This window comes from Zingiber officinale, chromosome 8A (genome assembly GCF_018446385.1).
Source record: "Zingiber officinale cultivar Zhangliang chromosome 8A, Zo_v1.1, whole genome shotgun sequence".
NCBI lineage: Eukaryota > Viridiplantae > Streptophyta > Magnoliopsida > Zingiberales > Zingiberaceae > Zingiber > Zingiber officinale.
The window spans coordinates 50,505,606-50,577,694 of NC_056000.1; the positions used below are offsets into that span (position 1 = coordinate 50,505,606).

General features: G+C 41.0%; 1 protein-coding gene and 1 long non-coding RNA gene across 8 annotated transcripts; both read right to left on the minus strand.

The window, feature by feature from the left end:
* Positions 1-19,504: 19,504 nt before the first annotated feature.
* LOC122011505 (protein FMP32, mitochondrial-like) lies at positions 19,505-22,800 on the minus strand. Of its 3 annotated transcripts, none has more exons than XM_042567899.1 (6): positions 22,373-22,800; positions 22,133-22,264; positions 21,986-22,045; positions 20,369-20,469; positions 19,878-19,944; positions 19,505-19,802 (listed from the first exon to the last, which is right to left on the minus strand). In XM_042567899.1, the coding sequence occupies exons 1-6, from the start codon at positions 22,523-22,525 to the stop codon at positions 19,674-19,676; spliced, it is 642 nt and encodes a 213-aa protein (XP_042423833.1). In that variant the 5' UTR covers positions 22,526-22,800; the 3' UTR covers positions 19,505-19,673. The 3 variants fall into 3 exon arrangements, with proteins under 3 accessions (XP_042423833.1, XP_042423832.1, XP_042423831.1); XM_042567898.1 differs by having other exon boundaries at positions 19,505-19,793; positions 22,337-22,800; XM_042567897.1 differs by having other exon boundaries at positions 22,337-22,800.
* Positions 22,801-28,505: 5,705 nt separating this feature from the next.
* Positions 28,506-38,601, minus strand: LOC122009025. Of its 5 annotated transcripts, XR_006119452.1 has the most exons (7): positions 38,411-38,600; positions 31,651-34,567; positions 30,607-31,579; positions 30,435-30,526; positions 29,889-29,953; positions 28,981-29,050; positions 28,506-28,820 (listed from the first exon to the last, which is right to left on the minus strand). It is a non-coding gene; the product is annotated as an uncharacterized LOC122009025 (long non-coding RNA). The 5 variants fall into 5 exon arrangements; XR_006119451.1 differs by lacking the exon at positions 28,981-29,050 and having other exon boundaries at positions 38,411-38,599; XR_006119453.1 differs by lacking the exons at positions 28,506-28,820; positions 28,981-29,050 and having other exon boundaries at positions 29,649-29,953; positions 30,607-30,674; positions 30,754-31,579; positions 38,411-38,599.
* Between the last annotated feature and the right edge of the window lie 33,488 nt (positions 38,602-72,089).

The following is a 72,089-nucleotide window of genomic DNA, read 5'->3' on the forward strand; positions in this document are numbered from 1 at the left end:
ATACGACAAAGCCCAGCGTCTAACGTTTTCTGACAGGATGGCAGGTTCTGGAAGCGAGGCGGGTGCATAAAAAGGAGGAGATTCCTCGTACGCAGGTACGCGCACACACTCCCTCGTCACTTTTGCCACAACTTTTCGCTTTCAGTCGTTTTTTCGGTCTCTCTCTATTTTTTCTGGGGAAAAAGGACCTGACTTGAGCGTCGGAGGGCCTGCTGCGGGGACTTTTTCCCTGGGTTTCGGTCTCTAACGTGAGAGGGGGGATTGTCTGAGTGTGCGCAGGGTTCTGCAGCAGCGTCAGCCACCCGTGGGAGACGGATCACCTACGACTTTCCGTCAACAACCAGGCCACCGCGACCAGCCTCCGTCCGACTCAACCTTCGGACGGGATCAAATTTGGCGCCGTCTGTGAGAAACACAATAGCCTGAGCCGAAGCGTGAAGATGGAGGACTCTGGTCGAAGTTCCAGCAGGAGGATTAATGTCACCATGACTGCGGAGGAGTACGAGCTCTTCAAGGAGGTCAGGAAGCAAGCCGCCTCTGAAAAACAAGGAACGGTTTCGCGGCCTCGCCTGGCGCCCGAAGCGTCTAAAGAACCATCTCCTGCCTCCGACAGGGGCTCAAAGAGGAAGCAGCAGGAAGAACTCCCTCGTACTTCATTCCGAGAGCCTCGCCGCAACTATCATTAGCCTGGACCTCGCGAGCATAGTCCGAAGAAAGAAGAGCCGCAGGCGTCGGTGGCAGAGAGCTCTCTACATCCACCCCGGGATGCAGGAAAGGGAAAAGCTATAGCCTCTGCCATAGATTTGTCTGAAGATCCGGATGACAAGGTACCTTTCTCGGCTCAGATCCTGAGGGAAAGTCTGCCTAGGGGTTACCGAGCCCCGAACATTGGAGAATACGATGGGAGCAAGGACCCGGAAGAACACCTGCGAAAGTTCAAGAACGCGGTTATCTTGTATCAATACAACGATACTGTCAAATGCCGAGTATTCCTACACACCCTGTCCGGGTCGGCGCAGAAGTGGTTCAATGGATTGCCCCCAGAGTCCATCAATCGCTTCATGGATTTCAAAACGGCCTTCCTACGCCGTTTCGCCAGTAGTCGTAAGTATCAAAAAATCGACCACTGTCTTTTTGCTCTCAAGCAGGATTCGACCGAGCCCTTGCGAAGCTACATCAACCGGTTCAGTCAGGTGGCCAATGACGTCCCCTCCGCCACCTCAGAAATATTGATGAGCGCCTTCTCCCACGGATTGCGAGAAGGGGAGTTCTTTAGGGACCTCATCAAGAACCCTGCCCGGAGTTTTGACGATATGGTGGAGAAAGCTTCTTGCTACATCAAGGTGGAGGAAGCTCAGGCCGCTAGGCGGAAGGCTGAAAAGACGGTGACTCCTGGCAACCGACCTGAAAGGAGAGCACCCCAACCAGCTCAGCCCTTTCAGCGCGTTCAACCCAGACCTGCCCCTCAGCCCGCTCAAGGAGTCAGGCCAGCTCCGCGGGTCGCTGCCATACACGCGCCCAGGCCTGGACCAAGGGGAGCACCATATTGCACATATCATCGGTCCAGGACGCACGATCTCAGTAACTGCTTCCAATTCGCCCGTAACTCCAGGCGAGCTGCAGAGCAGGGCTTACCTCCCCCGGAGTTGGCGCCCCAAATACAGAGAATGGAAGAAGAACGGGCTGCAGCTAGGCGTGCTCGTCAGACCCGACCCGACCTAGCCGGCCCATCTAACCAAGCTGGCCTCGGGGAAGACCGAAGAGATGCCGGAGAACTGGAGAATCGGGGCAACGCTGCTGTGCGAGAGATCGATATGATTTCAGGAGGGCCCACCGAAGGGGACTCAGGCCGAGCCCGTAAGTCACACGGTCGACGATTGTATGTGGGAGCTGTGGGGTGCAGCCACGAGCAGGCGTCTGGCCCTGTCATTAGCTTTGGGCCACAAGATTTGGAGGGCCTGGAACTGCCCCACGACGACGCCCTCATAATCAAGGCCGTTATCGCTAACAGCCGAGTAGCTCGGGTCTTTGTAGATACCGGGAGCTCGGTCAACATTTTATTCAAAGCTGCGTTCGAGGAGATGCAGATTGACGCTGCTGAGCTCCAACCCGTAACCACTTCTTTGTACGGGTTCACAGGCAACGAAGTCAAGCCCATGGGTCAGATCAAGCTGGCCATCTCCATGGGCACAGAGCCACTGGTGCGCATCCGGAGGAGTACCTTTATAGTGGTTGATTCGCCTTCCTCCTACAACGTCATTCTGGAAAGGCCAGCTCTGCATGAATTCCAGGCTGCCGTCTCCACTTTTCACCAAAAGATCAAGTTTCCGGTCGGCGAGCAGGTCGGGGAAGTCAAGGGAAAGCAGAAGGTGTCCCGCAGCTGCTACATTGATATGGTCCGGGTGGAGGCGCGCAAGAGCCGGAGGATGCAGGATGGGGGAGTACACGCTATCCAAGAGGAGTCTCTGCCTATTGCCGAGGAGCCTATCCCTTGGGAAGAAATTCGGCTGCATGCGGACAGAGCAGAGAGCATCACTCGCATTGCTAGTGACTTACCACCGGAACTTAAGTCGGAGCTGATACAGTGTCTGATCCGCAATAGGGACATTTTTGCTTGGTCACCGGAAGAGCTGCCCGGGGTCAAACCAAAAGTAGCTAAGCACAAGCTGCATATTATACCTGAGGCCAAGCCAGTCAAGCAGAAGAAGAGAAACTTCTCTGCCGACCAGAATAAGATTATCCGAGCTGAAGTGGATCAGCTCAGGAAGACAGGACATGCTCGAGAGGTGCAATTCCCGTCCTGGTTTTCTAACGTTGTATTGGTAAAAAAGCCTAACAATAAGTGGAGGGTGTGCATAGACTTTCGCGACCTCAACAAAGCCACCCCCAAAGACTGTTACCCTCTCCCGCGGATCGATCAGGTGGTGGATTCAACTGCTAGCTGTGAGAGGATATGCATGATGGACGCTTATCAAGAATATCATCAGATACCCTTGGCTAGGGAGTATCAGGAGAAAATCAGCTTCATAACGGCCGACGGTACTTTTTGCTATACGGTCATGCCATTTGGACTCAGGAACGCTGGGGCTACCTACCAAAGGATAATGGACAAAGTCTTTCGGAGTCAGATCGGGCGGAACGTAGAGGTCTATGTTGACGACATCCTAATCAAGTCCCCCCTGGCGTCCACTCTAATAAAAGATGTAGAAGAGACCTGTGGGACTCTGAGGCAATATGGGGTAAAGCTGAATCCCCTGAAATGTCTGTTCGGGGCCAAAGGAGGGAAGTTTCTGGGCTACCTGGTGACTAAACGAGGGATAGAAGCCAATCCTGAGAAGGTTCAAGCACTTCGGAACATGCAGATCCCTCAGAATCTGAAGGAAACACAGAAGCTGGTCGGCAGGATAACAGCACTGTCCCAATTCATCTCCAGATCTACAGATCGAGCGGCGCCCTTCTTCAAAGTGCTCAGTAAAGCGGCCAAGTTTCAGTGGACGGAAGAATGCACACAGGCCTTTGAGGAGCTAAAGCAATACCTGGAGTCCTTGCCATCACTGTTCAAGCATGTTGTGGGAGAGCCCCTTTGGGTCTACTTGTCAGCCACCCCCGAGGCCGTGGGGGCCGTGCTGGTTAAAAAGCAAGACAATGTACAACGGCCAGTGTATTTTTTCAGCCATCTATTGAAGGGGGCCGAGTCTCGGTATTCAGTCCTGGAAAAATTGGTTTACGGACTTGTTCTCATGGCTTGACGCCTCCGATCGTATTTTTTGGCGCATCCCATCACCGTCCTGACAAATAGTACAATGGGTCGAGCTCTCACCAAGGTGGAGGTAGCCGGTCGGCTTATCAAATGGGCAACCGAGCTAGGGGAATATAATATACAGTATCAGCCTAGAACTGCGATCAAAGCACAGGCTCTGGCAGATTTCTTGACAGAAGTTTATCAAGCAGACTCGGAGGAGGTCTGGAAAATTTATGTAGACGGATCAGCTACCCATCGGGGAAGTGGTGTGGGTGCACTTCTAATATCTCCGCAGGGAGACATTATGCAGCTGGCTGTACGGCTAAATTTCAGAGGTACCAACAATGAGGCAGAGTATGAAGCCCTATTAATAGGTTTGCAAGCAGCTCAGCATGTGGGGGCAAGCCGAGTCGTAATATACTCGGATACGCAGCTAGTAACTCAGCAGGTGACCGGACATTTTGAAGCAAACAACGAAAAGATGCAAGTTTACAAGGAAGCCTATGAGAAGATGAGGAAAGATTTCAAAGAGGTCACAGTCACTAAGATTCCCAGGGCTGAAAATGAAAAAGCGGATGAGTTAGCTAAAATGGCCAGCTCCCTGACCACTTGGACATTTGACATGTCTATAGCACAGACCTTCCTTGTAGCTCAGATAGATCTACAAAATAACCTGGAAGAAGTAATTGATTGGAGGGCACCCATAATAAGCGTCCTCCAGCAAGGAGTTGTACCCACCAACTTAGAAGAGGCGCGCATGCTCAGGAGACAGGCTCATTCTTATGTTATGATCGGAGATCAATTGTACAAAAAGTCTTTCTCCAGGCCTCTGCTCAAGTGCTTGAATAGGGAAGAAGCAGATCAGGCCTTACGGGAGATACATTTGGGGTGCTGCGGCAATCACGCAGGTGGGAGAACGCTGGCTCGGAAAGTACTATTGGCGGGGTATTTCTGGCCTACCTTGCAGAGGGACGCACAGAAGCTGGTGAATACTTGTTTGTCGTGCCAAAGGTACCAGAACCTGACGCACCGACCTACAGAGCTGCTGAGAACTTCTATAGTGTCTTGCCCGTTTGACCAGTGGGGTATGGATATCGTGGGACCTTTCCCGATGGCTACGGGGCAAAGATGTTTCTTGCTGGTAGCAGTAGATTATTTCTCCAAGTGGGTGGAAGCGGAAGCTCTGGCCAGAATCACTGAAGATGCGGTGATCCAGTTCTTATGGAAGAACATCTTTTGCAGATTCGGCTTGCCTCACAAATTGGTGTCGGACAATGGCAGACAATTTCAAGGACGCAAAATATAAAATTGGTGCAAGGGGTTCGGCATAACTCAGGCCTTCACTTCGGTGGCTCATCCGCAAAGCAATGGTCAGACAGAGGTAGTCAATCGAGAAATAGTGCGGGGGCTCAAAGTCAAGCTGGATCACACGGGAGGCAGTTGGGTGGACGAGCTGCCGAGCATTTTGTGGATCTATCGTACGACACCCCGAGAAAGTACAGGTCTGACACCTTTCCATTTAGTATATGGCAATGAAGCAGTGGTACCTCTGGAGGTCGGGATACCGTCCGTGAGAAGAATGATGTATGATGAAGGGAACGCAGAGCGACGGCTGGTTGAGCTAGATTTCATCAGCGAAATCCGTGAACAAACAGCTGCCAGGTTGGAGGCCTATAGACAGAGAATGAGGCAAAACTATAATAGAAGGGTGATCTCCCGATTCTTCGGAGAAGGAGACCTCGTCTGGAAGCAAATGAAGCCCTTAGGGGAAGTGACGAAGTTGGCTCCTCAATGGGACGGACCATACAAAGTTATCAAGAAATTGGCATCGGAGGCCTATTATTTGCAGGACGCTCAAGGAAGGAAGCTGGATCGACCTTGTAGTGCTAACTACCTACAGCCCTATCGAGTTTGAGGGGGCTGACTCTGTTGACGTAGGCCGGGTCAGGCGAGGGGCATGGAGACAGTAGGATAGTCAAGTAAAAATTCGAAAAGGCATGTGTACATGTAAAAGTTTCTCAGTTTAAGTGGCTGGTACAGATCATTTGAAAGGAGCAAAAATCTCATCCGGAAAGCCTTGAATGATTTGGTCGTGATCCAAAAGTCTGCGGAGGGGACGGACCTCAAGAAGTCCTGTGCATGCAGTTGCCTGATAACTCCAGCCGCCGTGTATGGTACGGACGCAGCAAAGCGTGCCCCAGCCTGGGATAAAAATTCAGGAGAGCTCAGATAGGACCTTCGACTTCGCAGGCAACGATCAGCCTCTTCTTCTTGATAGACCGCCAGGGCAGTGGATACTCCTGTCAAAGCCGCCCGAGACTGGGATAGTTCCGCCCTCATGGCCTCCAGCTCAGCCCCTTGAGTCTCCAACTGTGCCGCCTGAACCTCCAGTTTATTGTTCTTCTCCTGCAGAAGAGTATCCTTGGACTGTATTTCCTGAGCCTGATGGGCTAGCTGTTGCTGATACCCTGCCTCAGATGCAGCTCTCTCCTCCCTCATAGCTCGGAGCTCATCTTTCACCTGTATCAGGGACCATTTTTGACGGTCGGTCTGATTGGTTAGGGCTTGAATCTCCGCTCGCAAAGCATAACTGGCTTGGGCAGGGTCGTTCAGTTGCAGCTCTAATTCAAAAACTCTCTCTCGGAGTTCTTTGCTTTCATGATGAAGGGTGTGGAAGGATTGGTTCAGCACCAAAGATTCTGCGTGAGTCTGGGCGGAAGATATAACCTTCAGTTAGGGCAATACAATAGCAAGGGTAAGGTGAGGAGTACGTACTTTGGCCCAGGACTTCGAGAACCTATCCATCTGGACTAACGGCGGCGCGCTACCCATTTGACTCATGCTCTCTGCCCACAAACTGCCGAGGCAGTCTTTCATCATCAGAAGGCTCGTGGGGGCGTCATGCCGCCGAGCTAGAGCAGCTTCAGAGGGGATGGTGGTCCTGTAACGATGGCGGGCGGAGGAGGAAGGTCGAGAAGGGCCGGCGTCGGAACCAGGAGCAGGAGGTGGCTCGGGAACAGACTCAGTTGGCGCTGACGCATTTTGCTCGTCTGAACTGTCTTCCTCGACAAGAGTAGGGGCAGAGCGGAATGCAGCTGGTCTTCCCCTATAGGGGTTGGGAGAGGCTGCCAGATAAAGAAAACAAAAATAAGGAGGGAAGGGTGTTAGAGCCGACCACGGTAGTAGGGGGGGGGGGGGGGGGGCAATTGGATAGTATGAGGAACAGGAGCAAGCGTTTATGATGTCAGACCTGGTCTTCGATGCCGTCTATGAAGCAGGGGCTGGTCGTCAGGGTCAGAATCATCAGAACAGGGCTCGCCCTGTGAAAGGGCTGCAGCACCCCGGTCTGGGGCGTCTCGACCAGATGAGCCTCGACCTACGCGATGAATGGCTGCGCGGCCACGTCTGGAGGCCCGGAAGGCTCCTCGGAAGACGCGTCTAGCCGGGCGAGCAGCCTGATCACGACCCCGACCTCGGCTCGAGGCGGCAGGCGAAGGAGAAGCGGCGTGTGAGGCAGGGCTGGGAGCAGGCTGAGTCGCTGCCCCGAACGAGGCAGATCCAAGATGAGGGAGTAGCCTCCTATCCAAGATTGCCCGACCGCGCCGCAGTATTTCCAGATCACTGAGGGGCAAGGGCAGAACCTCTGACGCACGATGCAAAACCTCAGCTGAAGGCGCCAACACGAGAAGTCATTCTCACAGGGAAAGTGATCGAAAAGGAGGCACTCAACACGAACTTACCTAAGGAGCGCGGTGTGTCAGAGGTAGAGTGGCTCAGCCTGAAAAAAGAAAGTAGGTCTTCAGATAGCAGTCTTGTCAGATTCAAGCGCCAATCCTCCATTTGAGTGGCAGCCGTAGCATAGGGGAGATCCATGTGAAATTCGTCCAGCGCCGGAGTTAGAGGCAGCTCAGGTTGCCAATACATGAGCCAATCTGTTTCCTCTAGAAACCGGAGAAAAAAGAACTTTTTCTTCCAGTTAGCACTGGGAGGAGGAAGAGGAGAAAAGAAAGCAGTTTGGCTACGGGCTTGAAAATCAAAAAGACCGTTGGCGTGCCGAGCGAGAGCGAAGAAGCAGTGAAAAAGGGGGGCTGACCAGGAAACCTCACAAACTTCGCAGAGTATTACGAAGCCACATAGAATCTTTATGAAATTGGGAGTTAGCTGACCTAGGGGAATCTTAAAGTAGCGACACACTCCAGACAAAAAAGGATGAGGGGGCAGGCGAAGGCCAGATGCAAATTGTTCAGTAAAGAAAGTACACGAACCAGGCGGAGGATCGAAGTACAGGTTCACACCGGTGGGGATGATGGGGCGAAAGCTAGTAGGGATTTCATAAGTATACCGTAGGTCATCCCAATCCAACTCGGCGAAAGTCGAAGCGTCTGGAAAGTGCTCCGCCCACGAAGAGATCCAAGAAGGAGAGGCCATTGCAGGGGAGATTATCTCAGGAGATAGAAAGAACAGACGAAAAGAAGAGGCTTGGAGAAAAGGAAGGAGCGCGGCGCAGTCTTAGGAAAAGTCAGTCGGCGGCGGCGACGTTTGAGTGTTCCGTGGTGATGGCGAATCATAACAGAAGGGAGAGAGGAAGAAGATACTTATAGGTATGGTGGAGGAAGGATATTTTTGTAAGTTAACAACGGACGGTTGATACAGGGGCGAAGATAGACAGGGAGCGCTCTGTGATAAGCCTCGAGAATATAACCAGAGGGCATTATAGGAAAGGCAAGGGCTCGAGGTACGAGGCGCCTCATGAGGTACGAAAAAAGAGGAAAGAGAAAAAAGGGGAAAAAGGGACACACTCAGTCCAGCCAGCTTTTCGCCGAACAGGTGATTGCCTCGTGAGGACAAAGGTGTGTGGAAGCGGCCCTCAGAAAGAAAGGTGGAGCAGATCAGCGGGCTTCGTGGACATGCGTCAAAGACAAAAAGTAAATGCGGGCCCTCATCAGGCTCGGTATAAAAGCGACTATTGGGAGGAGAGCGACGTAGCAAAAGCAAAATAAACAAGGGCAGGTTAAGTACAGTCGTCCTAAGTTCAATACGACCACACGAACAAGTACAATCAGGGAAGGTTTGGCATCGCCACATAAAAGGTAAACATTACAATATGGTTCCAACTACACAATATCTGAGGAAGAGGAGGCAAGGTCACCAAGGGCCAGCGGAAGGAGTACGGGGTCGGTCAGTACTCTGGGGAGAGACGCAGGTTCAGCAGACGCTTCAGAAACAGCAGCAGGAAGAGCCCGGGCAGAAACATCCATGGGAGCCTGATCGGCCACAGGGGGAGGAGCCTCCAAGAGGAAAAGCCCCTCATCCGCTTCGAAGGAAGGGAAGGTTTCCTGCGACAATTCCCTGGTTAGGCGAGCTGTGTCCAAGAAGGTGGCAGGAGGTGCCGAGCGTAGGAAACCTTCCTCAAAGGCCTGTCTGACCCCGCCAGCGGCCCCATGACACAGCAACAAGACCATCCAGCGTCACAGCTTATGGAGGAAGAAGGAAGAGCGGACGTAGGCCAGTCTGTACGCCTTTAGCCGCTCTGATTCGCCAGCTCGGTACGCTTCCAAACTGTTCTTGTTCTCGGCAACCTCGGCGCGGGCCACGGATAAATCGCTCTGGCCTTGAGACACTGCTTCCTGGACCTTCAATAACTCCGCTTGCAAGGATTGGAGAGTGGCTTGGCAAGCTTCCCACTGAGTCCGCATGGTTGCTTCCCGGCTAGCGGCGGCACTAGCCAGGGCCTGGGCATCGGGCAACCCCATTTGCAAGAGCTCCTGACCTTGCCGTAGCAGCGTCAACTCCTCTGATTGGGAGAGCAGCTCTGCCTCTTTGGCTTTCAGCTCAGAAACTGTCGCTTGATGACGATCCGCTTCAGAAGCAAAGGAAGACAAACTTGTCTTCAAGGCCGCCTCCAACTGTTGAAGTTTATCGAAGGCAGCATGGGAAATGGCCCGAGCAGAGGCCGCCGACTCCCCGGCGACACGCAGATAAGCATCCAAGCTTCCAAGAGAAGGCTCAGGAGGAGCTGAGGAAGCCGCAGGGTGCTCTAGTTCCTGAAGACGTGCCTTGAGCGCCGCGTTCTCTCGCTGAAGCTCGGTCGCTCGTTGCACGGCGCTCAGACTCGCGGAGCAGGTCTACAAGTGGCCGGAAAAAGAGAAAGGGGGTTACAGAAACACACGGATACCAGGAAGAAGAAGAGAAAGAGCTTACCGCTACTAGGGAGCGAGCAATTTGATCAAACTCCTCCAAAGGGGAACTGCTCTCCCAGAACTGCTGATTGGCTGATTGCCAGGAGATGGCCAGGTCCCCATAGAAGTCGACCCTACCGAAGATAGGCGATAAGTCGGCAGCGGGCGCGTAGGCCGGGTCGGTCTCTGAAGGGAGCCTCCAGGACGCTTCAAAGGCTAGGTCTGCAGAAGGCAGGTTCAGAGTCGGCATGGCCGAGCTCACAAGCACGAGAAGAGGAGAGGCGGAGGGAGTCAACGAGTCCGGGGGCTGATCGCCAGAGGACGAAGGCGGGGCAGGTAATGTACTCTGGATTGGCACCGGAGCGGTCAGGTCCAATGGCGGGTTTGCCACCTCCAGATCAGAGGCCTTCTCCCGGGCCAAGCTTGTCTCTTGGGTCGAGCTCGTGTCCGAGGACCTGGTGGGGGAAGAGATGCTCACTACGCGTTGACGACGAGGAGGTGGAGGAGAAGTTGCGGTGACTGGGGCCGTTCTCTTGCCCTTGCGTGTAAGGCGCAGCTTCATAGTTGGAGTGAGAGAAGGCACTTGTCCTGCGGGCGACGGCTCAGCCGTAGGATGATCAGAGATGCGGGGTAGGGCTGAGTCTGCAGGGTTGAGAGCAGGTGACTCAATAAGCATCGGGGCGTCCTCCGCATCAGAAGTCCGGGGTTCCGAAAGCTGCGGACCGGCGGCGACGGTGGGATCAGAAGGTAGACATTGCGTCAGCTCTTCGTTCAGAGCTTGCAGAACGGCCACCGAGGGTGTCTCTTGACAGGCGAAAGAACGGAGGAGGGCAGCCACTACAAATACAAGAGGAAAAAGCACCTCAGTTAGCGAAGAGCAGTGTACAAAAAAAATAACAACTTACCAAAAGGAGCTCCGATTTCTGTGGAAACAGGGCTAAGACCAAAAGCGTGCAAAATGCCTTCTAGCATCAGCACCGACAGGCGAACAACAACACCTCTCAACTTATCCGCAGCTGCGGAGCAGGCAGGTTCATGGACATGTGAAGGGAAGTCCGAAGCAAGGAGGGAACGCCATTGAGAGGGCCCGGTTAAGGGGGCAGGGGGCTTGAGGAAGAAAAAGCGAGATCTCCAGCCTTTATTGGAAGAAGGTAAGTCATCAAAAAACTTATGGCCCGGCTTGGCCTGAACGTTGAATACCCCCGCTTCGGCTCGCCGGAAGGAATAGAAGTGATGGAATAGTCTAGCGGTCAAGGGAATTTGATAAATGCGGCACAAGATGATGGTTCCGCAGACCGCTCAGAATACATTGGGGGCAAACTGAGAGACGCCAATACCGCAATACTGACTCAACTCGGAGAAAAAAGGATGCAAAGGAAAGCGAAGACCGCCTAAGATTTGATCCCTAAAAACAGTGATAAACCCTTCGGGAGGAGAAGAAAGAGGTTCATCTGGCGAGGGAAGACGAAACTCATATGCGGCGCCTAACCCCAAGTTGGATTGCAGTGAAGACAGGTCGTGATGGTCTAAATCAGAGATGTAACGTAAATACCAGAAGGGTTCCTTGCCATCCATGATTACGAGGAGTAAGCAGGTGAGGGGGATGAAGACAAGAGGGGTCACAGGTCGGGCGCAAGCAGGAAGACGAGGAACTGCACTGCTAGAAACGGTCGCGACGAAGGGAGGAGGATAGCGAAGCGTCAGAGTAAGGAAAGCAGACTGCCTTTAGGGTTTATAAAGCCCATTCATTCCTAGGAAACATCGAGAGTCGAGCCGAGTATCTTTTTGGGTAATGTGCCCCAGCGCCGTCTGATAGGAAGTAAGCGCCGAAGGGTGCAAAAAAGGGTCAGAAGCTGGCATCAGGAGGCATGCGCAGTAAAGGCATCGGACAGGTGTCACCCCGAGAAGAAGTGCATTAAGGATTGACAAGGCAAGGTAATCATGAAGGGGCGTGGCCTCAAAAAAGAAGCATTCTTCGTGAAAGGCTCAAGGCTAGGCGGGAAGTTTCATGAAGCTGCAGAAGCTAGGTAATGCAAAAGGGTCGCAAGTAAGACAGGGTAGGACAGCGGGAGTGATTGCCAGATCAGAAAAGTAGCAAACAGGCCTGTGGGGGTGTTGCTTGCTCGGACCATCCGGGCAAGTAGCCCTGCGTAGACAGCCCCTGATCTGAGCAGCTAACCAGGCGCATCGCGAGAACTGTGGGGTCATCATAAGCTGCAAGGGCACTGTGGCCCAGGGGTTGAGTAAGGTCTCTACGCTCCCTCCTCTATTCTTAATTCTATATCGTACATAGTGCAATTGCAGGAAGAAATGCGACGCGCAAAGCCAACAATGACGACCAGATCAACCAAAGCGATCAGGTCGGCATGAGCGAGACGAATGAAGGCGAAGAAGAGCAACGCATCTATGCCTTTGCCGTTTGGAGTTCTTACTGGTCTCGGACCAGCACCATCGCCACCGGTCTCGGACCGGAGTATCATTACTGGTCTCGGACCAGCACCATCGCCACCGGTCTCGGACCGGAGTATCATTACTGGTCTCGGACCGGAGTATCATTACTGGTCTCGGACCAGTGCCATCGCCACCGATCTCGGACCGGAGTATCCCAGATTCTCGCCTCAGTGCGAGTTATAAGTGAGCTCTGTTCTCACGCCCAACGACCTTTCAGGTCGGCTCCCATGCGAGAATTATAAGTGAGCCCGGTGCTCACGCCCAACGACCTTTTAGGTCGGTAGTCCCAGACTCTCGCCCCAGTGTGAGTTATAAGTGAGCTCTGTTCTCACGCCCAACGACCTTTCAGGTCGGCTCCCATGCGAGAATCAAAAGTGAGCTCTGTCCTCACGCCCAACGACCTTTCAGGTCGGCCCCCACGCGGGAATCAAAAATCAACTCCCCTGCGAAAATCATAAGTGAGCTCGGCGCCCACACCTAACTACATTTCATAGGGATATGCCTCACATTGAGCGAAGCGTTTTCAAATAATCAGGTCAGCTACATCTGGCTTTATTTTACGCAAATTGCAAATATGCAGCAAATACGCAAGGCACGGGATGCGGGAGGCCATCTACCCTACCCCTAGAGCGTCAATATTAACTACGAAATCAGGTTTTGCACGTTCATTACAGTTTTAAGTCTCAAGCACTATGTCGGTTTTATTATCCAAAATTCATACATGAAAAGGAATCATGAAGCAACTCTTGGCTCTCACATACGGGCCAGTTTCTAAAAATGCTTGCTAGATGAAATTTGAGCAGGAAAGACTACGCCGGAAAAAGACAGATATACAGGTACAGCAGCACAGTTCCATAAGCAGGCGATACAGCTAAGGCTACAAGAGGGAACGTTTTGCGGAGAAGGAGCCACTGAGACAACTATGGCCCGAGCTAGTCTTAACTCGGGGAAAGGATTGGTCATGGAGAATGAGCACTGCCGTGTGAAAAAATGTCTGAGGACTCAGGAGCCTCTGGGGCGTTCAAGGCTCGAGCCAGCTGCGCGTGTAGGGAGTTGATGACTGTTTGTTGCTGGGAGATCGTGTCTTGCTTGTCGTCAAGATACGCACGGAGGAGAGATAGCTCCGCTTCATGCTCTTGTTTCAAGCGTTCCTGAAGGCTGAGTTGGCGCTGCAGGCTAGCCTGGCATTCCTCTTTCCTCGCCTTCTCCGCATGCACGCAATACTTTACGAGATGATACTGAGCTTCCATGGAATGCAGGGCAGCCGTCTGGCGAGCCCGCTCTTGGGACACGCGCTCCAGTTCGCGTTCCCTCGCGGAAAGTAGCAAGGCGAGTTGATTTATCATCACTTGGGAGGGTGGTTGATCAACCTCCTCAGAAGAAGGAGAATGCATCATGTGGGAAAGAAGCTGGTGGAACACGGGTTAGCAAAAGGAAGTAGGAAGGCATGAAAGAGGAAGGATGGAATAAAGAAGTGACCGTGAGGCTCTTTATAAAGAAGGCGGGTGGCCAAGTCAAAGCAACTGCGTGGGAACGGCGCCCCATGCGACTGGCGACGCAATTAAGGAGGCATGGTATCCCAGGAGACGCGACACAAAGGTTGATGTGAGAGCCCAGGCGACGCGACACAAAGGTTGACGCGTGAGGCAGGAAGCAGAGCGCGCAGAGATATGCTGAGGTCACAAAGATATGCTGAGGTAGAAACACGGAGATATGCTGAGGCCACAGAGATATGCTGAGGTCACAGAGATGTGCGGAGGTCTAGTCAGTCAGACTGTCGTCCTCCTTCGACTAGACTTGTGGGGGAGGCTTGTGATACGGTTGGTAATTCAGGGCCCCCAGAAGGAAAGGGGAGAAGGGTCAAGGCCATATGGCGGTCAAGAGTCAAGAGGATGTGACAGTCAATAGTCAAGGCGACTTGGCGGTCAAATAGTCAAGCTGACGGGACAGTCAGAGTTGAGCATAGGGGGTAGCCAGAGGCCAGACAGACTTGTTGATCGAAGGGGCAAAGCAGTAGGAGAACGAAGGGAGACGACAGGCGAGGTACAAGTCACGAGGTCGGAATCGGCAGAACTGATCAGAAATAGCTCGATCTACAGGTCTGCGGTTGAGGGCCAGGAAATATAAAGCGCAGGATACAGGTCGGGATCGGCATAGCTGTGTAGAGACAGCTCGGTCTGCGGGTCTGCGATTCGGAGGCCCGGGAGTGCAAACTACAGATCATAGACCGGGATCGACAGAGCCGTTCGGAATCAGTCCGACTGGCAGGTGACACTTAGAGGCTAGAGCCGATCGGAGGATGCGAGGCAGGTGCAGGTCACAACGGAGCGGATGAACTAAGCAGTGCGGGGGTCGGAGAATCTCAATGGTCCGTCAGGGATAATCATTACATACTAATGATGCGCGCGAAGGCGGAGGTTCCTAAAGGAGAAGATGCTCTCATAACCAATAGTAGCCTGACGGATGTCCTTCACTACAAGACAAAACTCCTGTGTAAAGGCGGAGGTTCCTAAACAAGAAGATGTCTTCACAACCAATAGCAGCACGACAGGTGTCGGGGATATACGACAAAGCCCAGCGTCTAACGTTTTCTGACAGGATGGCAGGTTCTGGAAGCGAGGCAGGTGCATAAAAAGGAGGAGATTCCTCGTACGCAGGTACGCGCACACACTCCCTCGTCACTTTTGCCACAACTTTTCGCTTTCAGTCGTTTTTTCGGTCTCTCTCTGTTTTTTCTGGGGAAAAAGGACCTGACTTGAGCGTCGGAGGGCCTGATCCGGGGACTTTTTCCCTGGGTTTCGGTCTCTAACGTGAGAGGGGGGATTGTCTGAGTGTGCGCATGGTCCTGCAGCAGCGTCAGCCACCCGTGGGAGCCGGATCACCTACGACTTTCCGTCAACAACCAGGCCACCGTGACCAGCCTCCGTCCGACTCAGCCTTCGGACGAGATCATTCCTCATGACACGAAATGAATGATTGGAATAGGAAAGAGCCCGGCTTCCCATTGAGAGACTAGTCTGCCAATTGATTGTGATGAGTACCAGTAGGGGAGCCAAGTGAGAGGGGCGGAGTTTCTCTGCTTCCCACTTAAAGTTAATTTAAAACTTAGTTTATATGTGTTCCTTTGTGTTATCCCAGAGGCACATTGGCAGGGCTGTTAGGACGAGCGAATCATCTTTTGTTACCATAAAACTAGCTTCCTATAAAGGATGGGTGGCTATTGCTCTCATGCCAACTACTGCCTACAGGGTTACATGGTCATGGGATGGTTCCGAGTGCCATTACATTAGACCTATTGGATTGGAGAGTCAGGGGTCCTACTCATTGCAAAGGAGTGTGGGGTAGAAGACCGGTTACTAGTCATTCCAGAGAGGAAGAGGCCGGGAGTCCTCTGCTTACCTCCCACTGACGAGGGATTCAGTCAGTTCAAGCTATCTCCCGACTGATTAGACCAATCATGAGCCTGTAAAGTCAGGTGTCCACTTCTCCGCTCCGCTTTGCTTTTGTCTGTACTTCGGGTTTTAAAATGGCAATTGCAAGCTCTTGAATCGAGCCCCATCCGAGATCTTCTTTCTGGCTGGGCAGCGATAAACTGATCTTTTTGTGACATCATCAAAGATCACAGATCCCTCCATCTCCTAACAAAAGAAAGGGCTTACTCATCTTTCTTTTGCCGAGTACTCTTCAACTCTGCTAGAGAAAGAGTCAAGTCAGCTATATGGAATCTTTCCAATCACTCGAGTTTTGTTGCATATCACGCCACTGAGAGAGCTGCACGAAAGATTGTTGCCCGCTTTATGCTCTCGAGGAGAACCTTGTCCTTGTTGACCTCTAGGACGGAGGAAAATCAGTGAGTGATGTACTGGATATGGATGGAGCTATATATACCCTTCATATGTAGCCGTGAAATACCACTATCATTCGCAGCACTGTTCACTCGGGAAAGCTTTAGTATCAATATTGATCCCCGGATTCTAAGGAAATGGGAATGGATAGGATGGCATTGGCTATTTGTGGATTGGTGGTGCGCTCACTCCCTTTATTGTGGGGTATTAATGCGGAGAACCCTCTCACCGGCCGATCGTCGTCTCCTTTTATACAGTGATTCCTTCTGACAGGGCATTCGTGTATGTCTGTGGCTTCTTCTAGTTCATGTGCAGCCACTCGTGAACAAGCCCTGCTAATTGCTATTTGTCCTCTCATATTCCTATGTCCTCCTATTTCCTGCTCGATAAGGATCATAACTTAGATCAGAGAATATTAATAACAAAAGTCTTCGATCCTCTTTCGTGATTAACAGTGCATATGAGATGAATGAAAGAGGGGAGATTCGAAAGTGTCTATTATATATTCCAAAGTAAATTGTTTCTCCCATTCCTGCTGACAGCATCCACCCCTCTCTCCTTTTAAATTACCTTTATACTCCCTTTTTCTTTAAAATAATAAGTTATTTTATTTTAACACCCTTAATTCTATTTTTTTCAATTTATTTAATTTTTATTTAGTTTTATTTTTAATCAATTTTATTTATTATTTTTTTTATTTTATATAATTTTTAACATTTGTTCAGTTATGATACGAAGTACTAGATACACCACCAAACATATCAGGAGCAGAATTTGATAGTCAATTTATTATTTTCATTGAATTGATTTGAGCTGTGGGCATTAGAAATGTATCGGATGGACTTTGTCTTTGAGAATTGTTATTGCATCAAGGTACAATCTTGTACTGTATACATTTGGTGAGAATGTTAGTTGTTTTACTCACTTGTCATTAAGAACTTCTTCAGTTTCAAACCAAGAACGTCGAGAAATAACTATTGCTCATGTTAGCAATCACTTCGTGCAAGTTTTCTTACACCCTTATTACCCTGTATCATCCATTCCAAAGTGGTGACGACAATATTCATCGTATGAAGTTAAAGGATGTGTCGCTCGTTATAGGACACGTGTTCATTTATGATACAAAGTAATAAGTATACCACTAAACGCGTCGGGAGCAGAATTTGGAGGTAATATTGATTAAAATTTTTAATTTTTTTATATATTTTTATATAGTATTACATATACTCTTCATTTGAAAAAAAAAATTATTCGTAAACTATAAATATCTTTACCATTTCTTGTTAGTATTTTTTTAATTATATATATATAATTTTAATTTTAATCTATATTTTTATACTTTTAAATTTTTTTACAAATAATACTCATAAAATCTACCATAAAAAATAAATGAAAATTACAAACATATAATAAAAAAAATATTCAAAAAGAATAAAACTAATAAAAAAAATTGATAAAAAATAAAAAAAATTGATTAACAAAAAAAATAAAATCAATAAGAACTAAAAAAAACAGAACTCAAAAAAAAACGTGGACAGGAAAAGACGGAGAAGGATATAAGGGTAAAAAATCAATATAGGACCGAAAGGAAAAGGTGTCAAGCGAGTGGGAAAAGCAGTTCTCTATTCCAAAGTGCGAAGGACCGAGCTATAGCGGAGGAAAGAAAAAGTGAGAGCCCTTTCTTATTGTAAGTCACATGGTTATAGTCAGGATATAAGCCGGAAGAAGTAAAGTCAATAGACTATTACCCTGTAAGATCCTACGAATAAAAGAAGAGAGATTAAGCTATTCTTTCTTTTAGCACATCAAGTATCAAGTGATAATGACGGGTTAAATAGCTCAACCAGTAGATTAAATTTGTTTAAGTTTTAAATCCATTCACACAATACTATAATCCACGGACTGTCAGCACTAGGTTAGAACTCATCCCAATCTAAATAAATATTTATCCATTAAAGTGCAGTCATAAATTTAAACACAGGAAATTATTATATTGATCACACTTCACAATTATAAAACGCTTATGTTTCACTTCTTATAGGTACACCTTAAAATTGATTAAGAAGCCACTCGTGAACTATTCAAAACTCGATTCAATAAAAACTTGTTTAATGAGACTCGTTAAGATAAACAAACCAAACTCAAGCTTCGCAATGCTCGACTCTTTAACTCGTGAACACGTTCGTTAAATTAATAAATCAACTTTTAAATAAAAAAAAAATGATAGTTTTAATATTGAATTTCTAAATTTTACACTCTACTTAAAAAAATATTAATAAGATATATTAAATTTATTTATTAGAATAAAATTATAAACTTTAATAAGAATATTATAATTTTATATAAATATATAATTTGATTTTTAATAAATATTTAATTTATAATCTATATTTATTAAACTCGTTTAGGCTCGATAAAAACTCGAATAGCTCATGAGACATGAATATATTCATTAAATAAAACTCGAGCTTAGTACAATTATAAACAAACCAAACTCAAACATTCAAGAATTCAGCTCGACTCGATTACACCCCTAGAAATAGTTAGGAAAAATTTTAAGTAATAGTACGTAACCTGAGAAAAAGGAATATAAACTCAAAAAACAAAGAGAATTCTTGGGATCTCTTACACATGGGTGATAATAGGTCATTCCAAAATATATATATATTATAGATGGATTGTGTTAAGATATAAGGTGTTATTATATGAAGTCTTGGTATTAAAATTTAACACATCCAAACAAATCTTATACATGCCATGACTATACAAACAAATCATCTTTTGCCATAAATATATTATATAGATTGAATGAGAATTGAGTAATAAAAAAACAGTTTTTTAATTATCATGATAATTTAATCTTACGTTATGAACCAAATTATATGATAATACACTGTTTATCATGAAGAAATCCATGTTGCATTCCCATTTGTATGAAATAAAAACTAAAAAAGAGCATTATAAATAAAAATATATATTAAAGGAATTTTGTATTTTTTTTCAAAATTTCTATTTGACCAATTAATTATAGAATCTAATTTACTAAAAAAGATTCGATTTTAAATTTCTATTTGGAACTACTTAAGGTCACTGCTAAATTTATTATAATTACTGTTCAACATAAAACCAAGTTTATCATATCCATTTATTGATATTAAATTCACATATCTTATCGCTCATGGAAAGATAAGTTCAATAATTGTTGGATAGCATGAAAAAAAAACCTAATCTGTTGTCCAAAAAAAGGAACCACTATGATAAACCTAGTTCTTCGGGCAATTGATAAATTTGAGAATAAGAAAAATGAATATTATTAAAAACAATTTAAGAAATTGAGAACCTCAAAATATATTAGCTTACACATGCATGAAACTTATTTTTTATTTAAAAAAAAAAACAGAACCATTAAAATTATCTCAACATCAATAGACTTTGTATGAAAAGATCAGAAACCGTTCATAGATTTAACAGCCAAATTTGCACAATAATAAGACCAATTGATGATAATGAAACGAGAGTACCAATCCGATATTTTATAGCATCGTACTTTGTAGTCTCTAAGTGTGTTCTCAACGACTGAATTTCCTAATGAACAAAAAAAACATATTAATGCTAAATAAACAAAAACTATTAAAATATACCCAATACAAAGTACTTTACCCGGTCGAGTTTATTAGTGAGTTCAGTATTTTCTGCAGCCTGCTTAGTTAGTTCATCACGTATGCGCCTAATTAAGAAAAGAAATGTTTTAAGAAAACTAATGAACATCTATTATAGTACATTATAAACTTAATGCAATTCCACTAATAAATGTATAGTCTATTAGACATTCCATGAAAGCAAAAATTATTTAGAAACATGATAAAATAACACGATTAAATATCTTTAGCTCATTACCTACACAATGGATTCAACAATACTCAAGTTGAAATTTGTCACTACTCATTAAGTAGAAAGGTTATTTATAGAAAATCTATATTAGATTATAAATCAACACACTTGGTGATTAATTTATTATTTCTAAAGCAAATCTACCAAGTTTAAACGAACATTAATAACTTACTAGTCAAAATAGAATAGTGTCTTCAATCAATACAAAACAACGCAAACTTTGAAAAGTATTATGATAAAAAACATAGCCAAATTATTACCCTCTTTCAAGATTTAAATCCAAACAATGTCCAGCAGTGACTTTCTCAATATCCCCTTGAAGTTTTCTAGTCTCTTGTTGTAACAACGAAAAATGATGCTCCTATAATCAAAAGATAAACTCATAAGTGTAATTAACAATGATAAGGTAATAGATTTGAATGAAAAATTGAAATTACATCATTGGTATATTTAGCATTTTTTAAATAATCTATCATAAAAAAACATAATAAAATAATCTAATTAATCGACACCTATTTGACATATGTAATAAAATAATATTATTTTTAGAGACATTCACTACTTTGATATTTATAAAAAATTAATCAAATTTTAATAATAAAATTGTATAATTAATGATGGTGTCTATTCTAGGCAATGTCATTGAATCTAAATACAAAAGTGAAATAAATATAAGGTTAAAAAGTTAAATAATTTTTAAACCAAAATAGGGCATAAGAATAAAAGCCTAAATACAATTCAACGTCACATAAATCTGAAATATTATCATAATGATAATTTTATACGACCTAAAAGCTCAGCTCAAGCAATACATATAGCAGATTGCATGATAAAACATGGCAGAGGGATAAATGGTTCATTTACCCAAATCAAATACTAGAGACATACTTATTGTAGACTTTGATTTGCATTATTAGTGAATCATTTGTTGGTTGATAACCTTTTATTCTATTTTTCAAAATAATAAAGTAAAATGAACGGTAAATCACTATCATATTAAGGTTTGACCTAATTGAAATTTCACAACCTAAACTCAAACTTGGCATGAGGTTCAAACTCGACAGCACTTTATGCATTTTTTTTAATTACATCTCCTTCCCAAAACTAAATTCTCATGTTCACAATGAAACTAGAGGTAACTGGTTATATGCATTCAACTAGATTGGATGCATTCACTAAAAAAATTATCTGTTGTGTCTAGCATGAATGGATTATTTGGTAAATAATCTCCCTTTTAGAATTTCATAATGACGATAAAGAAATAAACAACAACAGTGAATTTAACATTAGAAAGTAACTATGACTCAAAATTGATACACTTTGTATATTTTCAACACAGCATCTAAATAAATTTCTCTAACGCAATGTATTCTCCAATTTGATGGGAGATAATAGGCCACTTGACTTTATACGAGTAACCATAATAATAGGCTAAAAAGTAAAACCTTTTGTACCAATAAATAATAAACTAACTGATGACAGAATGAACTTATGATCTAACCTACCAATGGTTAACCTATACATAAAAATAAACTCTAAAACTAGTTAAATATAAATCAGCTAGTTGGAAAGTAAAAATATTAACATGAACTCATTAAATATATGATCACTTTGAATAATATTATCAACAAAGAGTGTCAAGAAAATAATGACACTCCAACATATTTTAGTATTCATTAGAATCATATAAGTTGTAACTTTTTGACACACAAAACACTATTGAACAAAAAAAAAATCAATTGGTTAAATATAAATATTAAAAGTCAAGCAAATAAAAAGGGTAATTAGTTATGGCATAGCAATCTTTAAAATAAATAAAATTATTTGTCAATTATCTAAACAAAGTATAAAAAAATTATATCTACACTTATTATTACCTGTGTGCTTTTCATTTCAGACTTGAATTTTGATAAATTAGAATCTTGAATCTTCTCAATCTATATAAACATTAAAATAAGTTATCAACTTTTGTAAATAAAGACATAGAAAACCTAAAAAAAAATAATGAAAGAGATATCATAAACCTTATCCATCTCAGATTTTGAGACAAATGAGTATGTCATATTCCCCAAACTATTGTTTAATGTTTCTGTGATAGTTGATGCGATAGCCTCTGCTTGTTTGGTCGGCAATCCTTGTGCTTCCAATTTTCTAACCTGAAAAAAAGTCAAACACTTAGCAATAAGAAAATCATTCTATGTAAATATACTATTGTGAATAAAATCTACCAAAGCTAACGTGTCGGCAAGATAAACTTTATTTACATGAGTCTTCACAAGCTGCGAAGAGAAATGTCGTAATAGTGGAGAAGAATCGGACAAATGGAAATCAATGGGCCGTATCAACGACAAACATCGAAATCCTAGATTAGCACCGCCTCTCCTATAAACGAGGGATGCGAGGGATACGCTTGACATTATGAGGGAAAATAAGAAGATGATATATGCAAAAACGATCTACTAGGGAAGCTAAAAAACAGGCAATGCTTCTTATCCCTCTTTCCCGCTTCGTCAATGCTACTCCTAGGTCGCGCGGCTCGAAAAGGAAGGCGGCGCGGCCCTTGTGAAAATATAGGGGAAAAGGAAGGCGGCGAAGTTACAGGAAAAAAAAACAAGGGTGCGACGAAACCCTAGGAGAAGAGGGAGGCGGCGCGGCTTTCGTGAAGCTTAGGGTAAAGAATCGCGATTCAAATTCTGATCGCAAGCTGTATAATATTATTTATAGTATTGTTTATTTTATTTATTATTATTCCAAAAAATTTATTCATTATCCATATTTTTATATAATATATAAACAATATACCACATATAAAAATACATATTTTTATTATCTAGTGAAATTCAAATTATATTTAATATATATATATATATATATATTTTTATATTATATATTTTTAATTTTTATATCAATATATTAATAATTTATTAGGTCTCAGCCTCTCCTACACGTAATACGTGTAACTCCATCCATTCTCAATTTTCACCTTCTCTATAAACAAAAATAAGGGAAAAAATTAAGGATTAGAGCGGTAAACAGAAATGGAAATGAGATAATCAATTGCAATAAAAGGCATATTACAGTCTATCAATTTTCCTGATAGATCATTCTATTTCAGAATCAATAGCAACAAAAAGGGCACGAATCCTTTGGTCCATAATTTACGGATCAGAGGATGATCCATTTTTTGAAACCCTTAATTTGGATAGACCCCACCTATTTAAAAGTGGAATCTATCTAAATCAATGGTCCTTATACAATGAATCATCCCCTGATCCATAATTTACGAACCAAGAGATCCAATATTACATCTTTAGCGAATCTTTATCGAATACTAGTACACATCTTGATACAAGTTTGCATTTTTGGGAACTATCAGCATCATTGCACATTCTTTTACCGATCCAATAATTAGCGACCCAAATATAACAAAATTCTAGCTCAACAACGATGAAAGACAACTAAAATCATACTAGATGACTGTAAATACCGAATAGTTCTCGTGATAATTTTGTCACCAAAGTAACTCATAAGCGGTTTAGTTTATTTACACCCCTAAAAATAATTTATGACAGCCTTCGGACTGTCCGATTATGACTTTCAGATTTCCTCCGAAAACTCTAGGTCAAACCGACGTCTACTGTTGCTTCAACGAAGAAATGTATCCTCACCTACTCCTCTCAGGAGAAGTTATCTATTGTCAAATTGGTCTTCCAGATCGATTGGACTTTTGCTCAGCGCCCAAGACTTCAGGTCTTTATGTTGAATATTCGCTCCACGACCCATCTAGACTTTTACCTGATTCGCGACCACCTGGATTTTCACCTAAAGTCCCCTGTTAGAATTTGAGGGATGTCTTAAGGCAATTGCCTTACGGTTTTCTATTTGTTTGATAAGTATAGATTCACTATTTGAGTGAATATTATATGTTTGATTGTCTTAAACTCATTACTGAATGCCCGTAATATAATTCATAGCATGAGAGAATTTGTGATTGGATCGTAACTAGTGATTATCTCTACACGTGCAATTATGAATATATTGAAATTTTCCTACTCGTCGAATTGATGTATTCGGACACCATCAATTCTATAAAACTAGTACGGGTTATACTCTTTGGTTCGGCCAAGCAACTATTTTCTCATTGGCTTGAGACATTAGGATGTCGAGAGTTAAACATGGATGCTAGTTATGGTAACTAGTTCATTGGAGTGACTCGTTGTAAGACTTCATATGGTTCTCTACATATATATAGATATGTCTGTGAAATTTTTATTGCAGCACGAGTGTAAGTTTCCTTCGACTTGAGGTATACAAGTCATCTTAGTCATGGAGACTTATACTTTGATATATTAAGCAAGCATCTCATTGAGATGTGTATAAAAAACTAGAGCGCTAAACACGCTTATGCGCAGCGGGAACCATCTAGTTCCTCTAGGAGATCCATGCGAAGGGAAAGAAAATATACTAAGTTTACATAAGAGCATGAGAGATTATACCTTTGATGTGTGCTCACGGACTCCAGATAGCTTGGATCTTAGCACACTCACATGTTCGCGCCTCTACGGTATCCACACGAACAAGTGTTCGTTTGTCTCACAAACTCATAAAAATGGAGATAGGTTATGCTAGCAACCTAGAGAAAGGATTTCGGCCAAGAGAGGAGAAGGGCAAGAAGAATGAAGAAGTACACCAAAATGAAGATAAAAATGCTTAAGTATTTTCATTCAATGAAAACACTTAATTAGCATTAATAGCCTTAATGAACATTTACACTTCATTAAGGACCACACTTGAAACTTCTTATTTCAAATTCAATTTCGAAAATTGAATGAAATGATTCATTAAATTTCGAATTTCAATGAATATCTCCATTAATCCTCACTTGAGTCTAACTCAAGTCTCCTCACTTGAGTCTAACTCAAGTCTCCTCACTTGAGTTTAACTCAAGTCTAATTCACTTGAGTCTAACTCAAGTCTAATTCAATCGAGTCTTACTCAATTAATCTCATGCAATTCAAATCCAATGAATCACTATTTCATTAATTCGAATTGACTCCTTGAGTCTGGTTTAAATTGGACTTAATCCAATAATTAGATCCAATTGAGTCTAATTCAATAAGCTCAATTCGGATTAGGCTTAATCCAATGATTCATCATATGAACTCATCTCCAAATCTACTTATTTTTTGTGTATGACCCAATAGGTTCTCGCAACGTTGGTAATGTACCTAAATCAACATTTAGATACATAAACAATGAGTGGCATCTAGCAAGGCATCATTGCTACCCAAGTGATGAGAAAGTCGAGATCCGACCTAACCTGTCCGTGGCTATTATCTTGTATGACTTGGTCCCTCTATCCTTGATATCTAGATTGGTCAATGAAGCATAGAACGTGTCATCCTCTTACCAACCTTTGTGTTTGTTGATCTCTAAGTAGACACACTCAATCAAATAAACTCAATATCTCATATTGACTCATTTGCGCATGACCATGCTTTCTTGTGTCCTACTAATTAAGGGGTCCACAGATATCGCTTCCGTCATATGGAAGGGATAGATCCCATCTACATTACTCACATCCCTCCGCATAATTTATTGCATACCCAGTGATCGACTTTATTGTTCACCTTATTACAGGTGACGTTTGCCGATACCAAAATACACAATTCTTTATGTAGGGAACCGTAGTGACTTCGGGTCCAAGGACTATTCATACCAATAGTCACATGAGAATGTTTATGTCACTCATATAACGATCCATGAAACATTCTCATGGCGGGTCATTCAGTATATATTCTCTAATATATACCCATGTGTCAACCTAATATCTTATATCCATGACTTGTGAGATTAAGTCATCTGTTGACCTACATGCTAGTCTCAATGCATTAATATTGTCCTTATATATTAATGCTTGACTAGGAATAGATAAGAGTAGTGTTCCACGTATATCTATAATATCTCACTATCAATTCAACCAATTGATATACTGTAGATAGGAACCTACTACCCAAGCAAATTATTATACTTATTCAATCAGTACTAAACTGAAATAAATATAATAACCAACTTTGTCTTTTTATTAATAATGATATATGATACAAAATGAGCTCTTTACAATTATCTCATAATTAGTACTAGGGCTAATACTAAGAATGTGGACCCGAGATGATTGGATATAAGTTGAAGTGTCCGAAGGTGTTTGGATAACCCACAGAGGATTCACTGCTCTTTGTGAGGAGACGTATACTCTATGACCACTCGTTAGGATTATTATTCAAAGTCTTTGGCGAAAACATCACATGTTAAGAGCGTGAGACTCTTGTATACATGTGCGAGTAATTTAAATCCGCAGAACGAGAAAGTATTACTTGAGCTAGGTGTGATGTAGTCGCCTAGTGGGGACAAGACACAGACCATGCCCTGAACCAAGTGGGTATAAGATGAGTGAAAGGAACGAGACACGACTCACTGTAGCTACTGAAGGGTTTAGAATTAATTCTAAGATCAACTATGATTTTCCAGTTAATTCGAGATCATGATGTACTATTAGGTGTCACTCATGATCGTTCTATAATTATATAATTAATTATGGGCGACCAAGATAAACTGAGAACCTATTGGGTCACATGCATTAACGAGTCTGTAAAAGATATAAAACAAGTTAAAGAATAAGATTTTTAGATCAAAAGATAAATATTTGGTTGGATCATATATAAGACAAATATAGAAATATTTATCGCAATGGAAGCGTGAATGAGCCACATCTCTTATGGAAGAGTTGGGCCATATTTGGTTTAATCATGAATTAGTCATGAACCAACTTGGTTTAATTATAAACTAGATCAAGAGGTTAATGGGTTAATTTTAATTGTAAACCAAACCAAGGGATTTGGACACAACCCAAACCTGGTCAAATTGCCATCTCTATGCCCAACATGTAAATATACATTAATACATAGAACAAGTATTAGAATAAAAAAAAATAACTTGTTATTTTGACACATAACATAAATATAGTAAATATAAGAAAAGATAAAATTATTTACTCAAGGCCAATATTTGTTATTCAAAAATTCTAAATATAAAGATAGAATATAAAAAGATAACTAACTTTCAACTATAATCAAGTAAAATAATAATAAAATATTGTTCTGATTTTATCAAAAAATATTATGTTATGTTTTATCAAGCTTAATGTGACAAAGAAGATGGTGTCATCATCTTTATTAAAATAATGAAATAAAATTAAGAAATATAAAAATAACTAAAACATCTTTTAGATGTAAAATATTTGGCAAATATTCGTTTAGATGTAAAAAAATTAGCAAATATTAATTATGAAATATGGATTTTATAAGTAAACTTCTATCTTAAAAGCATCCTTATACCTAGCTCGTCATTCCTTCCAATAACGCAGACGACAAAACATAGATATGAAATACTAAATTTGTTAAACCAAACTTGTCTACAGAGGAAGGGGAAAAAAACAGAAAAGAAAATGAGAGAAAGAGCCACTCAAGAAAAGCTATCTCCTTCGATCTTAGCAGAAGGGGTTTTTGGTTCACAACTCATCTAGGTTTCACAAGTCGCACATATAGCAAAAGTTATATTAATAAATAAATTATAAACTATTTTTAAAAGTTATTTAAAAATGTCGAGCATCAGATATCTTAATTTTTATTAAGATAAAACTATTAGAATGTATATATGTCAACTAGGGTTGTACATATGTTAATAGCTGGTGACAGAACAGTTAGTAACCGCCTATAATCTCGGACGCCTAAGTGATTACATTTATTATTATTTTTTTATATAATATTATAAATAATCATCATAGGTAATATATATAATTAAATAATGCTTATATATAAATAAACTTCATACCATATAATACAATTTATATAATATAAAAATATAACTAATAAGATAATTAAGGTCACGGATGAGGAGGCGGTGCCGCAGCACGAGCGGTTCCAGTAGAAGGCAAAGATCATACAGCTTCTGGTCTTCGGTTGAATTGCAGGCGGGAAAGTACAAATAAGAGTGGATGAGTCAACACACTTATTCCATCCACTAAGTAAATAGATGGCATTCTCTCATCCATCTTATATATATAGTGGCAGTTCAAATTCCTGTTATATCAAAGCATAGCAACATAATCAATGATAACTAACCAAACTTCTAATTGCACATGCAAAATATTTTACATCCAAGTATATCTTAAGGCACAAATTGTCACGTTCCCAAAGGATTCATTACCGAAAAAGTTCGACAACATTCATCTTATACCGGTGACAATCTGAGACATACATACATACAATATACATCAGTCACATACGGTTGGAATATATATATACACAACCACACAGTTATATAATCAACCCACTCGACTGAAACAGAAATAAACATAATCACGCAGTTATAAATATATTAATCAACCCACTGTACTAAAAACCAACACAGCGAAAAATACAAATAACGATTACAAAACCACAATACACTAGCTGCGAACCGGCTCGACTTGACACAATAATATCAAACCAAATACAAACAAACACAAAGCTGAATTTCATACAAAGATACATATACGTGAATAAAACCAAACCAGTAAAGCGAACGAAAGCAATAACGGAAGAAGTCGCTCGACGTGACATGGGACTGGCGGACAAGATCTCCAGGCGACTCCATAAATCATTTACCTGCTACCTGGCGAAATAAACCAGTTTACGGGGTGGTAAGCACTAAAACTCAGCAGGTAATAGACAGATAGTGCATGAACATAATAAATAAACTAGAGATACAAAGGTATACAGTCTCGTAGGGAAAACAGCAGATACTACAGTGATATCTTAATAAGTGTCCATACCTGAAGCCATATCCTAGGCTAGTAGTAGAAGGTAAGGTGTAGCAAAGACCCGCTAGAATACTGCTCATATCTACATGGGTAACATGTGAGGTATATACATAATAACCATAAGTAAGTCAGTGTCTAAACACATATCGCAGGTATATATCTCTACCTATGTAAGCATAACAACATAACAGCATAAGCAACATAATCAGCAGAAATAATAATAACAGCGTATGTACGGATGGTCACTCCCGCCCACCCCTCTGTACCATGACCCCTGTATGGTCGAGAGGTCGGGACAATGACAGACTGTACACCACTCCAGCTACCACTACTCTAGAGTGGTCGAGGGGACAGCTGCATAGTAGCTGAATAGCTACGTTTGCGACGGGGGTTCCTGCTGCCTGCGACTCCGGCTATCAGTATCCATGACCGTACGAGTGGGGGCACGACAAAGACAAGCGACGCGCTCTAGCTACCACTACCCATGAATGACCGAGCGTGCGGCCCTGACCAACGACCCTCTCAACTACAAGGGAGACATGGTCGTCGGCATACATGCAATGATATGATGCGTAAAATGCAACAGTCATTATATATATATAAACAGAAACAGATATGCTATATGAAGTCAGCATGCTCAATAAGAAACATGAATAAATAGCAGTCAAAGCAAGTAAACATTGTATCTGGTATCTATATATCCGGTATCTAGTATCTAGTATCTGGTGTTTGGTATCTGCTAAATATTATAGATAGCAACGAGAGACTGTATAGATACAGAAACGAGTAGCTCAAAGATTAAGTAGAAGTATCAAACGTAGAAAAAATAAGAATGGAGTCAAGATAAACACAGTAACTATCTGAATATACGTAGATCATGCACTAAGATCAATATGCTAAAGAGATAAAGCAAGAAGTACCCGTCTTTATCTGTCGATCGTGATAAACCAACCTCGTATCAAAACGCTCATCTCGAATCAATACTCTGCAAATCATATAATGTGTAGTTTAGCTAATCACATTGTATATCAACCAGCTAAACCCAGTTCCCAAAACAGATAAGGTGACCCACCTTCACAATGATTATCAGTCAAGCCTAATCGTTGGCTTACCTTATTTGATCCAATCCATGAATCCTTAATTAAAATCCATTCAACACTCCCAACCGAAAACCCCGTATAACTCCAACCCAAGTATCTCACAATCTCTTCCACAACAAATCTTCATATGAGTTAAACAATTAAATCATAGCAACCTTTCATGATCGCACTATACCTAATTTATGTCACTATACCTAATTTATCAACATGATCAATTAGATAACAAAAATATCCTTATCCCACTAATCACATCATAGATTTATTCCATTAATTCCAAACACACAAGTAATCAAATGTATCAAATCAGAATTCCCCTATCTAATCCTTCTATTGATGTAAGTTCAATGAGAAGTAAGATTTCATTACCCAAACACTGCTTGTTCTCCTTCTCCAACCCCAGCTTACGGTGGAATGAATCTCTCTCAGGCAATACTCCGAGCATCTTCGAGGTTATGGTTCTAGGAAGAGATGAGACAGAGATATGTCATCACTAAATTCAATCTAACAAATGAACGTGTTACCCAAATCAACAGCTGACCTCCTTCATCTCCGGTGGTTCACTGGGCCGGAGTAGTATTAGTTAGATCTAGCTGTCGGCGGAGCTAACTGCTGGCCACAGTGGAGAGGTGAAGGTGAGATCGAAAGAAATAGGGGAGGAAGTAGGTGACATCGGGGCAACAATGACCGGTGATCGAGCAGTGCGGCTTCAAAGGTACGATGGGCGTAGATCTATGCCGACGATGGAGTGAAGGGAGAGAGAGTCAGCGGCTGAAGAATCGAGATCAGGCAGTGTATCACGGCGACGCTCGAACGACGGAATAGGATCTAGGGCACAACCCAATGGTAGGGCCGAAATAGGGCTCAGCGGCTGACAACACCAAACACCAACGTCTCGCGGTCGGAGCTCACAACGGCCGGCGCCGACTGTGATGGTTGGCGGCGAACAAGGGCATGCGGCACCACACGATGGAAGAGAGCGACGACGACGGCAAACCATCACGACTGGCAGTGACATCTCAGAAAATTCTCAAAAAATTTTTAAAAATCTAATAAGATTATTTATCCAATAATTTTATTATTTAAATATTATTTGGGTACAGTACTGTACATAAATATAAGAAAAGAAGATGCTGATAAAATTTTCACATTGATATTGGGCATTAGCAAGCTGATGTCCTGAATTAATGTCAGTTTTATCAAATATCATCAAAGGTACATTCAGCATACTGAGACTGCACATTTGCATTTGATAAATTTGCATTTAATAAATGTAATCAATTCAGATTAAAAATAAATTCACGCTATGCAAGTTATGTATTAGTGGAGACATAAGAGCATGTCTTGCCTCTTCTTCAATTTGCTTCCTATGAGTTTCTGCCTCTTCATGTCGCTCCTACTGAAGAGCAGCCTCCCCTAGCATTAGCCTCTTCAAAACTACAGAGCTCAGCTTCCTGCTGAGCTTTCAATTCTTTTTCTCTATCTGATTGAAGTGATGCAAGATACTCATCATCCTGTAACCATGAAAACCTTAAATTATTTCATTGCATCAGCAATGACTGAATAAATAAAGGACATATCAAACCTGTTGCTCTCTTAATAAGCATTGTGCCATAAGTGTAGGTGAAGGAGGACGAGGCATGTGACGAGTCGGTATCCAAACTGAAACCTTCTTTCATCAGGAATACCCCCGAACATTGCAGCCTCCAGCATGAGAGCTTCATCATGCTCTTGAGAAGAAATTCCACTCCACTAAATTAAAAAATGAAAAGAAAATGGAGATTTGTCCAAATGGCAAGGGTCATACAACGAAATAAATAAAATCCATCCGGTCTGAAAGCTAAAAGCTAAGAGATGGTGCGCTCGTGACGACGATGACTTGTTGACTGGTGGAAGACTTTTCGATTTGAAGGGGGAAGCTTCTCAACGATCCTACTCATAACTAGACGATCCAACAAAGCGCTAGTAACCAAAAATCAGGGAAGGGGTCCCTGACAAGACCCTCCGACGCTCAAGTGCAGCTTCAACAAAATGGAAAGAGAATTGTACCATATGCAATAATCATTTGAGGAATCTTCCATCTACTCATTTATGTACCTCTTTTATCGTTTATATCTCCCGTCATTGATAAGACGGTTAAAGGAGTATGCTATCATTATTATTCTATATGAAGATAATCATAATAACCTCCAAAGGAAGTTCCGAAGGAATATTCTCCGACAAATTCTGATGAGTTGTTATAATGTCTGTTGATCATATCTCGACCGACCTTTAAGGCCAGCCGTGTTTAAGCTTATCCTTTCATTAAACTGGTTGATTATGTGTTGCGTGTTGTAGGAAATCTGAGCAAGAATCAGTATGTTGCATAGAGTGTACTAGAAATGCATTTAGAGAGTCAACTGCTGAATTATACATGTTAAAGAACCAATATGATACCAAGTAACTTTAATCTCGGACGGACTTTATTCAACTGGATGCACCTAAGGTTTTATAGGGTCAAGTATTCTTAGGCCCGGCCAGCCTTTATCCGGCCGAGCACACATAAATAGCCTCATGAGATTAAGTGCTCTTAAACCCGATCGACCTTTACCCGGACCGACGCACATAGATAGCCTTATGGGGTTAAGTGCTTTCAGGCCCGACAAGCCATTACCCGGCCGAGCGCACATATATAGCTTTATGAGGCTAAGCGCTCTTAAACCAGGCCAATCTTTACCCAGTCGGGTGTATATAAATAGCCTTATGAGGCTAAGTGCCCTTAAACCCTTCCGGCATTTACCTGGCCAGGAGCACTTAGATAGCTTTATGAGGCTAAGAGCTCTTAAACCCGACCGACCTTTACACGGCCGAGCGCACATAGATAACCTTATGAGGCTAAGTGCTCTTAAACCTGGCCGGCCTTTACCAGTCGGGCACACCTAAATAGCCTTATGAGGCTAAGTGCTCTTAAACCCGATCAACCTTTACCTGACCGAGCACACCTAGATAGCCTTATGAGGCTAAGTGCTCTTAAATCCAGCCGAGTGCACATATATGGTCGTTTATTAGGTCACATGCTTTGAACCCGTCGGACTGGCCTTTATGAAGAAGTTTATTTAGGTTAAATGCATAAATCTCGCCCGAGCTTTGTCCAGACGTGCTAACTTCTTAAACCCTTTGAATCCGACCAGCCATAAGATCGATCAGCTTTATCTCTGGTATTTTGGTCGGGTCAACCCAACCGGACCAAATTCATGGATCTAAGTACTTGTAAAACCCGGTCGGCCCTCACCCGACCGAGCGCACGTAAAGAGCTTCATGGATCTAAGTGCTCTTCAACCTGACTAGCCTTAACCCGGCCAGGTGCACTTAGACCTCCTTCCCTTGAATTTTAAACGTTACGTCACTTTGACCTTGACCTCCGCATTACCCTATAGGTCCACGAATTATTACCCGTATCCTAATGTATACCTCATCTATCTCAAAAGCATGGCCGTTAAGCTGAGGGCTCTGATCTACATCAATCTACATCAATCCATGGAGGATCCAAAGCACTATGGCTTGACCGTCCAGAGTCTGTAGGTTCTGCAATAACAGGGGCAATTTGTCTGGAATGGTGTCTCATTAAAGGTTGCTCCTCCATATCCTCAGTTTCTTCCAAGACTAATGGACTTTTTTTTTTTTTTCTAATTTCACTTGACTTGAAGTTCCACTTTCAGCAGAACCAGACCCATGCCTCCAGAAACCAAAAAACCATATAGAGTGGCATTATTTATGCAGTTCATATGATTCATCAAATGTTTTCTACAAAAAAGGAAGAAATATCCAAGCAGCTTAAATCAAATGCTTTCTAAACAAAAAAAAAAAAAACAAATATCCAAGCAGCTAATGCATCATGAATTCGTGATGCTCCGATTGGTGTATATTCTATTGGCCAGGCTCTTGAGTGTATGCACTAAAATAATATTTATATTCACTAACCTAAAACAGATTGCATGGCTAATGCAACATTAAGAGAAATCCAGAAATGTGAAACTCTTAGCAATGTCATGATTATTGATCTACAATAGCAAAGTCAAAAATTATCACATATCAATGAATATATACATGCAAACTTAATCAACTTCACTCAAATTATTAAATTGAAATAATGAACTTGGTGTCAAAATTACCAAAACCACTCTGTGTGAAATTCCATTCATGGCAATGACGGTAATGCACTTATTAATTCAACATAGCCAAAAGCTCAAAACTTAGCACACATAAGTTGATGATCGTATGCCGCCACTCCAATACAAGATATTTAATTTGTGAATTAGAAACCAGGTTGATCCAAGAAGACGAGGTCTGTTCTATCCATTAGAAGGCGCCTTTCATAGCACCAAAAATGTCTTTCATGAACAGTGCAAAAGCGTCTTTCAAGCCTTAGGAAGCCCCTTCCATGAAGGGTAGAAAGACGTCTTCCTTTACTTGGAAGGCGCCTCGGACACTGTTCACCCGAGACATTTTGTGCTTCTTGTGCCCTGCAAAACGTGTTAATCCAATAAACCAAATAACAACCTTAAAAATAGTGTTAACACAGTAATAATAAGTAGTAATTAAATCTTTTTTCCTCGAGACCATGATCTAGTCAAGATTTCAATTTAAATTTTCGAAATAAACCTAAATTGGACTGACGCCTATTGTTCTTTCGAACGAGGGCACGTCCTCACTTAGTCACTCTCCTCGTGACTTACCTCTACTTACTAGGTATAGAGTTACCTTTCAGAATCACACATCCAGACTTCAGAAATCGAACATCCTGACTACCGGAATCGCACATCCGGTTTTCACCCATCGGGAATCAGACATCCCGACCCAGAATCGAACATCCTAACTAGGGTTAGTCAACCTTGCACACTCGATAACAAGGTTAGATTATGGCAACACCTAATTTAATTTACTTGTCATTCATCAAAACCTGAGTTAAACCGTTAATGCAAATTGCACCAAGAGTCTGATCCTCCCCCAAGACCCAACATTGACAAGAGTTTCGTTCACCATGATGCCCCCTTTTAGATGAATTACAAAGTCTATTAAGAAATGTAGTAGATTGTTAAAAAAAATCTAGTAATTGTAGTAAATTTTTATATTATTTATTTTTTAAAATCTTATTATCATGAAATCATATCACCATCTATATTTAATAAAGCATATCAATGATTTATTCATTTACATCAAGTCATAATTAAAATCAAATCATATTACATCCTAATATAATGTACAGTTTAGAAATAAGGGGGCGTTTGGTTAAATGATGGAAATGACTATGGGTATGAGTTTGATAGTAGGGTGGAATGGGAATAGGAATGGAAATGAAACCCATCAAATTGTAAGGGTTTGGTTGATTCCCATAAATCTAGTAATCATTCCCAAAATGTCATTCCCAAAATCACAATCCAAACACTATCTTTTACTATCATTCCATTCCCTCATTCCCAAATCCATCAACCAAACACTCCCTTATTTTCTTTTGTCAAATTGATTCATACGTGTTTGATTCATAGTAATGGTCAATAAAATCTAAAAACAAATTCATAAAAAGTATCATAAACAAACCAAATTATTATTTTTAAAAAATTGTTTATTAAAATTTATTGTATGGAGATGGAATGAGAGTGAAGAGAGGATAAGACTTATAAATAAATATGGTATTATAATTTTATCAAAGTTAATTATTTATCTTTCGGTTTATCTTTCTAATTGGACAAGTGAAAAGATGGATGAATGATAGCACTGTTCAGATCCCCATCATGTTCCTGAATGCCATTTGAAATAGATGTTAGTAACGGAAAGTTCAATTACTGATTGAGGAAAGATCATTTCATCTAAGCAATTGGAATAAGGAAGACAAAAGTTCAAAGCCTTGGCAAGCATCATGCCCTCGGGCTCTCACAATCATACAAAAGATATACAATACAATTAGTATAAATCAGTCTGCATATATACACTTGCATTACAATACTATAGAACATGATTTATCATACATATCAACAAAGCTATCTCAAAGACCAGGTTTAAACTAGCATTCTACTGCCTAAACACATTTTAGAAGTAAATGTAATAGAAGTTATCAGCACCTTCCATTTGAATCAAAATATGACAATGACAGATGTTTGACTTTTCAATCTTACATGCTCATGATTTCTTCTAGCAATGAAGAGCTGATGTGTGTTTTCTATAGAATAAATAGAACTACAATCAGGTTCCTCAAATTGATTGAACCTTTGTAACTGTATGAAATTGACAAAATAAACAGAGTATAACTATTACTAAGAACTATAATTGAAATGCCCTTTCATGCAAATTTGAACAAGCATGCAAACTAAGCCACATAACTACTTTACCACATGGTACTACCCCAATAATAGTATTACCAATAGGCATGAAAATCAATTCACAAAGAGGCTTGAAAATAGAGTGCATCCCTAAGCAAATCAAAAAAGGAAAAGTTTAGTTACGACTTTGAAGTCTACACTAGTTTCTTAACATAAGTAATCTCACAAAAATAATGATATTTTCCTGGTGGTATTCTCATCCCCAAATTAGAGAGATCTAATTATAAGGGTACACTCCAATACCAAAAAAAAAAAATGGTGACAATTTACAGTAGCCAGTACACTGTAAAATTTACTATCTAGTGTAATCCTGTGTGCTTGCTGCTTTCCCACTCAAAACTCAACAAAAATTTAAAGAAATTCATTGAGACCAACATCTTAAGGATATATACCTTTCTCATCTTCAAAGGCAATGTTTGGAGAGAGATGGTAATATCTATTGGTAGAAAGTCCAATGATTTGAGGCCAAAGAGATGGTAGATTTATGTCAATCATGAAGTCGCTGATTCTGCTTTTGACAGACAATGGCAAGCATAAAGGATGAATAGTTGGTAGACTGGGAATCATCCACAAACAAAATCAAAGAGAAACCCTAAACATGCTTCAGCGTGGTATTCAATAGCTACATAAGTTAACCCAAATTTAGTATAAAAAAATACCAGTCAAAATCCAAAACTCCAACCATGGACATCAAATTTCAACTGACATCATAAAGTTGATTGGAAATTTAGACAAAATGAAATCAAGAATTATGAAACAATTTAATGAAATAAGAACCTTTAAATTATAAATAACAACTAGACTGAAGGCATTAGATTTGGAAACAATTTTCAGCCAGAAGCTACATCAAAGGGAATCATATCCTGCGACAAAAATTTTGGTCAAAACCCTTGCTGTGAAGTCAAGGATTAACATAACCAACCTTGCTATCCAGCTACATACCTTACTATCCAGCTAGTCATCCAATAGGTTATAACCATAAATCCTAAAGTTATATTCACTGTACAGAAAATTGCATTTTGACTTATAACCTGATTAGGGGCAAGGCAGGAATTCAATAAAGCTTTAAATTAAGTGAAATAAAACCTTGCTTAATAAACCCATCTATGTTCAAGAACAGAAACAATGAAAAAATCCTGGTGGAGACCATTGCTTTGAAATCAAGGACTAACTGACTCAACTTTGCTATCGAACTAGTCATACAATAAGGCCACACAGTCATAAATTCTAAAGTCATCTTATCGTTTTTTACAATACTACAGCTTGTCTTATGACCTGTTTAGGGGTAAGGCAAGAATTCTATAAAGATTAAATGTAACGGAGAGAAAACATGGATATAGAACCTTACTCAATGAACCCAACTATGTCCAAGAATAGAAATAACAAATCACTATCAACCACATTACACAAAATACTTTTATTAATAAAAATGAGAAAAGCAGTGAGTTATTCCAAATTTCTCATTAAGCTTGACCTAGATCGTAACTAGATGTCGGCTTAGAAGTGCATGTCAATAGCTCCAAAATTTCTAAAAGATGCTAGATAAAACTCAAATACTTCTAGAAATAAAGCAATAAAAAAACACTATCAGAACATAGTGAAAAGTTTCAACATAGATAGAATATTAATTGAGAATTCCTAATCCACCAAGATAAAATTAACCTTCAAACCTTCATATGAACTAGATAGGAAAATCCAGAATCCACCTTGCAACGAACAAAGTAAGAACGAATTTATCACTCCTGTACGAATAAAAAGGCACTCCCACAATCCTCGCTTAGCCGGAACTCAAAAACACACATTTCCTAACCCCTAATCAATGTCTAGATTTGCTAAGTGTAATTTAACCATTACCTTACGCAAAATAACAATAATAATAATAATAATAATAGTATCGCAAACCGCAGAAAAGGAAAAACAGACCTAGCGCCGAAACCAAGGGAGAAGAGAAATCGAAGAACGCCTAGTCGTCGCGTGACAATATCGTACCTCGAATTTGTGCAGCGCGACGGCCTCGGAGGCGCTGGTTATGCTGATTAAGGCGTCGATCGCTTCGCGCGAGGGCATCGCCATCTCTGACGCCGTCTAGGATTTTCTCCCGCGCTGATCAGCGTCGAGAATGAGGTCGAAGAAATCCGACGTCGAGGGATGAGGAAGCAAAAAAAACCTAAACTAGTCATGTAATACCAAACAGCAGATTTGACAAATTAGATTCGTTGTGATCCACGTATCAAATTGAATCGGCTCGGCGATAAACAAATAAATAATTTTAAAACACTTAAAAAATATTTTGTAATTATAAATTTAGAATAAAAAATATTTTTTATTTTGTCGTTTTCTGATGTGGAGAACTTTTGTCACACGTTTCGGCAGTGCAGACCTATTTTTTAATTAAATTACAAACTATTCACCATAATTTACATTTAAATCTTTTTTCTAAGCACAGTGGACAAGTTTCCCTCGAAAATAATAAAAACTATTAATTAGTCTAATAATTTTACAAGTAAATTACTTCTCCCCCCTCCCCTGACACACGCACCTCCCCTCCCCCCTCTCTCTCCCCCCATTAAATGTCCGTTCTGCCCCTCTATCTTTTTTGATTTTTTTTTTTTATTTTTTTAGTTTTATTTTTAAATTTAATTTAATTTATTAATTTTTTCATCCATACTTATAGATTTTTAAATTTTTATTTAATTTTTTAATCAATTTTATTTATTATTTTTCATTAATACTTATATATATTTTTAATTTATTTATTTTTATTTTTTAATTAATTTTGTTTATTATTTTTCATTAATACTTATATATATTTTTAATTTATTTATTTTTATTTTTTAATTAATTTTGTTTATTATTTTCCATTAATACTTATATTTTTTAAATTTTATTTAAGTTTTATTTTTAATTAATTTTATTTATTATTTTTTAAATATTTATTTAGTTTTATTTTTAATTAATTTTATTTATTATTTTTTAAATATTTATTTAGTTTTATTTTTTAATTAAATGCGTCGGGAGCAGAATTTGGAAGCAATTTTGATTAAGATTTTTATTTTTATATATTTTCATGTTTTTTTTATTATTACATGTACTCTTCATTTGAAAAAATTATTTTTGTTCCTAAGTTATGAATGTGTTCACTATTAATTATTAGCATTTTTGTTAGTTTTAAATATAAACTAAAAATAAACACAAATTATAAACATATAAAAAATTATTAAAAAAATAAAACTGGTAAAAAATGATAAAAAAAATTGATTAACAAAAAAAAATCAATAAAAAATAAAATTTAAAAAAATCAATTAAAAAAATAACAGTATTATGAAAAAAAATAATAAATTAAATTAATTAAAAAATAAAAACTAAAAACTAAAAACTAAATAAAATTTATATAAAACTGAAAAAAATAAGTATTGATAAAAATAATAAATTAAATTAATTAAAAAATATACTGAGAGTTATTTTTAAACAAAATTAATTAAAAAATTAAACTAAATAAAAATTAAATAAAATATAAAAAATAGAAGAGGAGGGCACATGCGTCTTTTGATTGAGAGAGAAGGGAGAAGGAGAGGGGTGTGTGTCAGATACGAAGGTGGGAAAAGCAGCTCTCTTTTACAAACATACATATAAGTGTACGTGATACCAAATGACACCACCCACAAAAAAAAAAAAAAAAAAAAAAAAAAAAAAATCTGACACCATCCCTTCCACTCCTCTCTCTCTCTCTCCGTTCCAAATGACCATTCTATTCTTTCTTTTTCTTTTTTTTTTAATTTTATTATTTTCATTTAGTTTTGTTTTTTTAATTAATTTTATTTAAAGATAGCTTTCATACTTGTATATTTTTAATTTTATTTAATTATATTTTTAATTAATTCAATTTATTATTTTTTAAAACAGCTCTCTATTTTTTTCAATTTTATTTAATTTTTATTTAGTTTTATTTAAAATCAATTTTATTTATTATTTTTTATCAATATTTTATTTTTTAATTTTATATAAATTTTATTTAGTTTTATTTTTTAATTAATTTTATTTATTATTTTTTCGTAATGCTGGTATTTTTTCAATTTATTATTTTTTTAAGTTTTATTTTTTTATTGATTTTATTTTTTAATCAGTTTTTTTTATCAATTTTATTTTTTTAATAATTTTTTTATATGTTTATAATCTTTTGTTAATTTTTAATTATAAATTTTAGGAGTTATTATTTGTAAAAATTTTAAAAAGTATAAAAATATGGATCAAAATAAAAATTATATATTTAAAACTAACAAAAATACTAACAATTAATAGTGAACACATTCATATCTTAGGAACAAACATTTTTTTTTTCAAATGAAGGGTGCATGCAATAATACAAAAAAATACGGATAAATATAAAGTAGAAATTTTAATCAATATTGCCTCTAAATTCTACTCCCGACGTGTTAGGTGGTGGTGTACCTATTACTTCATACCACAAATGAACATGCGTACTATAACGAATGACCCATCCTTTAGCTTCATATGATGAATGTTGCCACCACCATGTTGGAATGGGTGGTATAGGGTAATGAGGATGTAAGAAAACTTGTACGAAGTGATTGCCAACATGAGCAATAGCTATTTCTCGACGCTCTTGGTTTGGAACTGGAGGAGTTCTTAATGACAAGTGAGTAAAACAATTCCCAACATTCTCACCAAATGTATGCAGTACAAAATTATACCTTGATGCGATGACAATTCCCAAAGGCAACGGCGGATGCAAGGGGGCGCGAGGGGGTGCGGAAGCACCCCCTTGCTTCTGGAAACAAACAATAATAATATAATTATGATTAACAAATAAAGGGTATAGTTTTAATTTTTTAAACTTAATGGACTTTTTCTCAAAAGTGTCATTAAAAACACTTTTCCCTTTTCTTTCTCATTCACAACTTTTTCCAGCCGGCAACCATTTTCTTTCTTTTTTATTCCCGAACTTTTGACAGCGGCTTTTGTTTTCTTTCTTTCTCGTTCCTGATCCTTTTTCCAACAACTTTTTCAGCAGCCGAACCTTCTTTTTCTAAGTCAACTCTTTCTTCTTTAAACTAAAAACCCTAATCATACTAAGAGGAGATGGGATCCTCTACCCCATTTTCCTTGTGTCTCCGTGTCCCATTCACTATCGGACGGACCACATCAGATCATGCATCCTTGAGATTTGACATGATCTGATATGATCCGTTCGATCAGTGAATGGGACACGAGGACATGAAGAAAGTGGGACAGAGGATCCCATTTCCATTAAGAGATCTCATTATTTCCTCCTCTTCGGTCTCCTCAAACCGTTGCCCTCATTTTTGTCGCCTCTTCACTTCGTCGACACCTCACGCCAGTGACGCCACTACTGTTCGTGATTCGCCTATTCCGTCGACGCCGCTGCCACTGTCGACGCCGGTGATCCTCCACAACAAGCAAAATCTCTTCAATTTTAGGTGAATCTTGTTCCTTATTTCATCTAATTTCTAATTTCATGATTTATTCTTGGTAATACTTTAATTGTTATGTTGATTGCATAAATTAATAATTTTGAGAAATTGACATATGTTATGGAGAAATTTTTAAAACGAAGTATTGAGTCTTCTAAGAATTCTATGGAAGAAAATAGTAAGAAAAAATATTCTCGCGTTGAATTCAACCCGGATGATGTTGTTAGTGACCCAGGGCTACGCAAACCAATTAATGAATTTGATATTTCTATTAGAGATCAGATTCGAAGAGAATTAGAGGACCTCGTCAACTATTTGATCATAGTTATCCCCAAGATAATTTAGTAAAGAGCATAGAAGTTTTCAAGTTGCTTGATTTAAAAAAATTTCATGGTTAGAGTACAGTATATCAAAAGATGTAACTTTTTATTTTTGGTGTTATCTCTTTAAAAATTCTCATAGAAGATGTCTTCTTTGAGCACCCCTCTAAAATTTTGTCTGGATCCGCCACTGCCCAAAGGCATAGAGTCCATCCAATACATTTCTGGTGCCCACAACTCAAACTAATTCAATGAGAATAATATATTGGTTACCAAATTTTGATCTGGATAAAGTTGATCATATAGATCCTTATTTTGTTGAATCTCTTCTATAAGCTCGAATCGTACTTGAAACCAATTTTCTTCATCATACCCAATTAGTGCAACTATTGCCCCTGAATCCACAATGACCATCAGGTTGAACATCAATAGTGTGAGAAATATAACGCTGCAGAGGCACAGGGAATTTCTCAATATAAGTATCATGGATGGATGGAACCGGAGAGTGATCATGGGTCGGTTGAGTATTACAAAATTTTGACCCCCTTCCATGTTTTCCTTATTGGTTGCTACTCGGAATACTGCCCTAGTTCTCCTATACAAAAATTTATACAAGCATAGAAATTTTCCTAGCTACTCATGTGTTCTTTAGAAGTTAAACTTGGAATTGCAAACAGAACTTAACATTATTAATTCCAAGTTCAACTTATATGTTCTTAGAAGTTAGACTCGGATCACAAACGGAACTTAACATTATTGATCCAAGTTCGACCCATGTTACAAAGTTGATTAAATATTTATTTCTAAGATTGACTTCCAGGTTAAACATGGTGAGGCATTATGCCTTCTTGGATATGAGATCATCCACCATTTCCTAGACAAAGCCTTTCAAAGAAATTCAATATTTAACCTCCTTATAGTAACCTTAGGTTTAACTACTAAGAACAATCGAATCACAAGATCGAAACTCTAAAAGAAACACAAAATCGAAATATAAAATCAATTCCTAAAAACGATAGTCTCTTGTGTTTGGTATTTCAAGATCAATACAAAGAACATGAACTAGTTATGATGCGAAAACAAATAACTAGTTATACCTTTCTTTGTAGCTTAACAATCTCTTGATCTTTTATTGTATTCCTCTTCACCTCTTGGACGTCGTGTGAGCGACGATCTTCCAAGATGCAAAACCACCCGAGCCTTCTTCCTATTCTTCCAAGTTTCGGCCACCTTCCACCTCCAAGGGATGCTAGACAAGAGAGTCTCCTTCTCTTCTTCTTCTCCACTAAGCAACCGACCACCAAGATGAACGGACTTCTTCAAGTGCCGCCGGCCACAAAAGAGAGGAAAAAGAGAATAAGGAGGGTCGACCACCAAGGAAGAGAAAAGAGGAACAAGAGAATAGGTTGTGTGTCTCATGAAGGCACCCTCTACCTCTCTTTTATAATCCTTGGTGAATCCAAAAAAGGAAAGTTTTATAACAAAAATAAAACTTCCTTTTTATTTCTTTAACATGGCTAAAAAAGGAAAGTTTAATAACAAAAATTAAATCTTCCTTTTATCCATGTCATGGCTGGTCACCCCATCAAACTTCAATCAAGGAAAGATTTCAATCAAAAATTAAAATCTTCTCTTTAAAAATCCATTTTGTGGATAACTATAAAAGATATGTTTTATAAATTAAAATCTCTCTCTTTTAAATCCTTTTATGGATATCTATAAAAGAAAAGATTTTAAAATAAAACTTCTCTTTTAATTTATAGTTACAAAAAAGGAAAGTTTTATCCAAAATTAAAATCTTTCTTTTTACAACATAGATAACTACAAATAAGGAAAGATTTCAAATCTCTCTTTTAATCCTTTATAGAAAATCTATAAAAGGAAAGATTTTAAATTTTAAAACTCTCTTTTAAAACCATGTAGATGACATCAAATAAGGAAAGATTTTATTCAAAATTTTATTTTAAATAAAATCCCTTTTTCTCTTTTATTAAGGGCGACCCCATGTTTGGTCACAAAGCATGGCTTAGCCAGCCCTATTACTTGGGCTCTAAGAGGTCTTGGTCGGCCCCTTGCTTGGGCACCAAGCAAGGCTTGGTCGGCCCTAGTCTTAGGCTTTAAGAAGCTAGGCTTTGGGTGGATATAAGGCTTCATATAAGAGACTACAATAGGGACCGAGAGGAGGAATTGGTTTTGGTCTCCCGATGAACTTGAGCTTCCCGTGTTCGACCCGAACACCCAACTCAAGTTCATCAATAACAACTCATACCACTAAAGAGTTATTATTGAACTATCATACCAATCCCATATTACATTATGGGCTCCTTCTTATCATGAGTGTATTAATCTCCCTATATTTAAGATATCGAATGTCCACTAATTAAATGAGTTATTGACAACTCACTTAATTAATATCTAGTTTCAAGAGTATTACCACTCAACCTCATTGTCATGTCGGACTAAGTCCACCTGCAGGGTTTACATGACAATCCTTATGAGCTCCTATTGGGGACATCATCAACCTAGATCACTAGGACACAATTTCCTTCTATAATCAACAACACACCATATAAATAATATTATTTCTCAACTTATCGGGCCTCTTGATTTAACGAACTAAATCTCACCCATTGATAAATTAAAGAAATAAATACTAAGTATATGTGTTTGTTATTATATCAAGATTAAGAGTACGCACATCTATAATAACAAAGGTTTGTTCTTTTATGCAGTCAGTATAAAAAGAAACTACCTCAAATGGTCCTACTCAACACACACATAGTGTACTAGTATAATTTTATAGTCAAGATAAATTAATACCAAATTGCACTACGACCATTCCAATGGTTTGTCCCTTTCCATCTTGGTCGTGAGCTACTATTTATAATTTTTAAGAAACTGATAACATGATCTTTTGTGTGACACCACATACCATGTTATCTACAATATAAATTAAATGGACAACTACATTTAACATAAATGCAGACATTTGACCAATTGTGATTCTTATTTCAAAATAAATATTTACAAAAAGCTAGGCTTTTAGTATACATCCTAACATTCCTCTCCCTAGAGATGTTACAGTCGGTTGAAAGACCCTAGATCCTGAAGTGGATGCATCTGCAAAAGAAGGTATGCGACGTCCACTTTGCTCATCTATACCCGTAGGTCGACCTCTATGTTCTGTGTTGTATGAAGGGGCTCAAACTGTACTTTGAGATGGATCTATCATATCGAAAAGCTTGTCTATCATATGCTCTCGCGTATGTGAATCCATCTTATCTAATATCTCAATAACGTGGGATGTCCTGTTAGGTTGTGCTCCCTCGTCATTAAACTGATGTACGTGCATCGACAATCTCCTCCAATGAGTGTGGATACTCTGAAGCAAAGTTGGAATAGAAAAGTAATGGTAATATGCAAGATCATGCTCGCATGAGAATCCATATACAATTTTGATAGAATAATTGCATCTGCCGACTAGCTGGTGAGATGCTTCCTCAACGCATTTTAGCTGACCAAAAATCAACTCTATTGCCTCTAATGAAATTCGACACTTTATTTGACTGAAAATGTCATCATGTAAATGTTAATGGCGTGGAATGTTGAGAGATCTCTCGAACGACTTTTTAATATCCCCGAACTGAATCCTCAACATCTTATGTATTTTTTGAAAAGATGTCTGTAGGGATTACTTCAGCCTCGCATGTGCAGACGGTGCCCTGTAATAAAAAAATGTATTGTGTTTTAATACTGAAAAGAATTGAAATAGTATAATAATGAACAAAATGTAAATAATAAAGCTATAAAGTGGCTATACCTTTGATTTGAATTTCTCCCGAGGTGCATACATGTATCAACACATGCTAAAACAAACCGCTCTTTGTAAGGGTGTAACTATGTATCCCAAAGGTAATTTAGAACACCCTCAAATCGTTGATGCTCCTCGCGCATAACATCTCACTTCTGCTGGTAAGACCATTTGTGTTGATGAATTAATGAGTGAGTGCCATGATGCATAAAAATGTTGCCACTCTAGACCAAGTATAGGGGCGCATTTCTTCATTACACATTGGTTTATGTGCCAAATACAAAGGATGTGACATGCATTAGGAAAACATGCTTCAATGGCATCAATAAGTACTAAATCCCGATCTGAAACAAACACCAATGGCAGCGATGCCTTCTTTTCAATCATCCACTTTTTCAAGGTACCTAATGCCGATGTCAGTTGCTCTGTCCTCTCATTACTAAGATATGCGAATATAAGTGAGTAAGTTACATTGTGAATGTAATACCCACAACCTCTAATAGTGGTATCCGATACTCATTGGTCTTGTATATGACATCAATGATCAACATAGATGAAAAGTTGACAGACAGCTCTAGACTTTTTAGATGAACCCAAAGAATATCTGTGATTTCATTGGTGTCTGGATTTGCACGATAATTATGAAGGTATTCTTTCTTGATTAATTGGTCCAAGACATACTGAATAGAATTTAAACCGCCCCGTTTAGCGAATTTATTTGTGAAAATGACATTGTAAATACTTTTGATCCCCGTAGTGTTTGACGGGTCTCTTTCCTTCAAAATACTAAGAATTTCATGAGGTGTGGTGCTGTTGGCTATGTCAGGCACAAATTCATTCTCTTTTGGTTTTAAGCTACTCGGGTACTCATGGCTATCAATATATTATGCTAATTGATGATTATGAAAATCACAGACAACCCTTAAACCCCACATCACACCATCTGGAGGTATTGGTAAACCTCGCAGCTCAAATGGGCATTCACATTTTTTAGTCCCAATATTTCTTTTTAAGGATTGTCCATCAACTAGATATCGTGACGGTTTATACTTTTCACCTCTTTTACACATAATATGACACTGTGGTAGCTTGCCACCTTTTAAATTAGCAGAATTTTTAATAACCACTACAATATCATTCTTGAGACCAATTATCTTTACCCAATTTATCATATCTTCTCTACTTTTAAATATCTATATAAAAAAATATAACAAAGATGTATGAGTATGACATTATCCAATCTTAATATAATTTCTCTACTTATAAAATAAATAACGAATATGCATAAAATAATGAGAATAACTAACCTGATCTATGGTAAATTCGACTGTCTAATCATGATTGTTGTTGGAGATACTCTCTCCACTAGGAACATTATTCTCAATTGACCAACTATCTGAAAATAAACTCAAATAGTCATCCATAGTTTCCTTCTATGAATTACAAAAAATAATGGCTAAGAAGATAACTATATTTCAGAAAGAGAGAATGAGAGGCTGAGAGGAAGATAGCAGTAGAGGGAGGTGTGAGTGAAGAGTGACTAAAAATGAAGTGTGAGAGGAGGATTTAAAGGGAGAGGTTTTGACATGTGTCAAGAGTTGAAGGGTGGGTAATTTAAGGGAGGGGAGATTTTGACATGTGTCAAAAGTTGAAGGTGGGTAATTTAAGGGGAGGGGAGGTTCTGACATGAGTCAAAGTTGAAGGGTGGGTAATTTAAGGGGAAGAGAGGTTATGACATGTGTCAAGGGTTGAAGGGGATAATTTAAAGGGAGAGGGGTGTGTTGACATATGTCAAGAATTGGAGAATGGGTAATTTAAAGAGATTGAAAAGTTCTAACATGTATCAAGAGTTGGAAGTGGGATAATTTAAATGGTTGGGAGGGAGTAATTTAAAGTGATGAAAGATTTTGACATGTGTCAAGGGTTTAAAGAGGGTAATTTAAAGTGATGAGAGATTTTGACCTATGTCAAAGGTTATAAAGGGGGTAATTTAAAGGGAGGGGAGGTCCTGACATATGTCAAGCGTTGAAGAGGGGTAATTTAAAGGGAATAAGTGTTTTGACAGGTGTCAATAGTTGGATAATGATTAATTTAAAAAGGGTGAGAAATTTTGACATGTGTTATATGTCAAAAGTTAGAGGGAGAGATGATTTAAAGGGAGAGAAGGTTCTGATATGTGTTAAAAGTTGAGTGGGAATAATTTAAATGTCGAATTAGGAAGGTAATAATTTAAAGGAATGGAGAGACTCTGATATATGTTAAAAAATTATATAAAATAAAAAAATAAAAAAATTGATAAAAAATAATAAACAAAATTGATTAAAGAAATAAAACTAAATAAAAATTAAATTAAATTTAAAAAATAATAAACAAAATTAATTAAAAAATGAAACTAAATAAAATTAAAAAATATATAAGTATTAATGAAAAAAATAATAAACAAAATTAATTAAAAAATAAAACTAAATAAAAATTAAAAATAATAAATAAAAATAATTAAAAAATAAACTAAATAAAAATTAAAAAAATTAAAAAAATATATAAGTATTAATGAAAAAATAATAAACAAAATTAATTAAAAATAAAACTAAATAAAAATTAAAAAAATTAATATATATATATAAGTATTAATGAAAAATAATAAATAAAATTAATTTAAAAATAAACTAAATAAAAATAAAAAAAATTAAAATATATATAAGTATTAATGAAAAATAATAAATAAAATTAATTAAAAAATAAACTAAATAAAAATTTAATAAAATTAAAAAATATATATATAAGTATTAATGAAAAATAATAAACAAAACTAAATAAAAATTAAATAAAATTAAAAAATAATAAACAAAATTAATTAAAAAAATAAAACTAAATAAAAATAAAAAAATAAAAATATATATAAGTATTAATGGAAAAATAATAAACAAAATTAATTAAAAAAATAAAACTAAATAAAATTAAAAAATATATAAGTATTAATGAAAAAATAATAAACAAAATTAATTTAAAAATAAAACTAAATAAAAATTAAAAAAATAAAAAATATAAGTATCAATGAAAAATAATAAATAAAATTAATTAAAAAGTAAACTAAATAAAAATTAAATAAAATTAATATATATATATATATATATATTAATGAAAAATAATAAATAATAAATAAAATTAATTAAAAAGTAAACTAAATAAAAATTAATATATATATATATTAATGAAAAATAATAAATAATAAATAAAACTAATTAAAAAGTAAACTAAATAAAAATTAAATAAAATTAATATATATATATATATTAATGAAAAATAATAAAAAAATTAATTTAAAAATTAAAACTGAATAAAAATTTAAAAAATTTAAAAAAATAAAAAAAGGATAGAATCGTCATTTGAATGGGAGAGAGAGAGAGAGAGAGAGAGAGAGAGAGAGAGGAGGGAGGGGAAGTGTGCGGTGTCAGGGGAGAAAAGAAATTTGCTTAGTCAGTATAATACCAAACAGCAGATTTGACGAATTAAATTCGTTATGACCCACATATCAAATTGAATCGGCTCAGCGATAAACAAATAAATAATTTTAAAACACCTTAAAAATATTTTGTAATTATAAATTTAAGATTAAATTCTAAAAGTTCATAAATTTTAGATTTTACTTACATGCATCAAAAATTTATTCAAAAATCTATATTTTATCGCCTAGAGCAACCTCAACCAATATACCAATAAATCAAAAATTAAAAAACAGCATGTTTTTTTTTCAGTATATATATATATATATATAATAAGAATTTTTCAGTAAAAAAATAACATATTTTTTAAAACAAAATTTTTTAAAATCATTGGAATAAAAAACAATTTGACTAAGCGGCTGCTCCTTGAGGAAAAGTGGAAAACGAGCTCCCCTTCCGTTTGCCACGTTGGCATTGGGATGCTCTTATTCGCTTTCTTCGTTTTAGTGGGGCCCACAAAAAAACTTCTTTAAAAGTATTGGAGATGCTCTGAACACTCCGAACCAAAACCTCCCTTATATACATAGAGCTGCCTCGAAGAACAGAGTTACGGTTTCATCTTCATCATCATGCCTCCTCCTTTCAAAGACTTGTTTAGAGGTGTGAAGGATAGGTTCATGTTCCTTAAGACCAAGGTTGTGATCGGTTACTACAGACTCTCGGTGGATCCTAATTTTCACCTCTTCCTCAGCACCGTCATGGTGACGTTGATGAAGACCGTGGCCGATAAGCTGATCCAACGTCGCGAAAATCAGAGGCGTGCTGATGACAATGCAGCTGGGGGCGACGGCGACTTCTCCGACGGCGACGCCTCCTACGGCGACGCCTCCGACTGCGACGCCTCCGAGGAAGTCGCATCTGGCGACCATGACCTCGGCGACCACTACCCTGGCGATCACGCCTCCGACTAGGTATATATCTTGTTCTTTAGTTCCAGATCTAGGCTTGGTGGATGCATTTCGATTTAAATCGATATCAACTTAATTGCATCTCATGAGGTTACATGATTCGGTTTGTCCACGGTAACTTCCCAAATGTGTTCTTAGAGAATAGGCTTTGTTCATAGTGACCTCATCCTCACATCCATTTGGAGCTAACTATACCGGATTTCATCTAGTTCGTCTATCCCAATCAATTTCCTTCTGCTTCTCATCTAGTTTTTTAGTAAGGAATGGGTAAATGAGCGATATTACCCACCCAAATGCTTCATTAATTTTTCATCTAGCTAGAACCAATGGCAAACATCAGTCAAGCCTAACGCGGTTGACAACTAAAACCAGGTTCAATAAACTTATTCGTGGGTATGCGATTCTAATGTTTCCAGGATTGTATATCATCCCGGTGTAAAATTGTAGGCATAACCTTCATTTCTTGGTTAGTCAAAACTCATGAATCAATCATCAATTCTCTACAACGCGGAATCAGGTACTCCTAGAATTATTGTTCACTATAATCTATCAATATGCGAACTTCCTTTCAATGTCACCAGAATGTCAATGATATATAACTGCAGAAGACCTAAAATATCAATATTTGGTTGTCTGAGAAAATTGAATCAAGATGGGAAAACTTGCTTTTTAGATTTACCAATTGTAACCTTGGACTGTAAAATGAATTCAAACAACAGAACGAATCTAAGAGCATAGAGCCAACTCTCTCTAGATTAGAGAAATATTTGGAAGCTGATAGTTAAGATATGCTCAAATTAAATTGCTTAAGTTGAACTTGTTACTTATGTCTTCACCTTGTTATGTTACATAACGTTCAAACTTCAGGTAGGACACCCCACATTATGAGATGTAGAAATAATATTTTATTATCTTATGTCAGATAATTTATTAGCCAAGATATGCTCAAATAATATTGTTTACTTTGGAATGAAAGAAGAGGGACACTTGATGATCTAAATTCATGTAATTTATGAAGCTTAAAAGTAAAAATAAAAAATAAAATATAACGAAGATTAAAAATTGAATGTTAATTTAAGGTAGTTTGGAGGTTTATGAAACTGAAGTTGTTTATGTTATGCAAATTGATCCGGTAGTAAGAGCGGGCCCCCCCCTTCTCTGGCAAAGTCAACGCCAAGTGGAAGTCACCGGAACAGCCGCCCACCCAGAGGAGAGTGTGGTCCGACCGGACGGACGGCCATAGATGGCCGGTCCGACTGGACTGCCGGCCGGCCGATGGAATCGAGTACCCGGAAGGGTCCGGCCGGTTTGCACTTATAGTTGGTAGGCACCCTGTCAAATCGGGGTTCCGACGCTCAGTTAAAAAGGTCATGGACCGAGCTGACCTTTTGACCGATCACAGTCATAAAGCGCCCCTGTTTGTTAGTCTCCACAAAGCACAAGTAAACCACTGCGGATGTCCGGTCGGATGTTTAGGTATCTTTCCGCTCGGACTACAAGTTTGGAGCAAAGGAAAGGGCCAGAGGATTTCTTTCTCTGACAACCTGTAGGTTTCACGTGTGTGTCATGCTCCAAATCTTGTGACGGGATTCTGTCCCATCGAGGGCATGCTCGATCAGTAGCGATATGGGTCGTAAACTTTCCGACGGTAGCGACCTAGGAAAGGACAGTAAGCTTTCGACAGCCGCATACCTAGGATAGGACAGGGACACTTATGCACCTTGGTACGCGTGCCCAAACCTTTCACAGCTCTATATAAAGAACCTCGGGTTTCATCGACAAAAGATGCTGGTATGTACTCGAGACTTCGAGCCACCTTGTTCATCGTGATTTACCCGACTTGAGCGTCGGAGGGTCGTCGCTGGGAATCCCTTCCCGGCTCGACTTCGTGCAGGATAGCCGGAGCATCTCGACACTAGTTGGAGACCTACATCAGCGAGCCTTGGAGCGTCGTCCAGCCGCTCGGACAGATCAAATTGGCGCCGTCGTGGGAACGCCCCGCATCCGGCGAGACAATGGACGAGGCGGACGACAGACACGGTGACGCTTCAAGGGAGGAACTCACGCCTGTCGAGATAAGGGCCGCCAAACTCGTGGAGCAAAGCAAAAAGCATCCGCCGAACGCAAGAGCAACAAGCACTCGGGGCCGAGCGGAAGCACCTCCGACCACCGTCGCATTCCACCGGGCCTTATTTCGCACCCGAGCCACGCCAGCCCAAGAGATATAGGATCTTCCTCGATGAAATGCCAAGGCGGGATGACAGAAAGGGAAAGCCCCGGACGGACTCATCTCCCGAGCGGACCAACCGCCAATTTTCGGAAGCCATTCTGCGAGATCCTCTGCCCAAGCACTACGTGCCCCCTACGATCGGCGAGTATAATGGAACAACGGACCCGGATGATCATTTGGGTAAGTTTGATAATACCGCCACGCTCCACCAATACACCGCTCGGGATCGGCCAACGGTGGTTCCGGAGGCTGCCGGACGGATCCATCACAAGCTTCAAGGACTTCGAGCGGCCTTCCTCCACCACTTCGCCAGCGTTATCGGAAAACAAGCGTTAGCTTGTTCGCCATCAAGCAAGAACCAAAAGAATCGCTTCGAGCTTACATCCAGCGATTCAACCAAGTGGCGATGGACATCCCAACAGCCACATCGGAAACGATGATGAACGCCTTCACACAAGGCCTTGTTGATGGGGACTTCTTCAGGTCGCTCATCCGAAAGCCGCCCCGAGACTATGATCACATGCTACATCGGGCCAACGAATACATAAACGTGGAAGAAGCGCAAGCCGCTCGGAAAAAAGAAGCTCCAACCGAACGTGCACTTGTTCATGCCGAGCGGAAGCATCACTCCGCTCAGCAACCACCTAGAGGACCAAGGGCTGAAGCAATTCGATCTCCCCACACCAGATCGCACGTGCAAGAAGTGGCTGCCGCTCGGCCCAAGCCAAAGAAGAGGTGGACCCCAATGTTCTGCAAATTCCACCAAACGGATACGCACAACACGAGGGATTGCCGAAGCCTTCCCTTTGTGTCCAATCCTGTTCCCCGGAGAACCGAACGACGGTCTCCTCCCCTCAACACGAGGCAAAGGACCCAGGAAGCCGACCGGACCCGCATAGAGAGGCGACATCACCATACGTCCGATCGGCATAGATCCCCAAGACAGGAGAGTCGCCGGACGTCCAGGGAACGGTCCCGACCATCCACTCGGGAAAACAGAAGCAATACTTCCCGGGGCGAAATCAACGTTATTGCTGGTGGGCCGACCGGAGGAGACTCCAACCGAGCAAGAAAGGCAGGCGTTCGGCAGCTGCAGATCCATACGGTCGGCTGTAGCCAAGAGCGGGCAAGTGGACCGGAAATCACTTTCGGGCCCGGAGACTTGGAAGGAGTAGAAGTACCCCACGACGACGCGCTGCTCATTAAAGCGGTAATAGCAAATTACACCATTCACCGCATATTTGTTGACACAGGGAGCTCGGTCAACATACTATTCAAGAAGGCGTTCGATCAGCTGCAAATTGATCGAGCCGAGCTGCTTCCAATGACGACCCCGCTCTACGGGTTTACGGGCAATGAAGTTCAGCCGGTCGGACAAATCCGGTTGGCCACCTCGCTGGGAGAAGAGCCGCTCAGGAGGACCAGGACAACAAACTTCGTGGTGGTTGACTCTCCCTCATCCTACAACGTCATTTTGGGACGACCGGCGCTCGGCGAATTCCGAGCGGTTGTCTCAACCTTCCACCAGAAGATAAAATTTCCCGTGGAGGACAAGGTTGGAGAAGTACGGGGAGATCAACTAGCCGCTCGGCGTTGCTATATAGAGATGATCCGAGCAGAAGCTTCTTCCGCTCGGAAGGTCCCCCGAATCGAGGTACACGCCATAACCGAGAAACCTCCTGCTTTAATTTATGATGAAAAGGAGGAAGTTCAGATCCATCCGACCCGATCGGAGGCCACCACTTTCATCGCCTCAGATCTAGAGGAAAAATAGAAGAAGAAGCTGATCCAATGCCTCCAGCAAAATCATGATGTCTTTGTTTGGTCGACACACGAGTTGCCCGGAATTTCGCCTAGCCTAGCGCAACATGAGTTGCATGTCCGACCTGACGCTCGGCCAGTAAAGCAGAAAAAAAGAGATTTTAGCGCCGAGCAGAATGCCATAATCCGGGCGGAAGTAGAGAAACTTCTGGAGGCCGGCCACATACGCGAGGTGCAGTTCCCGAGCTGGCTAGCCAACGTGGTATTGGTCTCCAAGCCGGGCGGCAAGTGGCGAGTTTGCATTGACTTTCGGGACTTAAACAAAGCATGTCCCAAAGATTTTTATCCTCTGCCCCGGATAGATCAGCTGGTGGACTCTACTGTGAGTTAATTAGCATGCTCGACGCCTACCGGGGCTATCATCGCCCGCGAAGATCAAGAAAAGGTGAGCTTCAGAACTACCGACGACACATATTGCTACAATGTGATGCCGTTCGGATTGAAGAATGCGGGCCACCTATCGCTTGATGAACAAGGTATTCAAGGAGCAGATCAGGTGGAACTGGAAGTTTACGGGGACGACATTCTTATCAAATCCGTCCGAGCGACCGATCTTTTCAAGGATATGGAAGAAACCTTCCGAACATCGCAAATATGGAGTCAAGCTAAATCCCCAAATGCCTGTTCGGAGCTAAAGGAGGCGTTTCTTGGGGTATATAGTGACCGAGCGGGGATCAAGCAAATCCCAACAAGGTGAAAGCTCGCAAGACATGCTTCCTCCCGAAACACAAGGGAAGTGCAACGGTTGACCGGTCGGATAACCGCTTTGTCCAGATTCATCTCCAACCGACCGGAGCCTGCCATTCTTCAAGATCCTACGCAAAGCTACTAAGTTCCAATGGAACGAAGAGTGTGACCGAGCATTTGAAGAGTTGAAAACATATCTGAATTCCCTGCCTGTCCTGGCCAAGCCGATCGGAGGCGAGTCATCAGATATGTATTTGTCGTCAATCGAGCATGTCGAGGCTCAAGACTTGTGAGGGCGAAGCAAGAGCGGTGTATTTTCGAGCCATATTTTGAAAGATCTGAATCTCGCTACACCGGCTCGGAAGTTGGCCTTTGCATTGGTTCTAGCCGCTCGGCGACCGTATTTCTTGGCCCACACAATCATTGTCCGGACGAACCACTCGGAAGAGTCCTGTTGAATCCGGAGCGTCCGGACGGCTTATCAAGTGGACGAGAATTAAGCGAGTTTGACATCCAATACCAGCCCGCTCGGCGATTAAAGCCCAATCCTTGGCTGATTTTGTGACCGGAGTGCAGAGGCCAGAGCCTGGAAGATATATGTGGATGGGTCTTCCACTCGACTCGAAAGCGGGATTGGGATATTACTTATCTCACCGCAAGAAGAAAAGATGCACCTATCCGTCCGGCTGGACTACAAGGCCACCAACAATGAGGCAGAGTATGAGGCCCTTATAGCCGGATTACAAGCGGCACGACATGTGGGGGCCGGTCGGGTAACTCTCTATTCGGATTCACAGTTGGCCGCTCAGCAACTTTCCGGCACCTTTGAAATCAACTGTGTTCGGCTTAAACTCTACGCTGAGGCCTTTGAAAAACTCAAAGCTACTTTCCGAGAAGTGCTTATCCAGAAGATTCCCCGAACGGAGAACCAGGCGGCCGATGAGTTGGCCAAACTCGCGAGCTCAATAACGCCGGTCGCCATTCAGCAGCCAATTGAAAAAACGCTGATGGTGGCGCATGTCGACCGGATGCAAGGCCTCGCGTTTCCAAGTGACTGGAGGACACCTATTATAGAATTCCTCCGTTCGGGCACCACACCATCCGATGAATATGCAGCCCGGCTCCTCAGAAGAAGAGCCGGTCGGTTTACACTCATCGGAGATCAGCTTTACAAGAAAGCTTTCTCGCGTCCTCTGCTAAAATGTGTGAGCTCGGAGGACTCAGCTTACATCCTCCAGGAAGTACATCAAGGATCATGTGGAGGTCATCCGGGCGGACGCTCGTTAGCCAAGAAGATCCTCTTGGCCGGATACTTTTGGCCAACTTTACAAGCAGATGCCGCTCGGACAGTATCTACATGCCTTTCATGCCAGAAGTATCACAACTTCTCCCACCGACCGGCAGAGGAGATGAAGGCATCAACCATCTCATGTCCGTTCGATCAGTGGGGAATGGATATTGTGGGTCCATTTCCGATGGCGACCGGGCAGAGGAAATTTTTACTAGTGGCGGTAGATTATTTCTCCAAGTGGGTGGAGGCCGAGCCGCTGGCAAAGATCACTGAGCAAATGGTTAAAAAATTCATCTGGCAGCACATCATTTGTCGGTTCGGCATCCCTCGCCGACTGGTGTCCGACAACGGGCGGCAGTTCACAGGAAGATGTTGGAGGATTGGTGCCAAGCTACGGATCGAGCAACATTTCACGTCCGTGGCCTATCCTCGAGCAACGGTGAATTCTTCGAATTCTTCACGCTCGGCTCGACCATTTGGGAGGGAGTTGGCCGAACGAGCGTCTTGTGGGCTATCCGAACGACGCCAAAAGAAGGGACGGAGCCCCGTTCCATTTGGTATATGGCGGTGAGGTTGTCAACCGGTCGAAGTCGGCGTTGAGTCAACCAGGATCGGAACTATGATGATGACAACACCGAACGAAGAAACATGGAGTTGGACTTGGAAGAAGAGAGGGCAAAGGCTTCCGTTCGGCTGACGACAGTGGATGAGGCAAAACTACAACCGGCGCGTAATTCCCGGATCGTTCCAAGTCGGCGATCTTGTCTGAAGAAAAGTCAAGTCGGCGACGGCGGCAAGCTTGAAGCGCCATGGGCAGGCCCTTTCAAAATCATCGAAAAGCTCCGCGTATTATCCGGAGGATGAGGACGGACGGCAGCTAGATAGGCCGTGGAGCGAACCACCTCCAGCACCAGGCGGGGTGAAAGGTGTATCATTGAATCACCCTGTGTATTTATACTAAATACTTGAAATGCGAGATGAAAAGTCAAAGGAGCGAATATAAGGCATTATCATCGAGCGAAGGCCCCTGTGCCGATCGGGCGGGAGGTTTATGTGGTTAGACTTGTAAGCAAATAACCCGCCGTTCGGCCGGAATTAAATTGGTCAAGCCAAACGCTCGAAGATCGAAGGCCCCGTACCCTTCGAACGGAGGTATATTATCCGAGCCAAAATACTCGATGAAGTAGATCCTGAGCCGTGCGGCCAGGAAGGCATTATCCAAGCTGGGGGAAAGGCGAAGAGCAACTCCGAACGGAAGTGTCAAAATTAGCCTTGACGGCCGTCTAGCCCAGACGTTAAACCGCAGAGCCGCGCCGACCGGCTATAAATATCCGCGCCGACGAGCACCGTCGTTAAAAATCAAGAGACGAGCCGGCGTCTATAAACCCTCCGAGCGGAAGACCGACGAGCACCGTCGTTAAAGATCAAGAGACGAGCCGGCGTCTATAAACCCTCCGAGCGGAATACCGACGAGCACCGTCGTTAAAAATCAAGAGACGAGCCGGCGTCTATAAACCCTCCGAGCGGAATACCGACGAGCTCCGTCGTTAAAGATCGAGAGCCGCGCCGACCGGCTATAAATATCCGCGCCGACGAGCTCCGTCGTTAAAGATCGAGAGCCGCGCCGACCGGCTATAAATATCCGCGCCGACGAGCACCGTCGTTAAAGATCAAGAGACGAGCCGGCGTCTATAAACCCTCCGAGCGGAAGACCGACGAGCACCGTCGTTAAAGATCAAGAGACGAGCCGGCGTCTATAAACCCTCCGAGCGGAAGACCGACGAGCACCGTCGTTAAAAATCAAGAGACGAGCCGGCGTCTATAAACCCTCCGAGCGGAAGACCGACGAGCACCGTCGTTAAAGATCAAGAGACGAGCCGGCGTCTATAAACCCTCCGAGCGGAATACCGACGAGCTCCGTCGTTAAAGATCGAGAGCCGCGCCGACCGGCTATAAATATCCGCGCCGACGAGCTCCGTCGTTAAAGATCGAGAGCCGCGCCGACCGGCTATAAATATCCGCGCCGACGAGCTCCGTCGTTAAAAATCAAGAGACGAGCCGGCGTCTATAAATAATCCGAGCGGAATATCGTCGACACTGCGATTATTCGTATTCCCCGCCGATTGTCAGACCGAAGCTATTTTCCGATCGGACTCGAGGTATAAAAGGTTCGGATCGGCTTATAGCGAGCGATTCTGGCTAGCAGCCCAGATTGATATTCGGCCGGACGGAAGAGCTGGGGAAAACACTTCATTCTGGAAGAATGCACCTCGAATGCCCAAGGTATGATGTGATAGAAGACGAGCGGACCGTACAAGTGTTAGCCAGGGAACAGTGCAAAAAGATAGAGTACACGAAAGGAAAGCATTTCATTAAAATTAGAACCTTAGGTCGAGTGGCCTAAGTACAAAAAGGTTCATGTTCAGCCGAGCGGCGAAATTACAAAAATTACTCGATGTAGTCGTAGAGGTCCCTCGGAATGTTGCTCAGGAGCTCCACTTGATCGCCGGCCGGAATATTGGTGGACTCCGGAAGAAGGCCCTTCGACTTCAGATAGGTCATAGTGGCCGTAATTGCCAGGTCGAAAGCCGAGTACATCCGCTCGCAAATTTTCTCCGAGAACTCGGGCGATCGGATGTAACTTTGTCGGAGAGCGGCGACTCGGCTCGGCTCGGCATCCTGGTATTCCTTGAAGGTTGCCTGGGAGCTTGTCAGGGCCTCATTCAGACGTTCAATCTTCTCCGCATCGGCCGAGCGGCCTGCCTTCTCCCGATCGAGCTGCTCCGTCAGCTCCTTTATCTTCAACTCCAGGCCCCGGGCCTCCACGTTTTTCTTCTCCAGATCGGAGATGGCTGTGTTCTTCCGAGTGGTGGCCAGAGTTATCTTTGTGTCAAGCGACTTGACCTGTCGCTCGGACTCGGCTAGGGCGTGGGCCTGATCAGCTGTTTTCTTCTGCTCAGCAGCTAGCAGAGTTTGAGTTTTCTTCAGCTCTTTTTGCAACTCGGAGTAGGAAGGTCCTTGGGAGCCGCTCGGACCACCTGCCGCCCGCAGTTGCCTTATCTCCTCGTCCGCCATAGCCAGACGGTTGGAAACTGCTATCTCTTCCACCCACCTCTGAAACGAAAGGCGCAGTTGTTAGAAGCCGAGCGGAAATATTTTAGGTAAAACAAAAAAACAACGAAGAACTTACCCGTAGCCGCTTGCATGTGGTTGTTGGCTAAGTTCCGGAATGCACGCCCGAGCGTCCGCCCACATCTCGGCGAGGGCCCTTTCAAAGTAACAGTGTGCTCGGGCACGGTCGTCGGGTCCCCGCAACTCTTGATCGGAAGATGAAGAAGAAATCGAGACGGGCCGTGCCTGGGATCGCCCGACCGGGATCGGAAAGACCGCGAATGGATGGTCGAACGTTGGACTGAGAGCAGGGGGGAGAGTGTCGATCGGAGTGGCCTCGGCCGGAGCGGTCGGCTCGTCCCCAAGGCGTCGGTCGATGAAATGGTCTCGCACCGGTGCCTTCCCTTCGCGATCGGCGGCCCGGTGGAGGGTTGGACGCGGAGGTAGCCGAGCGGGTCTCCACTCGGCGTCTCTTTTGCAGGCTGATCCTCCTCCCGAACGGACCCTTCCTCGGGGCCGTTGGTTCCCTGGAGGGGTAGCGCCGCTGTCCACATGCTGTTGAGAGGCCTGAGCGGCCGATTCACTGGGTGCCGCTCTCTCCTTCGTGAGAACCGACCATTTGAATACCCGCCTTCATTTCTTTGGTCACCTCCCTTGCGCTTTCTCTTTAGAACGGCCATCACGAGTCCATGACGATGTCACCGCATGAAGAGAAAAGAAATCGTTAGCAATTAAAGCAAGTGCCAAAGCAAAGTTCTTACCAAGCCGGTCGGAAGTGGGGTCCATATAGGACTCAGCAAAATGTACATCACTCCCTCGTGAAGAAGCTTGTTGATGTCAAGTCGTGAGACCGGCTAGTACATTTGGCGTGAAGATAGTCCCGGGTCTTGAATTTCTTCGGGAGGGGAGGTAGGTGACTTGCCACTGGGTGGAAAGTTTCGACTGGGCATGCGGAGGTAGAAATAATAGTCCTTCCAATGTTTATTGGAAGTGGGTAGTTTATTGAAGAAGACCAAACCGGGCCGAGCTTGGAACATAAAAGTGCCCGGCTCGGCTTGCTTAGGATAATAGAAATAAAAGAAGACCTCCGGTCGGAGGGGAATGTTGTGAATCTTGAACAAAACGACAACGCCGCAGAGGAGACGGAAGGTGTTTGGTACTAAACTTCCGAGCGGCACGCCAAAATAATTGCAGACGTCTGCTATAAAAGGATGGACGGGGAACCGCAGACCGGCGGTAAATTGGTCGCGAAAGACACAGAAACCACCGCGCGGCGGTCTGTGTGGCCGAGCGGCAGGACCAGCTAGGCGAACTTCGATATCCTCGGGGATTTCGAAATTGTCAGCCAAAATATCAAAATCCCGTTGTTCGAAACGAGATCGCATGGTAGTATACCATGGGCCTAAGGATTGTTCTTCGGGATGAGAAGAACTGGCCATGATCGGGGCAGAAGAAATCAAAAAGGAAGTTCCAAAGACGAAGGAATGGAATTTCAAAGACTCGAGCTAGGGGAAGAAATACGGATTAGATACCGGAAAGGAAGGAGGAGAGATCTAAAACCTTACTGAGGGGAGATGAATCGAGGAAAGGCGCCGGAGAGCGTCAGAAGGCAGCAACAAGATCGCCGGAGCTCCACAGCGCAGAGAGCAACAGTAGAGGTAACGGAGGCGTGTGAAGGCGAGAAGGAAACGAAGAATTTATAGGGTGAGGGCCGGTCGGCCTCCACCGTCGGATCCAGGTCACGGGAATCAATGCATACATCTAGCCGTTTATTTCGAATTGCTTCGGTCACATCAAAATATCATGCAACCGCCTCCGTACTCTGATGGCATTGCTCCACGTGGCAGTCAATCATTCGGAGCATTTAATGAAGGTATGATCGACATTGATGTCGAAGATTGGCGCAGAACGCAAGGAGATCCGGCGAAAGCCATCATTGATTCATTCAAGGATACCTCTGCCGCTGACCGGGCGGAGGAGATTAGCATGGAAGAGCCGTTCGGCTAGACTCACAGTCCAGTCAGTCGGACTATGCGCCTCCTTCGACTAGACTTGAAGGGAAGGCAAGTGATCCGGTAGTAAGAGCGGGCCCCCCCTTCTCTGGCAAAGTCAACGCCAAGTGGAAGTCACCGGAACAGCCGCCCACCCAGAGGAGAGTGTGGTCCGACCGGACGGACGGCCATAGATGGCCGGTCCGACTGGACTGCCGGCCGGCCGATGGAATCGAGTACCCGGAAGGGTCCGGCCGGTTTGCACTTATAGTTGGTAGGCACCCTGTCAAATCGGGGTTCCGACGCTCAGTTAAAAAGGTCATGGACCGAGCTGACCTTTTGACCGATCACAGTCATAAAGCGCCCCTGTTTGTTAGTCTCCACAAAGCACAAGTAAACCACTGCGGATGTCCGGTCGGATGTTTAGGTATCTTTCCGCTCGGACTACAAGTTTGGAGCAAAGGAAAGGGCCAGAGGATTTCTTTCTCTGACAACCTGTAGGTTTCACGTGTGTGTCATGCTCCAAATCTTGTGACAGGGGATTCTGCTGTCCCATCGAGGGCATGCTCTGACTGTAGCGATATGGGTCAGGTAAACTTTCTGACAGCCGCGTACCTAGGAAAGGACAGGTAAGCTTTCTGACAGCCGCATACCTAGGATAGGACAGGGGACACTTATGCACCTTGGTACGCGTGCCCAAACCTTTCACAGCTCTATATAAAGAAGCTCAGGTTTCATCGACAAAAGATGCTGGTATGTACTCTGAGACTTCTGGAGCCACCTTGTTCATCGTGATTTACCTGACTTGAGCGTCGGAGGGTCGTCGCTGGGAATCCCCTTCCCGGCTCGACTTCTGTGCAGGATAGCCGGAGCATCTCGACACTAGTTGGAGACCTACATCAGCGAGCCTTGGAGCGTCACGTGCCCAGCGTCTGTTGACTTCTGGTTCGGACAGGATCACAAATAGTTAAGGTTAGAATTATTTAACATATGTTTTTTTTTATGAAAAAATCATGTTTATGTTTATGTAAGTAGTTAAGGTTAAAACTATTTAACATATGTTTAATATGAAAATCTATGTTTATATTTATGTTATAGGAATGTTTGAGTTCAGGTTTGAGGTTAGCATGATTTTTTTTTAGTGCATATGATTGGATATATGTTGCTTAACAAAGTATTTATATTTATGCCATGTAAATCGTTACGAAATTGGACATAATGATAAAACCATGTTTATGTCTATGCAATGCAAGAGGTTAAGTTTAGAATTATTTAAAATATGTCTACCTTTAGAATACATGGTTATTTGGATTAATTATTGTATATCATAGTTTGAACATGCTAAGTCTTTAGACTCATAATATTGATTATTGCAGGTGTCAGGGCAAAGAAAATAGTCGGCTTTGACCAGTGAGGAAGTAATGATAGTATATTCCAAAACATTCTACTTCATACTTTTTGCATTAGTTGGTTACGTTGTTTTGTTCTCTTTTAAGAGAATATATTGTGAACCTTTATGATATGTGTTTGGCATCTACTAGTAGCTTCTCATTTTGAGAACTTAATGAGACACTTTAATAAATTTTGAAAATGATGCATGGGTTTTGAGAATTTTTCTTTCAAGATATACAAATATTTTAAGGTGTAAAAGAAAAACTTACCTATTCAATAGTAAATTTAGAGACGTTTCAACTCAACTATACTTTTTTTTTTTTAGTGTTTTAAAAGAGAATAAGAGTGGGAAGGTGGAATGAACCTCTCAAGAAATATTAATTTAGAGGGAAAAAGATTTTCATTTGGCAAAAAATATAATTAAAAAAGTATTTTATTTATTTATTTATATTGTCCAAAAAAGAGTATCTTCTTTTTTAAAAATTATTAAAATAATAACCTATTCATAATTTAATCGGGCCGGGTTCAGTTTGCGCCACGAATACCCTCGTCGACTTTGACGATCGATTATTTTTCTTCGGTGAAGCCGAGCAGGAAAACAGTCTCGCGAGATCGAAGACCTGCCGCCGATCCAAGCATCGGAATCGCAGGCTGGCAAACTTCCCGTGGGATTGCAGCTCCCAAGACATTTCTGCGACATCCGAATGCTTCTGCCATAGCAATCGTGGCCTTTATCTACATCCAGGTTTGCTGAATCTACTCCTTCCCGGTACTTGGTCGTGCTGATCTGATTGCTTCTGTTGCTCTTTTGACTGTGTTAGTCTGGATAAATATTTTTGTTTTCTGCAAACGGAATTTTTGAATTTTGGATTCGTCAAACAATGATATTTTTTTAGAGTTTAGGGTGATAAAATGTCTTTATAAATTTTTAAGTTATAAAATTTTAAGTTAATTTTAAAATGATTTTTTAAAAGTAATTTTTTTTTAAAATTTAAGTTAATTTAAAAAAAATAAATTCTTGACTTAAAAAAATTTAAGTTAATTTTAATTTGATTTAATTTTAATTTTAATTTAATTTAATTTTTATTCAATATAATTTTAATTTAATTTAATATAATTTTAGTTTTAATATTAATATTAATTTTAATTTTAATTTTAATTTTAATTTAATGTTAATTTTAATTTAATATAATTTATTTTTAATTTTAATTTTAATTTTAATATATTTTTAATTTAATTTAATGTTAATTTAAATTTAATTTAAATTTAATGTTAATTTAATGTTAATTTAAATTTAATTTTAATTTAATGTTAATTTAAATTTAATTTAATTTTAATTTTTATTTAATTTAATTTTAATTTTAATTTTAATTAATGTTAATTTTAGTTTTTAATTTAATTTAATTTAATTTAATTTAATGTTAATGTTAATGTTAATGTTAATGTTAATGTTAATGTTAATTTTAATTTAATTTAATGTTAATGTTAATTTTAATTTAATTTAATTTAATTTAATTTAATTTAATGCTAATTTTAATTTTAATTTTAGTTTAAAAGTTTTTGTCCTATCCGATTTAGCTCTTCTTTTGTCAACCCCCATTGTAGCGTGTTGAGTGCTTTGAAGTCCGTTTATGCTTTCATCCTCATGTCCGGAGTCCACTGTTCCTGGTCTAGTGGAATTTCGGAGTTGTCGACTGGTACTTTGTAGCCTTTTGTGACGCTGAACCATTGGTCAAAATCGGTTTTCAGGTAGACCTCCATCCTCTTCTTCCAGTACGAAAAATTATCCCCGTTGAATAGGGGGGACGTACTGTGCTGAAGCCTTCGACTTGAGACATTTTTTAACTTGCACACAATTAAACAAATAGACAAGGATCCCAAGACTTAGTCTTGGATTAGTAGTGCGGGAAAAAATAGAAATAATCTAAAGACTAAATTGGTGTTGCACCAATTCAGATTACTTACGACGAGAAAGTTTTCAAAAAGGTAACAATACCAGTTTGAAATATAACGAAAAACTGAAAATTAGAAAAAAACTAGGAAAAGAAATATCACCCCCTTGTCTGATTGGTGGTTGCACTAAATCAGATCGGTACCCACTCTGATACCACTTGTTGGATCGAGATTTCGCTAGAGGGGGGGGGGTGAATAGTGATTAAAAATTATCGAGATATGCAGCGGAAAAATCAAAAGCAGAATAATACTGACATAAGTAGTTTTACTTGGTTCGGAGCTTTTGTCGACTCCTACTCCAAGGCCCGTACTCGTAGAGTACTTTCGTTGGACAATCCACTAGCAATTCGAATATCTGATTATAAAAATTTGGTACAAAAATGCTAAAATAACCAACAACAAGTAAGAAGACAGAAAAACAACGCTTTGTCGGAGAGCCTTCGCAGCGTCGCAGAAACACAGCTGAGCAGACAGTGGAAGATCTTGTCGTTGTGAGTTGTAAGTTTGCTTTAGCTTTCACCCTCCTTACATAGGAGGTTCCGGGCGCCTGGACTCTGACGTAGCCGAGCCAACCAGGGTGCTCCATGTGGCGACGTGCGTTAGAGGATAAAATTTACTTCTGGGCGCCCGGACCTTTATTTTCTAGCACTTCCCTTCCTGCAAGAAAACATTAGTCCGAAGGCAAATATAAGTTATATACCCTGCAAAATAGAATGTTAGCACAGTTTATAATTAAACAGAGTATTAATTAGATTTCATCTCACCGAGACCGGAATCTAGTCAAGATCTTGACTTAGAGTTCCAAAATAGTTCTAAGTCGGATCAGCGCCTAAGTTCCCTTCTTGGGAACGCGTCCTTATAGTCACTCCTCCAGTGACTTACCTCAACTTACCTGCCAGACGTCCGGTCAGCCCGTCGACCCGTCTGGACTTTGTGCTAGCTATCCGGTCAGCTCTTCGACCTAGCTGGACTTCGTGCCAAATGTCCAGTCAGTCCGTCGACTCGTCTGGACTTCGTGCCAGCTATCCGGTCGACCCGTCGACCTAGTTGGGCTTCGTGCTAGCTATCCGGTCGATCCGTCGACCTAGCTGGGCTTCGCCTGTACACTCGGTTAGAGTGTTAGATAACAATAACTTAACTTACTTTGTCATTCATCAAAGATTGAGTTAGACCGTTAGTGCTAACCGCACCAACAAAACCAACGCCTACTATTCTCTCTTCGGGGAACGTGTCCCTACCTATTCCTCTCAGGAGAGTTTACCTCTTACTAGATCAGTCCTCTAGACCATCTGAACTTTTTCTTAGCGTTTGAGACTTCAGGATTTCATGTTGGACGTCTAATTCACGATCCGTCCAGTCTTCCACCTAGTGTCTGTGATCCCCAGGATTTTCACATAGAATCCATGACTATAGTATTTCACCCAAAGTCCTCGACCTGCCAAGACTTTACCCAATCTCCCAGACCAGGATTTCGTTGCCAAATCGCAGCTAGGGCTTCCACTTACCTAGCCTCAACTAAGACTTTCTTTTACTTAAGATCACTTAGGACTTTTCTGTACACTCAGTTCAACTTGTTAGACAACAAAAAATCTTAACTTTGAACCCTTCACCATAATCAAAACTTAGGTTTGATCATTTGGTATTTCCTGTACCAACATAATAGTACCACCCAAGGTATATAATGTTGGTGCAGGAAGCAACCGACGATCGAACCCAAGTTTTGATAATGACAAAGGGATTCAAAGTTAAGGTTAATTGTTATCTAACATGTGTGAACGAGTTTACAGGAAAGTCCTAACTACGGTTAGGCAGGTGGAAACCCCTAAGGGTTGGTAACTTTAGGTCCTAGGGGGTGGTAACCCTAGGTGGTGGAAAACCCTAAGGGGTGGTAACCTTAGGTCCTAGGGGATGGTAACCCTAGGTGGAGGAAAACCTTAAGGGGGCGGAAACCTTAGGTCTTAGGGGGTGGTAACCCTAGGTGGTGGAAAATCCTAGGGGGGTAACCTTAGGTCCTAGGGGGTGGTAACCCTAGGTGGCGGAAAACCTTAGGGGGTGGTAACCCTTGGCAGAAAGTCCAGTCAGTCTGGAGGACCGGACTAGCAACATGTATGCTCTCCTGAGTGGAGTAGGTGAGGACGCGTTCCTCGCAGAGGGACCAGTAGGCGTCGGTTCGATGTAGGATTTTCGGTTGGAAATCTAAAGTTAGAACCGGACAGTCTTAAGACTGTCAAAATATTTTCTGTTATTATGTTTATTATGTGCTAACTTTGTTTTACAGGATATATTGTTGTTTTGTGGACTAACCTATCTTGCAGGGACAAAAGAGTACCTTAAGCCTCGGATGAACATTACCTGAGGCGCCCTCATAAAGCTTGGAGGCATCCTCATGGAGTTTGGAGGCGCCTTCATTCTCCTTGAGGGCGCCCTCAAGGAGAATGAAGGCGCCTTCAACAAGATAAGCTGCGACCACTTCTGATCTGATCCATGCGCGACTGACTCGGCGATTGGAGGCACCCTCAAGGGGATTGAGGGCACCCTCAACAAGCTTTATAAGGAGGTCTCAACCAGCACATGAAATTAAGACATTCTAAGACATCTTTGAGTTGTGCACTGCTGACGAGATGATCCGGCGAAGCTACAACAAGACTCCGACGACCCGAAGCTTCAAGATTGCTATTTTCATCATCAGTATAATTGTCATTTCAGTTTTAATATTGTACTTTAAAATTATAACCTTTTGCGCGATATAGTTGTTGCCCAAAGTAAACACTCAACGAGCATGGGCCTTGGAGTAGGAATTGCTCAAGGCTTCGAACCAAGTAAAAATACTTGGCGTCTTTTTGTGTGTTATTTTATTATTCCTCTGCATTTACTCATGAGTTTTTCGAATACGAAATGTGTGAAAGCCACGAGCGCTATTCACCCCCATCTAGCGCGTCTCGATCCAACAATTGATATCAGAGTGGGGTTGCTTTGATTTGATGCAACCACCTGTCAAGCACATTTTCGTGGTGTTTTTCAGTTTTTCGGAGTCAATCGGAATCGGTATTCTTGCCGCCTTCCGATCCAGTTTTTCGTAATCGAAGTATTTTCCTCGAAATTAGTGTAATACCACTTGGTTCACTTATTTATTTTTCTTTATCCAGCACTACTAATCCAAGACTGAGTCTTGGAACGAAATTGTTTGTCTTTTGTTGTGTGCTAGATCTTCAATGGCTCTCCAAGAAGGCTATAGCACTGCTCGCCCACCGCTCTTCACCGGAGAAGACTTCGACTACTTGAAGGGCCGAATGGAGTTGTACCTTCAGACTCTCCTTGAAGTCTAAATGATCGTCAAAACGGGGCTGGAACTACCAACTGACGGTGCCGGCAAGACAATACTATACGAGAACGGGAACGCGACTCTGATAAAGAAAGTAGAAGCCAATGCCAAGGCGACCTGTACCCTCCAATGTGGACTGACGAAGGAGGAGTTGAACCGCATCGGTCCATTCTTGAGCGCCAAAGAATTGTGGGAGAAGCTAATTGAATTACATGAAGGAATATTCGACACTAAGGTATGTAAGAGGGATCTAATTCTTAATAAATTATATAATATAAAATTGCAGGAAGGTGAAACGGCGAGCCAGTTGCATGCCCGCATTCAAGATCTCCTCAACAGTCTCCACGCAATCGGACAAAAGATAGAAAATAGAGATATAATAAGGTATTCCCTAAATGCTTTTCCGAGGAATACCTTGTGGGCGCCCATGGTAGATGCCTATAAGGTATCCAAGGATCTTTCTTCAATTAAATTAGATGAATTATTTTCAGAATTCGAATTGCATGAACAGATTAACTCAAGTTTGGCCGAGAAGGGTATAACTTTGATTGTACGTACAGGCAAACATGCGAGATAAAACCAAGACGTAGAATCGAACCGGAGTCAGAAGAAGAACCGGATTCAGACGACGACGATGAGCTCACGACCGAACTCATCAACTTGGTGAGGAAGCTCTACAGAAAGAAGAAGGGCTTCAACAAAAAGGATGTCAAAAAGGTAATCCAGTCCAAGACGGCTCGATCAAATTCAAAGGTGAAGTTTGAAGTAACGTGTTACGACTGCAACCAAAAAGGGCATATCAAAGCCAACTGCCCAAACCAAAAAGATGTGAAGAAACAAAGAAGGAAGAAGGCTCTGAAGGCGACCTGGGATGAGTCTTCTTTAGAAGAGTCGGACGATGAAGAACTCGAACAGACGAGTTTTCTTGCAATGACGGCCTGAGACCAAATCAACGAATCCGAAAGCGAGGATGAATCAGAAGCTGAGTCTGAGAAAAGCCACGAATTCAAATCTGTTTCCGAAGGGCCTAAGCCCTTTGTAAGTACGTCTTGGTTATATAACTTAATTACTTATTTGATGCATAAATTAGCTAAATCCAACATTCGGATCAAATCACTTCTAAAGGAGGTAACATCCCTTAAAGAAGTGACTAATTCCTAATCCTTAGCTGACTCTATTCAGATTGGAACCTCAACTTAAGTTCAAAAGCTTGAGAAAGAGAATTTCAGCTTAAAAATTCAAGTCAAGGATTTGAAGATTGCATTGGAACGGTTTACACTGGGTTACAAGAATCTTGACTTGATTCTTGGAAAACAGAAGATCGTATACAATCGATCCCGACTAGGATTTAAAGCTAAAAGAAAGTATCGGTCTTATTTATCGCTGGTTAACTGACCAAATAGAAAGATAGTCCAAGCATGAGTACCTAAGTCCAACTCGGTCAATCAAGTTGGACTTGGTTAATATTGGGTCCCCAAGGATCAAGTTTATTACTTTGATAGACCATATCGAGACTATGATCTAGGGGGAGATAATAGAAAAACTATCTTAATAAATAGATAAAATTGCTTGATGATTGTTTATTTTCTTTTCTTTATAACATGCATGTTTAAATCAGGATAGATTAAGGACCTAGGCATAATTTACACTTGTTCAGTTAAACTCATGGATTTCAAAAAGAAAATTAAATATATGATTTTTTTGAAAGGCTCTATCTAGAAGTGATGGATGATCTCATATCTAAGAAGACCTAAAGTCTCACCATAGCCTGGGAGCCAATCTTTGAAATGTGTATTTAATGGACTAATTAGAAAACCTAAGTTTAACTCAAATGTAAATTAATCCTTAGACATAATCTAAATTAACGATAACCATCTCACAAAACTACCTAAGATTTCCTGATTGACAACTTAGAATCGGGTGAGATGGATCTAGATTGAATTTAGTCAAATTTAATTTAACTTAATAAAGTAATCAATTTAATTTAACTTAATAAATTAATCAATTTAATTTAACTTAATACATTAATCCATTTAATTTAACTTAATCAATTTAATTTAACTTAATAAATTAATCAACTTAATTTAAATAAATTAATCAATATTAATTAATTTAATCTAGATTTAACTTAATCAAATTAACCTAACCTACTTAACCGAATCAATTTAACTTAATCAAACCTAATTTAAGTTAAACAAACTTATCCTAATTAATTAACTTAATTAACAAAATTAACACTATATATATATATATATATATATATATATATATATATATATATATATATATATAAAATTCAGTAGGCGCCTCTCGGAGGAGCCTCCAATAACTCAAGGCGCCTCCAATATGTTATTTAGGGCGCCTTCAAAGTCATTGAAGGCGCCCTCAACATCTGATTTCTCAGCGAACAAAAAGTATTCTGTTCGTCATTCGCTCACCGTTCGCACGCAGAATTTCGACGATTTCTCCCAACCAAGGCGCCTTCAGCCCGAATCTCTTCCCTCTAAACCTCACAATGCCTCTTAGGTATACCCTAATCCATCCTAAATAATCTTATACATGTTTGTTGTGCTTGTTTTGCCCTTTTATGTGTGTATGGTTAAAATTAGGAAACGACGCAATGTTGCGTCCACTTCTGGCACTGCCTTGTCCACTAATCTGAGATTCCCCACTGAGTGGCATATGATCGATTTCATTGAGCATACATATTCCCCAATTAAATGTAGATATTTAAGTAGACAATTTTTTGCTAGTTATTGTCAGCCAATCGTCCAAATGATCGAGCACTTTCAGCTCGATAAGCTGGTTCCCAGTTTTACAACAACCTTGAGAGAGTTGATGACTTAACCTATTCCACTAGAGTTGGTGGACAGAATCTTCAGTTTACCCCTACCATGATACGTACCAGTTTAGGTTTTAGACAGTCAACATGTCCTTTCCTGTGCTACCCTAGTAGGGATCTACCATTTGGCGAACCCTACTCCCACATCACATTAGATACACTCTATGTGTATTTTTATTTTGGGTGGGAGGGGGGGGGGGGGAGACCACTTAGAGTCTCTGGCTTCAGGTCGCTCTCTCTTAGGGTCCAGGACTACATTATGTATAGAGTCCTGACCGCATGCATTTTGCCCATCACATCTCGGGATGTCCTGAAGATGCATCCATCTCATTCCTTCTTTTTGTATGCATTATGTCAGTATTTAGATATAGATATTACATTGCACATGTTTTATAACATCATTAATGCGGCTAGTCTTGTCACGTCTTATGTAGTCCACATGCCCTACTGTCATGTTTTGACTTACATTTTCTCGACTTTACGGATAGATACGACTCAGGGGACGGTTATCTCCCTTAGACCTTATGACGAGATTGGACAACGTCATCTTAGGTTAGCCCATATAGATATCACCGCTCAGGCGATCCTTGCTTGGAGAGGTGGGCCGCCACCGGCAGATCCAGCCGAGGATGAGCAGCTCGTTGCTCCGACCGAGGGTGCTGCTGCTCCAGTCGAGGGAGTCATTCCAGCTGCCAGATGAGTGGCTAGATTTCACTGATATGTTCAGGGCTCCTCTCAATCCATCACAACCCTCGACATCAGCTCTACGTCTGCCCAGCCTTCCACTTCTATGTCTATCGAGGATAGGCTCATTCGTCTCGAGGAGTCTTCTGTGCAGACACGACAACTAGTCTCGGACGGCTTCCGTACACTACGGGCTGAGATGACCTCTGGATTCACTACTCTCTGAGAGGAGATCCGTAGAGCACTACATATACCCGAGCGACCTCCTTCACCTCCTCCAGCTGACAACCCTCCTATTTGATCACATTTCAGACTTCCATTGTATATCTTAGACTTATACTTACTTCAT

Coding starts and splice junctions, on each gene's coding strand:
- LOC122011505 (XM_042567897.1), bottom strand. CDS start 22,525: ATGTCAAGCGTATCCCTCGCATCCCTCGTTTATAGGAGAGGCGGTGCT. Junction 22,265..22,336: donor TTGCCGACACGTTAGCTTTG/GTAGATTTTATT, acceptor ACTTTTTTTCAG/GTTAGAAAATTGGAAGCACA. Junction 22,046..22,132: donor CAAAATCTGAGATGGATAAG/GTTTATGATATC, acceptor ATGTTTATATAG/ATTGAGAAGATTCAAGATTC.